Here is a 72089-nt window from a genome sequence, read left to right on the forward strand (position 1 = left end):
GGCACAACAAGTCCCACTGCAGAAGGCTACCTGCTTGGACTTGTAATCCTCTCTGTAGGGGAATGAGGAAATACTGCCTGCTATGCTAAGACTTGTAGTGCCCTCTGTTAGGGACTAAGGATTCCTCAGTCCTCAACATTCTAGGGCACTATAAGTCTCAGCATAGTGGGCTGTCATACCTCAGTCCCTCACAGCTCGGGTCAAAAACAACACAGTTAAACATCTAAAGGACAACTCCAAACAAAACTACCAATAATGGACAGAGTCCATATGCTCTATAATGTCAAAGACCCGCTACCACTCACCTTCCACCTCTGGTGCTGTCATTGTGTAGGGCAAAGGGCTCCATCTACACCATGTTTGGCTTTCATGTCAGATAGGCAGGACTTGCTCAGCTCCACTCTCTTCCTTGGCAATTGACTCTGGCGTCATTGTGGATCTTTCCTCCTCTAGAAAACCCCCAGGGGCCCTCTCCTTGTCCCCCAGCCACCCAGGGCCTTCTTCTCCTCCTCCTCCACCAACCATTTTCAGACTCTTCCAACTTCCCTGGGGCTACTCAACCACTTTGCATAGTGGACACAACAAATCTATGACCAGCCTGCAAAATATCAAGTCTGGGCCTGGTTACCTGTATGTTCCGGGTCCAGGGCGGAGCTCTCCTCCCAGAGCAACAACTGATGATAGCAGAGTGAGTTGACCGGCCAGTCACTTCCTACTGGTGCAGGTACACACCTACCGATTCCTCCACATCTTAGGATAACATGATCAGACGGCCAATCCCCAGGCAGAGAAGGAGGAGTAAGTGTCAGCGGACAACAGACACCTGGCAGACGCAGTGAAGGGACTGCAGCACACTGCTGCAACTTTTTGATCCGAGGATTGAAAGCAATCTTTTACTTGGGAGATTTCCCTGACTGCGCCCTTCGAAATGTTGGTGCTCCGCCACTGGCCGCAAGGCCCCTGTAGGTGCGAGGCCTTAGGCGCCCGCTTAATTTGCATGGTGCCCTCCTGTTTTAAAACATGGTCAATGCATCTCATTGGTGTAAGTGCACTTCTATGTTCTGAATTGTAGGGGCATTGAGTATGGTGCTAGCATGATGAGAGGTTACTGCCTATTTGTGTCCATAAATAATATATAATGTTTTTCTTTTATTTTAGAAACCAGTGATCAGGATGTTGCGGCTCAGCCTTCTCAGGCCCCCTGTAAGTAATGTGGATGTGCTGGTGTGTTGTGTATTAGGTCGAACTTGGAGGAATGATTGTTTGTTTTGTTTTCTTTTGTGGTTGATGTAACTTCAGCAAGAGAGGAGCCTCAGGCAGGGCCGAGTCGCCTGGATCCGGGCCAGGAACAAACTGTTGGCCAAGAAGAGGCCAATTGGTCCGACTCGGATGAGGACCTGGGCTCTCCTCAAAGGGGAAGTAAGTATTCTACATGTGTTTGTGTGTTCAATGTGTCCTGGTAAATATAAGGGCTGTAATATATATATTTTGACATTGGGGTTTTGTAGCAGCTGACATTGAGGATGTTTGTTGTGGAGGACTGGGGAAGAGGGGCCACTGCTTACCCAGTCCACTGTAACTACTACCTTCAATGTTTCCAGACTACTTTCTGTGTGCCTTTATCAAATAGCTTTTGTTCAAGGATTGTATTTGTGTCTTTGTGTTTCTAGGAGATACAACGCCATCCCCCCATGAAGGGACACCATCCCCCCATGTAGGGTCTCCCCCATCCTCCCCCACTCCAGGCTCCCCTGAACTAGTCTGTAAGTACCTAAAATTAGATTCTCACATGAATTGTGTGTGCTAGGATGATGTGTATCTAGGATAATCTAAGTTGGAGTCAAAGCAAGTGTAGTTTTGCTATATGTGACAGGAAGGTTGGTCATGAAACACTCTTGCTTAACCTTCATGTTTGAAAGGTGGTTTTGGGGAGCTTTACAGGACATGTTATCTTTTGTAAGTTATCTCAAGCCACCCTATTCTAAATTGGTGTTAGTTTCTCTACATTGGAAATGGTGTGCTTTGTACTTGTAAATTTTTAGGGGACATTGTAATTTAATCATGTCCTGATTTAGTCAACACTGAAAATGTGTGTTTGTCAATCTTTCATAAATACTCTTCCTCGGTAATGTACCACATTCCAGTTCACAATTTGTGTTCTTTTTGTGCAGTTTCTCCAGAGCCAGCCACGCCATCCACTTCAGGGGCCCCAAAAAAACCTGATGATGGTAAGTTGTGTGCTTTTCCAGTAATGTGTCTACTTAGTAAGTGGAGAAATGCTAACTGTGTATGTCCCCGCTCAGGCTTCAAGTTGTTCTAAAGGCAGCGGGTTCTTTATGTGAATGCATTCTATGCATTAGTATTCCAAGTGATAGGTGTGCATATTCCCCCTAAGACTTACTGGGACCATTTTTTACGGTCCAAATTTTTGCACTAATACTTGTCTGGAACAGACTCCCCCTCCTCCTTAACTGAGGTGACAGCATGCCAATATTGCCTCCTGATGCTGTCACTCCTAATCATTGAGACCATTGGAAGGGAGGGGGGCAAGGCTGGCTCACAGCCTAGTGCCTGAACAGGCACAGGGTGCTTGGCTTCATCTCATGTGCCTCCATAGCAAGCTGCCTGCTGTGGGGTCAAACAACAGGAGGGAGGTGCCTAGAGGTGTGTACAGGGGCCATGTAAAAAGGAGGATTGTTATTTCTCTTGTCCCCAAAAACCTAGAGAGTGTAAGTCTAACCTGATTAGTTTTCCGCAGCCCTCCCAAAATGATATGTTTCCAACACTTAGAACAGGCAGGGCTGAGGCACCAAAAACATCAGAAAAACACAATCAGCACAAAAGCAGGGAGTACGTATCCTTAACGCTACAAGCTTCACCCAGAAGAATGACGCTTGCACTGTACAAATCTGCATCACCACCATATCAATGTCTAAATAAAACTTTCAGGGAAATGTGGAGGGGTAATGAGTGGGTGTTAGAGCGTTTTCATGACTGCGTAACCTACAGTTAGCGTGAGTCCATTTGTTGATAAACTTTTTCTTCTCTCTTAACACAGCTGGGATGGCGGAAAGGAGATCAGGGGAGCAGACACATCTGCTCCGTCCAGAACTGGCCCTCAAAATTCCTAAGGGTGAGTCTCTACTATGTGTCAGGTTCAATCTATAGACAGTAAGAGGGAGAGAGAACGCTCCACAGATTCCAATGGTGATAGAGATAAATGTGTGCACATGTATCGTGTTGACCAATTGAACCCAAAACACCTTACATTCTTCAAAATGATTGCTTGTGTTTACATGCAGAAAAGCATTTTACTTAGCTTTGGTGGAACTGCTACTAACATTCCAAGCCATCTTATGTAACCTTTTGAACAATTTGCTGTGAAAGTTTGAGTTTAAGGTTTACAACAGCAATTTAGCATATTTGCTTCAGAGTGTTGATAAAAGCCAACCAATAGACTCCTAAGCATATTTGTTGAGGCACATTAATTACAATCCTTGTTTGGATCATTTTGCCTAAAACTAATTGTCATGTTTTTTTCTACCCAGGGCACACCCACCTCACCTACGAGGTCCTCCTGGATTATATGAGGTGGTGCGGAGACCGAATTCTATATTTGGAACACCTTTGTGGCGTGGATCCAGACCCTAAGGAGCCATTCGTTAGGAATGTCACACCTTTAAAAAGATCCTAGTATTTTTTTTTTGTGGTTTGTTTACTTATGTTGCACGTTGCAACACAAAGAAATGTCACATTTGTAATTGTTGCCCATTATAAACAAAAATCTAACAAAAAAATCAAAAACAGTTTAAAAAAAAACCCTTTTTTTGGGACCCAAAAAAAAAAAAAAAAAAAAAGCCTTGTTTTTGGCAACCAAAAAAAATATAAAAATTTATAAAAAACCCTTTTTTTGGGGACCCAAAAAAAACAAAAAACAAAAAAAGCCTTGTTTTTGGCAACCAAAAAAAATATAAAAATTTATAAAAAACCCTTTTTTTGGGGACCCAAAAAAAAAAAAAAAACAAAAAAAGCCTTGTTTTTGGCAACCAAAAAAAATATAAAAATTTATAAAAAACCCTTTTTTTGGGAACCAAAAAAACCAAAAAAAAAAAAAAAAAGCCTTGTTTTTGGCAACCAAAAAAAAAATGTTTACAAAAAAGCCTTGTTGTTTTTATGGCAACGGACAAAACCAAAAATGTTTACAAAAAAGCCTTGTTGTTTTTATGGCAACCGACAAAACCAAAAATGTTTACAAAAAAGCCTTGTTGTTTTTATGGCAACGGACAAAACCACAAATGTTTACAAAAAAGCCTTGTTGTTTTTATGGCAACGGACAAAACCAAAAATGTTTACAAAAAAGCCTTGTTGTTTTTATGGCAACGGACAAAACCACAAATGTTTACAAATAAGCCTTGTTGTTTTTATGGCAACGGACAAAACCAAAAATGTTTACAAAAAAGCCTTGTTGTTTTTATGGCAACGGACAAAACCAAAAATGTTTACAAAAAAGCCTTGTTGTTTTTGGTAACAAACTAAACCAAAAATGTTTACAAAAAAGCCTTGTTGTTTTTATGGCAACGGACAAAACCACAAATGTTTACAAATAAGCCTTGTTGTTTTTATGGCAACGGACAAAACCAAAAATGTTTACAAAAAAGCCTTGTTGTTTTTATGGCAACGGACAAAACCAAAAATGTTTACAAAAAAGCCTTGTTGTTTTTGGTAACAAACTAAACCAAAAATGTTTACAAAAAAGCCTTGTTGTTTTTATGGCAACCGACAAAACCAAAAATGTTTACAAAAAAGCCTTGTTGTTTTTATGGCAACGGACAAAACCAAAAATGTTTACAAAAAAGCCTTGTTGTTTTTATGGCAACGGACAAAACCAAAAATGTTTACAAAAAAGCCTTGTTGTTTTTATGGCAACGGACAAAACCAAAAATGTTTACAAAAAAGCCTTGTTGTTTTTGGTAACAAACTAAACCAAAAATGTTTACAAAAAAGCCTTGTTGTTTTTATGGCAACCGACAAAACCAAAAATGTTTACAAAAAAGCCTTGTTGTTTTTATGGCAACGGACAAAACCAAAAATGTTTACAAAAAAGCCTTGTTGTTTTTATGGCAACGGACAAAACCACAAATGTTTACAAAAAAGCCTTGTTGTTTTTATGGCAACGGACAAAACCAAAAATGTTTACAAAAAAGCCTTGTTGTTTTTGGTAACAAACTAAACCAAAAATGTTTACCAAAAAAGCCTTGTTGTTTTTATGGCAACCGACAAAACCAAAAATGTTTACAAAAAAGCCTTGTTGTTTTTATGGCAACGGACAAAACCAAAAATGTTTACAAAAAAGCCTTGTTGTTTTTATGGCAACCGACAAAACCACAAATGTTTACAAAAAAGAATTGTTTTTGTGAAAACCTTCCAAAAAATGATGTCAAAACATAAAAAATGTTTAAAATGTTTATCTAAATTAAATTTAAGTATGTTGCTCTTTGCAACACAAATGTTACATTGGCAATTTAGTTCATTCTATTATATATTGTAATATATTTTTTGTACGCTACAGTTGGTAGACACCCACATGTGTTATTAAAACATTTATTTTATTACCCAAGTTTTCTTTTTGGTGTACACATCGAATGTCTTTTGTGTTGTATTTGTTTACTTGAGTGGTGTGGTCTGTAATTGTTAGTATGTTGGCTTTGGTTTATGTTAGCCTTGAGACTTGTTTTGAAGCTACATTTGAAGGGAGACCTTTTCTTGGGTCGTTATGTGAACATTGAGTTATCTAAATTTACATGAAATCATATGTTTGGAGATCGAGAAGCACGTGTGTATAAATGCCTACATTAACCAGGGCCATTACTTGGCCACCAACACTCCTAAAAAACCAAAGAGCAAACACAAACTAATCATTTTGCATAAAATTTTATTTCATCCCCAAAAAAAGCACTATAAGAAATCATATTGTGCCACCCTCAAATTTAAAAAAAAAATGGCCCCACAAATTGGCCAATGTAACAATCATTAACAAAACCAAAAAAAAAAAAAAAAAAGAAATTAAGTTGGTGGTGGTGGTGGTGACTGAAGCAGTGTGGTGAGCAATGGAAAGGTTCCTGCCATCAAATGGTGGGCCAATAGTCCCATCTGCTCTGGGGTTAGCCTTAGAGTTCTGGTAAAGTGGCCCATTAGAATCAGATCCCGTGTCTGAGGCTGCTGCTGATGCAGGGTGTTGAACCCTGGAAATGTCCCAGACTGAAGATCTTGTGCCAATAGTCCCATCTGCTCTGTGCTCAGCCTAAGAATTTGGGTAACGTGTGCCATTACCATGAGATGGGATCGTTGCTGCTCCAAGGCTATTTGATGCTGCTGGTGGTGCAAGGGTTGTGAAGATGTGTGGGGAGTGGTGGTTGATTGGTTGTTGTGGTCCACGGTGCGGGGGCAAACGACATGTCGCATTGGTGACAAAAAAGAAGAACGGCCTGGGGAGGAGTGAAGTGATAAAGGTGTGGAGGGAATGTAGTCAGGTGGAAGGGGTACTGTGGAACCAGTGCGCATTGAGGTTGTGCAGGAGGATTGCTCATTGAGGGGTGTGGGAGTCCGAACGGAGTGTGAAGTGCTAGGAGTGGCTACAGGAGGAATTGTCCCATCCCCAGCTGCCTGACAAGTGGCCAACACTGGCATTACCCTCCCACTACCACAACCTGCAGTGGCAGGTGAGTGAGATGTTTGGGAGGGCTCTGCCAATGGGGCATCTTCAGATCCAAACAGGCATTGGCGTGTGGCCAGCACCTGAGTGTCAACACTTTGCCGATCCCGTTGATGCTGGTCTGCTAAACTTACCAAGCTGTTACGCATATCCTGTTGAACCTGTAACATATCCTGGTGAACCTGTACCATTGTTGCTACAGATTCCTGTATGAGCCCGAGCAGACGTACTGCCTCAGTAGATTGCTGAGTACGCCTCCTTAACTCATTTTGGACCTGATACTCATCAAGCAGCCTCTCGGCTACATCCAGCATAGATGGACGAAGTTGGGTAGGTGACAATCCCTCTGCATCTAAGGCTACCTGAAAGCAGAAGAAATAGACCAAATCATTATCAAACATCATGACTAAATATTTCAGATTAGTTTGACAACTTAACACCCCAAGCAGAACGTTGAAAAGTTTGATGTGCTTCTAATGAGTACTTGTTCATTGTAAGATTATCCAAGCTAGCAACACTTCTGATAATGGGTACATATTATATTGGTAGGACTAATATGACAAAGGCAAAAAAGATTCAACATGAAGGTGTTCCCAATTAACCCTGGTGTGGTAGGTTGTTTATGCTTTTGGTAAATCTGTTACTACACCAATGACTTTATACATCTACGTATGTTGTCTAAAATCTTGCCATCAATCGGCTAGAGGACAACCCAACCAAACGATACCCATGAATTTGGACCTGGAAAATCAAAGACGGGCCGGACTTTAAAGATCCTGGATGTTTTTGGAACATTAGTGGCACACCAAATTATAACATAATTCCCTGATGTTCAAGATAGAACTCTTGTTGTGCTGGTGCATCGTCAGAATGTCATAGCACTAATTTAACACACACAATGTAAGCCACATCTAGTCCAAAATCAATGCTACCATTGAAATGTTACATGTGCACCTTGTTCCCTTATATCACATACCACAGCACTGGATGCAGAATCGTCGCCAGCTCCTGATCCAACTCCAGCTGCAACGTCAAGAGGGGCCTGATGTTCTTTTAAAAAAAAAAAAAAAAAACATGTTTAGTACATAACCTTAGTCAGTAATGATTATGGCCAGATTGCCCTCCTAGCTTCATGAATGAAGCATTGAGGCCAAACATTCAAAAGTGCTTTCCTGGGCTCATAGGACACTTGCTAAACCCTCCCAAAGGTTAAGAAGGCTTGGTCTGCCTACTAATGACGGCACCCATTAATGCTGTCAACTGTGTTTTGCAGGGTAAACATCTAAAAGGCAACACTCTTTCCTAAGAAAAAACATGTGTGTTAATGGGGTTAATAAGATTCAAAAAAACATTATTTGACTAGACATACCAACACCTTCCTCCAGGCCTAGCTGCACTGGGTGTGTTCCCTGCTGCGGATCTTCTGTAAAGGACATAGCAATATGAGCTATCTTGGCCAAAAAAAAACATCTACATTGTTTGGCACAGTATGATATTGGACCTACCAGGAGGAGGGTCAGCACTGATGTCAACACCTGTGAGTCCGTCTGGTTCGCCAAGCTGCATGGGCTGTGGAGGGGCTGAGATCCGTGCTACAGATGAACAAATTGCAGGTTGGGGAAAACAAAAAAAGGACAATTGGAAGGGCAAGTATCACATTCTCTTAATGTCACACATAGGATAGTAGTTAATCTTTTCCAAACAACTCACACAATTGACATCCAAGATAATATCCTACCTCGGTGCAAAGCATCCGAATCTAAGTCCTCTCTGGGAAAGATGGTATCGGGTCCTATGATGTTCAAGAAAGGTAATTGATAATCCCAGAGAGAACTTCGTGCACGTTCATCCAGCCGACCTTGACGGTCATAAAGACCCTCCGCAGCCCATGCAATTAGCTTCTTCCGAACGGACCCACAGATGTCGTTGACCTTCTTCCGCACACTGTCACGGTGGCGAGGTGCTTCACCCAGTGCATTTACAGCATCCCGGATTTCATCCCACAATCTGTTCTTCTCTGTTACTGAGTAAGACGCGGCCCTGGTCCCATGTATCGCCTGATATCTGGCCATATAGGCGTGGACCAGGGCACAGCACTGATTGTGGGTGAAACGGGGAAGCCGGGTTAATGTGGACAAGCTGACTCTGGTGGACGGACCCGCTCCAGGACTACTGTCAGAAGAGCCAGCTTGTCCACTTGGTGTGTTAACACCTCCCCCGGCTTCCTCCTCCGGGATGGGGATGGTGGACTCCCTCATGGATACAGCTGGAGCCTCCCTCACACCAGAGCCAGACGATCTGCCCACCCTGCCCCCCCTGGCCCCCCTGGCCCCCCTGGCCCCCCTGGCCCCCCTGGCCCCCCTGGCCCTTCTCATCCTTCCAGTGGGTGGGGCCATGGGAGCACGAGGTGGGCAGAGAATCTGGCTGTCCAGCAGCAGCAAAGAGCCCCAAACTCCTAAATCTGAAATGACAAAAGAGAAAACAGAAAAAACAGGATTTGCAGATTGCTCTTCATATACAGTATAATTAGTGAACAGTTACAGAACACGCTTACCTAATGGCACAAACAGACTTGGTCGTGGTGGTGGTGGTAGTAGTGGGCAAAGAGCAGAAGAGGCTGCAAAGAAAAGGAAAAAAAAAAAACACATAAGAAAACGCATATGGGTACAAATCACACGAGGCCCTCCAAACACTTACCTAATGGCACAAACACGGTGGTGGTGGTGGTGGTGGCAAAAAAAGCAGAAGAGGTTGCAAAGAAATGTACAAAAAAAACACATAAGAAAACGCATAGGGGTACAAATCACACGAGGCCCTCCAAACACTTACCTAATGGCACAAACACAGTGGTGGTGGTGGTGGTGGTGGTGGCAAAGAGCAGAAGAGGCTGCAAAGAAATGTAAAAAAAAAACACATAAGAAAACGCATAGGGGTACAAATCACACGAGGCCCTCCAAACACTTACCTAATGGCACAAACACAGTGGTGGTGGTGGTGGTGGTGGTGGCAAAGAGCAGAAGAGGCTGCAAAGAAATGTAAAAAAAAAAACACATAAGAAAACTCATAGGGGTACAAATCACACGAGGCCCTCCAAACACTTACCTAATGGCACAAACACAGTGGTGGTGGTGGTGGTGGTGGTGGCAAAGAGCAGAAGAGGCTGCAAAGAAATGTAAAAAAAAAACACATAAGAAAACGCATAGGGGTACAAATCACACGAGGCCCTCCAAACACTTACCTAATGGCACAAACACAGTGGTGGTGGTGGTGGTGGTGGTGGTGGTGGTGGTGGTGGTGGTGGCAAAGAGCAGAAGAGGCTGCAAAGAAATGTAAAAAAAAAACACATAAGAAAACTCATAGGGGTACAAATCACACGAGGCCCTCCAAACACTTACCTAATGGCACAAACACAGTGGTGGTGGTGGTGGTGGTGGTGGCAAAGAGCAGAAGAGGCTGCAAAGAAATGTAAAAAAAAAACACATAAGAAAACGCATAGGGGTACAAATCACACGAGGCCCTCCAAACACTTACCTAATGGCACAAACACAGTGGTGGTGGTGGTGGTGGTGGTGGCAAAGAGCAGAAGAGGCTGCAAAGAAATGTAAAAAAAAAACACATAAGAAAACGCATAGGGGTACAAATCACACGAGGCCCTCCAAACACTTACCTAATGGCACAAACACAGTGGTGGTGGTGGTGGTGGTGGTGGTGGTGGCAAAGAGCAGAAGAGGCTGCAAAGAAATGTACAAAAAATACACATAAGAAAACTCATAGGGGTACAAATCACACGAGGCCCTCCAAACACTTACCTAATGGCACAAACACAGTGGTGGTGGTGGTGGTGGTGGTGGTGTTAAAGAGCAGAAGAGGCTGCAAAGAAATGTAAAAAAAAAACACATAAGAAAACGCATAGGGGTACAAATCACACGAGGCCCTCCAAACACTTACCTAATGTCACAAACACAGTGGTGGTGGTGGTGGTGGTGGTGTAATCCTTTATAGGCAAAAGGAGGCTGCAAACATTAAACATACATGAGAAATCGCATGACCTACATACGTGCACATAATAAATTACAGTTATCAGGAAAGCAAAAATGGTGTCTTTGGAAGCTGGGAAGGTAAGGGGGCAGGTTTAGATGCCAAATCTAGACTGCACACCTTTAACAAACATGAGAAAACACATGTCCAAACCACATGCACATGGGGCCAACTGCCAATGATTAAAAGACACTTGAGGGGTTCCCAAGCTATTGTGGGTTGGAGGGGATTCACCATAGACAACTTAAGCACACCCAAGATAAGTACAAATTGTCTCCTTCCTTTTTTTTGGGAGAGAGAGATACAATTGTCTTACCTCCAGATAATGTAGGTTGTGGGTCACAGGGTCTTGCTAGCACATAAGAAACATCGATCTATAACATCCAGCAGCCATATTGGCCATGTGCTCCTTTTATAGCTGGCTCACAGGTGTGATAATTAGCGGCCGTTTCTATATATATCTGCGCATTCGCGAATTTGCGCGTTCAAAATGGAGGACGATATCCCAGACGCATTAGATGGTGCAATGCTGGCATTTATTGGTGCCTTGTTTGAGGAGGCCCTGGCACAGGAGGCAGCAGAAGGTGGGGAAGCTGCAGCAGCAGCAGCAGCAGCACCTTCAGCAGCAGCACCTCCAGTCCGTGTGCCCTTACCTCGCCAGCCACGCATTTTTGCTCCAAGGATCTATTTGGACAAGCTGCGGGATTCTGATGTCAGGAGGAAGTTCCGGCTCGAGCGAGGAACTATTCTACACCTCTACCAGCTCATAGCAGAGAAAATTGACCCGGACACACAGCGCGGCCATGCGGTGCCCGGCATGGCCAGATTGCTGGCCACTTTGTATATTTTAGGGCGTGGCAGCTTCCAAGCCACTTCGGGAAGTATCATGGGCATTAGCCAGCCCACAGTTTCAAGGGTGTTCATGTTGGTCATTAATGCCATAGTGGATATAGTGCCCAATTTTATCCACTGGCCACAGAATGAAAATGAGTGGAATGAAGTCAAGTTGGGTTTCTACCGGCGGGCACACATGCCGCAAATCCTAGGGGCAATCGATGGCACCCACATAGCCATTAGGCCCCCAAGGAGCCACGAAAGTGAATACCGGAACCGCAAGCAGTACCACTCTGTGAACGTCCAATTAGTGTGTGACGCCAAACAGCGCATCATGAGTGTCAACACTGGTCACCCAGGGTCGTGCCATGATTCCAGTATGTTAAGAACAAGTACTCTGTACGAGGTGTTTGAAAGTGGACAAATGCCCGAAGGGTGGCTTATTGGTAAAGTATTTTGTCTTAACAACATAAACTGTAAGATTACATAGACATAGGAATAAGCTACATCGGTGTACACCCTGATTTAAGCAAAGCCTACCTAAAATGGATGTGTTATTAGTTGTCAGGCTGTTCACACACAACCAGATCAGCAGCTTAGCAGCTCACAAAAGAAAGATTTGCAAAGTTGTCTTTGAGTCCAATGAAGGTGGTTAACCAATGTGTAAATGGTGTCCTCTAGCCACCCAAAGAAAACCTACAAATGATTCCAATGGTATTGCCATATCCCCAAAGTACTTTGCATAAGTGAGTCAATATTGGTTTCCTCACTCTAGTTGCAGATATATTCCAGAAGTAAGACCTAGGCTAATGTAATAGGAACAGAATAGGGGCCAAGTTGTAACTTGCAAGAGAAACCCACCACTTTGTGTGTCCTTTTTCCCATTTGTATTAGTGATTTAGGCAGTTAGACAGAGTTGAGATGTTTCATATGATTTTTTGCAAACAGACGAGCAGGTTGTTTAGTAAAATGCCTAATTGTCTCCCATTTTGAGGAGTCATCTAAAGTCACATGATATGAATAACTAATGTATATTTTTCTTATTTTTCAGGGGATGCTGGTTACCCGCAGCTGACGTGGCTGATGGCTCCAATCAGGTACCCCCAGGGCCCAGCAGAGAGGAATTACAACAGGGCCTTGCGGAGAAGCCGGAGTATCATTGAGTTGACCATAGGTCTTCTCAAGTCCCGGTTTCTCTGCTTGGCCCGGCCTGGGGGTGAACTCCTGTACTCTCCTACAAAGGCTTCCAAGATCATCCTGGCGTGCTGCGTGTTGCACAACATGTGCGTTGCCCGGGATGATTCTTGGGAGCTGACGGAGGAGAGGGAGCCAGAGGTCCGTCAGCCGGCGGCCCCCAGGCGGCGGAGCACCGCTGCCGGTATGGCCACCCGGAATACCCTGGTTGCTAGCCACTTTACATGTAAGTACTGTAACCGGTCAAGATAGGGCATGTGTATTAATTAGCTAGTTAGCAGAGGTGCCACTCACAGGGAGACAGAGGGTGATTATCATCTGCCAATGACACTTGCCATTGTAGATAAAGTGTAGTCAACATTGGTAAAATTGTGTTACTTGAGCAAAAACATGCACCTCTAACCATAAACATGTTGGTATTGTGAATAGTGTAAAGGGCTGAGAAGAGCTGGCAGGTGTTTATTTGTGTCTATGCCACCTGTGTAGTTATTGATAACATGAACGGCTGCTTGGTATCTTATGGTGTTGTAATTTTCCAGAACATCAACATCTTGGAATCATGGCACGTACCATGGGAAGCCTGTGGTGATGGGCTGTCTGGCGTCACAGGTGTGTATTCAAATGTTTACATTAATGATTTCTGGTTTGTGTAAGTTGGCATAAAATGTGTTATTTCACTCGTGATGTCGAAATTAAATGAAGTTCAGAATGAAGCAAACAGGCATTAAGATGTGATTTTCATAATGAAATGTCTTATCCTTTGTTTTATTTTTCCAGGAGTGGTACTGCTTGCGGGTGTAGGTGGTAGAAACCCACCTTGATGGACTCCACTCATTTTCTTTTGTGGTCAGTGGATATTTGGTAAGGCACATGGCCAATGACCAACATGAACACCCTGGAACTTCGAAAGTGGCTTGGAAGCTGCCCAGCAACCTTGCCATGCCTGTCCCCTATGAGCTGGTAGAGGTGCAGAATGGATTCTGAACTCTGCCGGAAGTTGTGGAAGACATCAGAATCCCGTAGCCATGGAGCAAAGATCGTGGTCTGGCGCTGTAAAGGCACACGGACTGGAGAGTGACAATATTCTTTTGCTGCATCCCTCCTTCTGCTGTCATTCTCAAATAAATAAATACATTAGAATTGAACATGTGTTTTTTTGTTTTGTGTGGGTGCCTACAGACAAAAGGGCCATCCACACTGTAAGATTTAGAGAAGACTTTATCCTTCCGATTGACATTTTCTATGTAGTGCAAGGGCCTGCCTGATTGCATCCAAATTGAAAGTGTTGAGGTTTGAGCTTCTATTATATGGTTTGGTTAAGTCTACAGGAAAAAGTCTAGACAAATTGTTAGTGTATGGCCCATTAAGCTGCCAAGGCCGGAGTTTTGCACTTTGCATGCTGCTTGTACTGGTGATGTGAGGGGTTGTAATGTAGAGTAGGGATGTGACAGTGTTGTGTTGAGGTGTGAGGCAAATGTAGTGTTGGACTATGAGGGCCTGTGTTGTTGAAATATGGAGAGAGTCCAATATCAGACACCTATGTTTATTGGTCAAGAAATTGTAAGAACCATGGTAAATATGTAAAGAATTGCATCTCGATAAAACTAGGACCACACTCATAAAATCAAAATTGTGTTGTTTCCATTGATGTGCTTGAAATTTGGGTAGGACACCCCCCTCCCCCCCCAAATTCAAGATAGTTTAAAAAAACTGTTTAAAAAAATGAGAGTGAAAAGAGATCCCAAGTGTAGTGATGTGATTTGAACCCATGACGTTGTGAACTGCAGTGAAGTTGCAAAGCACTTAGCTATTGTGCAGAATAAAGCTGTATGGTGGAAAAAATGGAGTGTGTTAAGGCTAAAAAGCACATATAGCTAAAGAACTAAACATTGTATGGAATGTGGGAAGAAGACCATGGTAAAATTGTGAGGTTTCATCTTGCCCTGAAGTAGGGTAGGGGTTTGGTCACTTGCCTTTGGTACTTTCCTTCATAAGATCGATTCGACACACAGACAAGATCAAAAAAACACTTAAAATGGTGTAAGCTTGCAAGCGCTTCTGAGTGTAACATTATTTAGCAATATATATGATGTAATCCGTTCCATTTTAGCAATATAAACAAAAAAAGAAAATAAAAAAAGTAGGTGGAGATGGTAAGCCTCGAACCTACAGCAGAGGGAGATGAATTACAGACATGTGATGCGTGCACTAATCCACTAGCCCACATCGCTATGTGAAACTGCTATAAGCAGGAAGACATAAGTTTGCGAATTGGCGAAGCCGCGATCGTAAGTGAATCCCGCTGACGGCGGAATTCATTATTGCTGTTTTACTCGCCAATTCGCCGCAGCGCCAGTTAATTGATTTGAACGCGGCGAAACTGAAACACGTCATAGATGTTTGAAGCTGCAGTTTCTTTAAATCCGGCCCTTTGTCTCTCTAACTGAGACTCAACATGGCTCATTTAGAGGCATATGAGCTAGAAGCAGGAATGGGGCTGTATCTCTCCTCTGAATCTTATTCAAGTATGTGTGTACTCTGTGAGCTGAACAGGGAAACCAATTATAGGCTTCATAGCAGAGAAGTGAAATGACTTTGCAAAATCGCTGGAGATCTGGCACAAGTGCAACCTTTGATGACAGTAAATGGGGAATTTTAATATTTATATAAAAGATTTTACATTTGCTTTAAAGCGAGTGTTTGTCAAAAAAACATCTGCGATACCTGACAGCATCAGATTTGTCAAAAAATGTAGATAACTATACAATGTACATGCTATTTCTATTGCAATTATAATAATGTTTATTATTATTAATATTATTGTTAATGTTATGATTGAAGAAAAAAATAAATTAATTAATTCATAATTATTAGTCTTGTAACTCCATGCAGCAAACATTATTTTGGACAGTTACAATTTAGGATGGGAGATAAATAAATTATAAAGTATCATCTGCCTATATGACTTATGCTGCCAAGTCAGAGTTTACCATTCTCTGTTCCTCTTTCGAACTTTGAGGATAAATTACTCCACAGTATTTGCTGCTACAAAGGTCTGTGGAGGTTTATTTTTAAGAATATTTTTGCTAATTAAAATAAATACTTAAATAAGAACTAATATTAGAGTAATCAGATTTCCAACAAGACTGTCTTTATTGTATTAATATGAATGGTCCACAATAATTACCTTTAGAATTTATTCCAGGCTTGAAAAGCAGAGAGTGGGAATTTGCAAAAAAGATATGTTACTTTTGTTATATCCAGACTGTTGTAATTCTATATGTTTAAATGTGATGTGTGTGTTTACAATTTCTTCATGTAACATTTCTTCCTGCTCTGATGATGGGGGAACCTCCAAAATGCTTTGACGGTTATTATTTGACTGTGACACTAAATTAAAAAAAAAAAACTTCTGGACACAGCACAATCAATCTGGCACCTACCTCCAAATACAGTATCCCTAACCATACTGATAAAATAGCCAAGTCAAGTCACCTAGTTTCCTTAGATATGCCTAAAAAAAATACAAAACATGACCACAGATTCCCACTAAAAATAAGCGATTCAGAGCTCCACACTCTCACCCTTTTACCCAACAATAAAATCTAGACAAAAGTTTTAACACTTTATTATTTAAAAATAAATAAATAAATAAAGATTTGTCTGTTATTGAGATTTAACTATTAACCCACTTAAGCTCTTAAGCTTACCCAAAACCCATGTTGCCCAACCTGCAACCCTTTGGCATGTAATGTGTGGCCCTCGGGGCTCCTGGAGACAGTAGAGAAAAAAACATAAAAAACTGAGTAGCTGGAAGGTGTTCTCAAGCCAGACTAAATCAGCCGGCGAGAATCAAGTGGGGAACGTACCGCACGGTCAGTAGTGACCGGGAACACTACGCAACCTGGAATACAAGTACCAATGTGGTGTGGGGGTGGAGGGACGAGAATATCCCTCCTGGAATGGTTGCAATGAAGGGGGCTCAAGGGATATAGGTGCAGACAAAAAAGACTTTATTGGTGAAGATGCACACACAGAAAAAAAAGACATAAAAATCTCATCAATAAAAAGGTGTGGAAACTCATCAGGTAAACTGATTGACCCTGAAGACCCCTGCGGGTATCAGGATGACACAGACAGCAAATAAACACGCTAATGTCCCCGCCCACCCAGTCCCATATAGGCACTGTTGTATGCAGGCTTAGTGTGATTGGTCTGAAAAGGACCTTGTATCACTCTAAAAGCCCGAGCAACTGTGCTGTAGGCCAGGCAAAAAAAGAATGGGTGCCCTAAGGAGGGAACACCTGGGCATGCCCGTCCAGTAATTGGAACCAGTATATTGAATAGCTGAGTGTGTGACGAAATGTCATCAAATGTCATCTGGGCATCGCATATGTAAGACAAGGTGTCGCATCATAGTCTCATGAAGTATAAAACAAAGGGCATACTTCCAATGGTGAAAGTCTCATCTCCTGGCCGGAAACCTCCGGAGGGACCTGGCCCCGTGGGGCAGTGCAAGGTGAGGTGTACTGGAGGAATCGTGGCTTAACCAGCCGTGTTGCTTAAACAGCAATATTGGTAAAGGGTAGTCTCCAAGGTGAGATCCCCAGAATTGGGGAGGGGACTGCAAAGTTGCCCCTTGTGGCGGCTGATCGCCGGAGATCTAAACTTGCTGGCTAAATGTTCAGAGTATGGCAGTGCTGGGACATCACATAAGTTTGTGATGATATATCTGCATCAAGGGATTCCCAGTCGGACCTATGGCAGGAGTTGCTGGGGGTTCCAGGGGTGTGGTGTAACGACCTTGCTAAACTGGCAATCCAGTTTGGTAATCCAATGTAAATGTAGGAAAGTTTTGGTCTTACCGGACATCCCCCGTTCTCATCCTGTGGTCAGAGATGGAAGTACCTCGCTCCGCACTCAGGTCTCAGTCTGAGTCAGGGATAGTAGATGCAGATAATATCTTGTCCGGCTGTCCGAAGGACTTGTTCCTGTCAATCGCTGATAGCTTTCACCCCAGGGGAGCTGTAGAGACAGGCTTGAATCCGCTTCCGGATGTATTCCCGGTACTCTTTCCAGGTCACGGTGAGGGTGTTCAGCCAGTCAAGCGTGATCTCGTGCTGGGGACGGAAGGTGGGTGGGGCGTCAGCGTGTGATGTCGACGCATTTTGCGTGCTTGCGCACGCTTCCTCAGGACGTCCTGGAAGTATGCCCTTTGTTTTATACTTCATGAGACTATGATGCGACACCTTGTCTTACATATGTGATGCCCAGATGACATTTTATGACATTTCGTCACACACTCAGCTATTCAACATACTGGTTCCAATTACTGGACGGGCATGCCCACGTGTTCCCTCCTTAGGGCACCCATTCATTTTCTGCCTGGCCTACAGCACAGTTGCTCGGGCTTTTAGAGTGATACAAGGTCCTTTTCAGACCAATCACACTAAGCCTGCATACAACAGTGCCTATATGGGACTGGGTGGGCGGGGACATTAGCGTGTTTATTTGCTGTCTGTGTCATCCTGATACCCGCAGGGGTCTTCAGAGTCAATCAGTTTACCTGATGAGTTTCCACACCTTTTTATTGATGAGATTTTTATGTCTTTTTTTTCTGTGTGTGCATCTTCACCAATAAAGTCTTTTTTGTCTGCACCTATATCCCTGTGAGCCCCCTTCATTGCAACCATTCCAGGAGGGATATTCTCGTCCCTCCACCCCCACACCACATTGGTTCCTGGAGACAGTAATCTTTTTTTTATGCCTAAAAAAATACCAAACATGACCACAGATTCCCACCACACTTAGGCGATTCAGAGCTCCTCACCATCACCTTTTTACCCAAAAATAAAGTCTTGACAATAGTAACTTCATAAAAAAAATAATAATTTGTCCCAATTTGAGATTTAACTATTAACCCACTTAAGTTTACCCTAAACCCCTGTTGCCCAACCTGCAACCCTTAGGCATAGATTGTGCGGCCTGTAATCTGTCTTTTTCTTTCCTAGATGCTTATTTAAGTCAGTAGACGGAAGGATGCAGGTATCAGACATCCGCCTTTATGCCCAATGGCATCCCTAGTTGTTAGAATGCTGGCGGCTGGCCCACACGGTGCCCAAAGTTGTAATGTTGCATAATAAAAACCTATATTATGTAATAAAAAGCAGGCTTGATCCACCTGGTGACTTCTACACATTTTTTGTCATGGCACCCCTAAAGGAACTCAAACGGCACGCCAGGCTTCCTGGTTGAAAAAACAGCTGGTGTAGAAAATAGTTTATTTGGGCCAGCTTGGTCAAAACAACCAAGTTAAGGTGATAATAAAGGTGGAGATTAGCTTTAACCACCACTACCGTAAACCCAGGCAAATAGACTAAACCTCCTAACACCTGACCCTTTTATTAACTTAACCTAACTCTAAAATAACTCCTTATGCATCATACTTCCCTCATCATGTGCAGAGTGCCTCGGTAGTGAATCCCCACTTTGCTGTGACACAAGCTACCCAGTGCCAATATCCTGGTGCTAAAGCTACTGAGCCAAAGATAACATAATGTTCTAAAGTCCAACTCCAGGATTGGTATTCCCAATGCTTTTCTTATTTCAAGCAGACTCTGGAAACTGATAGTTTTAATTTTTTTTTTTGCCTAGGCTGCTCTTGCGCTTCAAGAAGACGTGAATGGCCTTTTGTACCAGTTGCACTTCTTTTATCAAGTGATCTTTTACATAAACTGACATTAGAGGCGCCATTCTACTATTTAACTCTACATACAAGGCAAAAGCATAATGGTTTCAAGCTACTTAAGTGTTATTGTAATCCCCCTTAAGAGGGGTATTACTGATGAATTTTTATTTAGTATTTTAGCAGGCATGATAGACTCTAATAAGAATAAAACACACGTTTTTAGATATTTTTTTTTTTCTGAAGTTAGAGTATGTTGTTACATAGACCAATCGAGAGACTACCGATTTTTCTTTAATTAAATAGTTGTTATCATTCACCTATCTATATTTCTGTTGCAATGGGATAGTGGTTACCCTCTCCCAGTGGGTCCAGGTAAAATGCCCTTTATTACCTTTGTATTATGGTTGCCCTGGACAGAGCTCTAACAAGAAAGGCAGAAGACATGGCTCAGATAACTGAATTCTCAGGTAAGAATGATTTATTTTCTTTAGTGTGAATGTGTCAACAAATACAAAATAAAGGCAGCTACAGTGCCTTGAAAAAGTATTCATACCCCGTGACATTTTCCACATTTTGTCATGTTACAACCAAAAACATAAATGTATTTTATTGGGATTTTATGTGATAGACCAACACAAACTGGTACATAATTGTGAAGTGGAAGAAAAATGATAAATAGTTTTAAACATTTTTTACAAATAAATATTTGAAAAGTGTGGGGTGCATTTTTATTCAGGGTGCCTTGCCGCAGCCTGCAGCTTACGCATGTATTTGCAAATGTGTGCAACCAAACCCCTGTTTTTAACGCATACTGTTAGACAGTGCAATTCAGTTGGTCGATGGCTGGTTGGTAAGTTGTGACTGGAAATCTCTTAGTTTTTCTTGATCTGCATTTGTATTCAGCCCCCCTGAGTCAATACTCTGTAGAACCACCTTACACTGCAGTTACAGCTGCGAGTCTTTTTGGGGATGTCTCTACCAGCTTTGCACATCTAGAGAGTGACATTTTTGCCCATTCTTCTTTGCAAAATAGCTCAAGCTCTGTCAGATTTCATTGAGAGTGTCTGTGAACAGCAATTTTCAAGTCTTGCCACAGATTTTCAGTTGGATTTAGGTCTGGACCATTCTAATACATGAATATGCTTTGATCTAAAACATTCCATTGTAGCTCTGGCTATATGTTCAGGGTCTGGTGCGCTAACAAGTGTGATGGTGTTCTGCAAATGAGGAACACTATAATGTGCTTGAATCAACAACCAACAATAGATAATATATATAGAACAAACAGTTGCGTGTATAAACCAAATGATTGTACAAATAATCTAAAACAATGCTGTATAATAATGGTGCACAAAAACACAAAAGTGAAAAAGTCCCAGATAAAGTATAGAACAGTGTTCAAATGTGCCACATCCCTAAAACAGTACAAAAAAGAGGGGTTCCCCTAAGTGGGACTTTTAAGGCACAGAAAGATATAATGACATAATGTCTAATAATGATTTTAACAATGATGATAATTTTATTAGATGTATATAAACACAAAAAAAAAGTTAAAAACATATACAAGCTATACCAGATGACACCAATTACAACCAATAACTAGAACTTAGACCCGACATGTTTCGAAGCTAGTGACTTTCTCTTCTTCTTCAGGGGAAGCTCAAGTAAGTGTTCTATTAACAGAAAAATATATATGAATAAATATTATATATTGGAATACAAGAAACATATTCAAAGATGCTTAATTGGTAACACTTACAAGGTTGATAGCCAGATCAAAACCCAGCTTCCTTGGTTTTAATCCTTTATACAAGCCATTTAAGTCCAGACACTATCAACCTTGTAAGTGTTACCAATTAAGCATCTTTGAATATGTTTCTTGTATTCCAATATATAATATTTATTCATATATATTTTTCTCTTAATAGAACACTTACTTGAGCTTCCCCTGAAGAAGAAGAGAAAGTCACTAGCTTCGAAACATGTCGGGTCTAAGTTCTAGTTATTGGTTGTAATTGGTGTCATCTGGTATAGCTTGTATATGTTTTTAACTTTTTTTTTGTGTTTATATACATCTAATAAAATTATAATCATTGTAAAAATCATTATTAGACATTATGTCATTATATCTTTCTGTGCCTTAAAAGTCCCACTTAGGGGAACCCCTCTTTTTTGTACTGTTTTAGGGATGTGGCACATTTGAACACTGGTCATATACACCCCTTTTCATTCTAATTTAGGTAGCAAATACCATCCCCGCCGTCCGTGACCAGTTGTTCGTTTACATATATAAAAAATTCCCTTTTTTCATTTTTATTTATAATATATTTTTTTCAATTATCTCAAACCACTTTCAACTCTTTAGGATTAATATCCAATTGTGAACCCCAGGGTGCTGTATTCAGGCTCAATGGCACACGACATAATCATGTCCGGTTTCATTGGGGATGAATGGAACACTTTAATGCAACAATATCAGGTCGAATTTGAACAAAAAGAGTTCATAGAGACAGAACTTACCTCTTTATTTTTTCAGCTCTCTAAGTTGTTAGAGAAAAAATCCACCTATTTTTGGCACATCAGATCATTCCAAGAGCACATTAGAGAAAGAGTCAGCCCATTTGGCCTCAGGGCTCAGGTGTTCCCCATTTTGGAGGACATTACACCTGCGTTCAAGACCAAGTGGGAAGAATCTCTATTAGAATGTTCTATCACCCTAATGAACCTTTTCATTGAGGAGTACACAACAAGAGCAATCCAATTAGATGGAATCATTGTCACAATATGTGACAAGATCAAAAAATTCAAAACGCACAACACTTTCGCACAGCGAGAGGTCAAACTTAAGGAACAACTTGACAATTTTAATAAAACTATTTTGACCAAAAAACAAAAAATCCTTAATAAAGACAGGAATACATTCCAACAGGGCAAAGCCTATAATTGGACTATCAATAGGAATAACATTAGGTTTCCTAAAAAGGACACCAACGTACTTTCCACTCAGGTTCCCTCTAAAGAAACCTCTATGTCAAAGACACCAAAAACATTCAGCGATCGTTCAAAACGACCCTATCAAAATGACTCCAGTCTTGAACAAAAATCTAAAAAATCCAATGCTAAACCACTCTTAAAAGAAGGTCTTTCCCTTTTTCCACCACTGGCCACATCACATACACTGGACAATTTGTCTTCACCTTCTCCCCAATCCACCACCACCTTGGCCCCTCTTACCATGCCCACCAATTTAACTTCCACAATTAATTTACAGGATCAGACTTTTTTAGACCTTGTTCACCAGCGTGCCCTACAAATGGCTCCTACATCCAATTTCCCATCACTCCCACCCCCCTCACAAACTTAATGCCAGATTTTTCATTGCTCCCTCCCCCCTCTCCCCCCTCCCCTCCCTCCTTCTTGTTCCAATGCATCTGATTTCTCCATCATTAATTTGTCCAGCTATACTCTTTCTGAAGACGAATTATCCGTACTTCAAAAGGGTCTTAGCTTTTGCCCAACTACTAATATTAAGAAATTTGATATCATCAAAGACCTCCACCTGTTCGCACGAAAGTTGAATTTCAAATGCGTTTTCCATAAAGAAAACAAAAAGACTGATGAAAAAGATCCGATCTTGGATACTCTCATTTCTCTCCTTGAAGAAAATGAAAATCTCATAGATCGGGTGGATTTAGACTCCCTACTTTCTGGTATCTGCACGGATTCAACGGAGAAAAAAACACCAATGAGTGATCTCCGAAAGAAATCTGATGCATACCCTGCCATTCAAAACGCAAACTTGAATGCATTTTTGAAAATTGTCTCTAGTGAAATAGAAAAACTACAAATTCGACCCATTCCCCATTCCAATATCACTTCAATACAAAGAGAAGCCATCAACAATTTATCTGCTAATAAATCAATCACCATAAAACAAGCAGATAAAGGTGGCAACATCGTGGTCATGGACAATTCCCAATATACACTTATGTGCACCCACATACTCAAAAACCCAAATTGGTATAGGCGCATTACCTCTGATATCATCTCAAAATTCCATCAAGAGTTTTATCAGTTAGTGGACTCTGCCTATTTGAATAATATCTTCCCAAAGCACACCTGGGAATACATTCGGACCAAGTTCCCTAAAACCCCAACATTCTACGGGCTCCCCAAGATACACAAAGACGCCAACAATCCCCCGGGGAGACCCATCATATCGGGTAGGGGATCCATTTCTGAAAATGCGAGCAAATTAATAGATGCCTTTCTCCAGCCATTTGTCCAAGACCTACCGTCATACATAAAAGATACGATCCATTTCTTAAATAGAATTGAAAACCTATGGATCTCTCCCACAGCAATACTAGTCACTATTGACGTAGAGGCCCTTTACAGCTCGATACCCCACCACAAGGGTATCGCGGCTGTAAGGCATATCATATCTCGTCATGGACAGGAAGGCCCTTATAGCGCTTTCATTTTGGATCTTCTCCAATACATCTTAAAGCGGAGTTCCAGCCATTTACTCACCTGTCCAACGGTCCAGCGATGCGGCCGCCGGAAGCCTCGATCCTCTCCCTCGGCGCCGGCATCACTGCTGTGGGCACCCGGCTGTTACAGTTTGTGGCTTCACAGCCGGGTACCCACTGCGCATGCGCGAGTCGCGCTGCGCGCCGTGATTGGCTGGCAATCTTATGGGACCTCTGACGTGTCCCAGAAGATTGCAGGGAGGGAGGGGGAGAGGCAAACTTCCGCTCAGGGCGCCGCGGCGCTCCGAGCGGAAGTGGGAGCGGGTACCTGACAAAACTAGGTACCCGCTCCCCCCCCCCAAAAAATGACATGCCAAATGTGGCATGTCGAGGGGGGTCAGGACTTCCTAAAGAGGAAGTTCCACTTTTGGGTGGAACTCCGCTTTAACTCACAATGTCTTCACCTTCGATGGCTCCCACTACCTCCAGGTACAGGGAGTAGCGATGGGCACTTGTTGTGCGCCATCCTACGCCAACCTGTACCTGGGGGAGTGGGAGGAGTTCTTTTTGAAGGATGAAGCACTATCTATATATACTGACCACATCAATCTATGGGTCAGATATATAGATGATGTGTTTTTGATCTGGGACGGTCCCATGGAATCCCTTCAAGCCTGCCTCACTAGAATTAATAAAAACGATTTCAATTTATCGTTCACCATGAACGCAGACCCTAATTGTGTCACCTTTCTTGACGTAACTATCACGAGAGAGGAAGGAGGTACCCTACACAGTGGACTTTTTTGAAAGCCCACTGCGGGGAACACGATCCTCCATGGTTTCAGTTTCCATCCGGAACCCCTCCTTCGTTCTATTCCAGTGAGTCAATACCTACGACTGAGGCGCAACTGCTCTGATCTATCCTCATTTCAATCTGCAGCCGACGGACTGCGGGATAGATTACTAAGGAGAGGCTACTCCAAAAAATCACTCAAACATGCTTACAAGCGTGCTCTTCTTAGTGATAGGAAAGCTTTATTAGCCCCCAAGAAGGTCCCTAATATAGACAGCAACAGTGACGAACCCAGAATCATAACTCCATATATGCACCAACATTCCAAAATTAGACAGATTGTGACCAAACATTGGCACCTTCTGTCATCCGATCCGATTCTGGGTCAATATCTTTCAGATACTCCCAAATTCACTTTCAATAGGGCCCCTGCGCTCAAAGATAGGTTGGTCCGAAGCGAGTTTATGGATGAGTCCTCCACTGTTTGTTGTAAATATAAAGGGACCTTTGTGTGTGGTAGCTGCAATTATTGCAGCTACATGATGACACAGAAGAATCCCGTTTTGCCTAACGGCTTTACCTTTAAAGCCAGACATTTCGCCAACTGTCGTACGGTGGGGGTAGTTTACCTACTGGTATGCGATTGCCAATGTTTTTATGTTGGCAAAACAAAGTTAGAGTTCTGGCGACGGGCTTACCGTCACATCCTCAGCATGAGGAAGCCCGACCCAGATCTCCCACTCGGACGCCATGTAGGCAGAGTCCATGGGGGGAGATTCCCCAAAATTAAGTTCTTAATCCTTGATCGGATCCACCCCAGCCCAAGAGGAGGAGACTGGAACAAAAGTCTCCTCCAACTTGAGTTGAGGTGGATCTATTCCCTCAAGGCCACTGAGCCACCAGGGTTAAATGGCATGTTATCCTTCAAGCCATTCCTGGAAGGCTTTGAGTCAGGAGAAATAGAAAAAGAAAAAATATAGAGGACTGTGCCTATATATATATATATATATATATATATATATATGTACTATGCTGCACCACATATTAGGACGCAACATGCAACAAATTTTAGTACTTTTTGTCCTCTTTCATTGATGCCATCATTTTTGCCACTTTATACCCAATGTTTATTATTTTACTATTTTTCCCACGATGTCAATGTTCACCTTTTATGTCTGCTATGTAATTATATTGTTGTGCTATTTGTGTTTCATTTGTGAATATATATACAGCGATTAGTTACAACACCCTGGTCTGTGGTCTTGATCTCTAGCGGTATTTTTTTTTTTATATATTCACTTTTTATATATATACATTGAAAGGCTTAATCACACCAGCCGATATAATGTTTTCCATGCATAGAGATTTTTTTTATTTAAACATCCTTGTTCTTGTTTTCAGACCCCCTTTTTTCATGCAGGTCGGTTCTGGGATCTCCCTCTGTGGACATCCCGGCACGGGGGAGACACATCGCTCCAGTGCGATGTCTCCCATTGGTGCTACACTTCCCTCTGGGTTTGTATGCACCAACCGAAGACCGGATGTTCTTCTGAACTTCCGGTTTTCGGATGCCGTGCCGGTGGAACGCAAGCGCTGGCCCCGCCCACCCCGCGTCATGCCGCGATGCGGCGTATACATCAGATGGGGGCGGGCCCGGCCCTGGCGATCCGGGAAGCCCATTCCTGGATGCCAGCTGTTGCCTCTTCCCCTAATCATTGTGGCCCTTTATAGACTCCCTCCCAGCGTTCGGACAGCACAGTGCTTGCTGTCTGCTCGCTGGAGAGGATCGGTCGGTGCAGCCACATACTCTTAAAGGTACAAGTCACTTTCTATTTATTTTTTCAATTATTCCTTACGAACAGCTAGAGTCTGAGTACTCTCCATGTCTACTCACCCCTTGCTTAATTATTTATTATATATTTTTCACAATCCCAAACTTAGTATTCCTTTATGTGACTTTCTTTGACAGTTGTGCGATTTAAACATCATAAGCAGAGAGGTTCAAGTTTTGGCACCTTCTTTGGCGTCCTACTCTTGATGGACTTCAGATGCCCACAGTGGGAGTCCCAAGTTTAACCTACCCTGCTATACCATCTTAAACTGCATACATACATCAGCAGTCTATACCGCCAGCCAGGTCAAAACCCAGCTTCCTTGGTTTTAATCCTTTATACAAGCCATTTAAGTCCAGACACTATCAACCTTGTAAGTGTTACCAATTAAGCATCTTTGAATATGTTTCTTGTATTCCAATATATAATATTTATTCATATATATTTTTCTGTTAATAGAACACTTACTTGAGCTTCCCCTGAAGAAGAAGAGAAAGTCACTAGCTTCGAAACATGTCGGGTCTAAGTTCTAGTTATTGGTTGTAATTGGTGTCATCTGGTATAGCTTGTATATGTTTTTAACTTTTTTTTTGTGTTTATATATATCTAATAAAATTATCATCATTGTTAAAATCATTATTAGACATTATGTCATTATATCTTTCTGTGCCTTAAAAGTCCCACTTAGGGGAACCCCTCTTTTTTGTACAGATAAAGTATAGAGTCCAAATTAAAGTGACAAATGTCCATGAAATTCTGAAGGGGATATGGGTGAATGAAACAAGACAGTGCTTCAGCTGACGGCCAGAAACCACTCTTTTTGTCTGATATCCCACCACCTGTGCAGGTTTGCTTCTTACCAGCAATCAATTGTAAAAGGGCACAAAGACAGCCAAATCCAAAGGTTCTCATCTTCACTCAGAATTTCACTGACACTTTTCACTTCAATTTGGACTCTAAACTTTATCTGGGACTTTTTCACTTTTGTGTTTTTGTGCCCCATTATTATACAGCATTGTTTCAGATTATTTGTACATTCATTTGGTTTATACACACAACTGTTTGTTGTATATATATTATCTATTGTTGGTTGTTGATTCAAGCACATTATAGTGTTCCTCATTTGCAGAACACCATCACACTTGTTTAGCGCACCAGATTTCACAACATTATTTCCTTATTTGGATCTATGGTTGCAGCTTCACACAGTTTATAATCAGCGCACCTTTCACGCATTTGCATATATGTTCAGGGTCGTTGTCCTGCTGGAAGGTGAACCTCCGCCTCAGTCTCAAGTCTTTTGCAGACTCTTAACAGGTTTTCTTGCCCTGTATTTGGCTCCTTCCATCTTCTTGTCAACTCTGAGCAAGTTCTCTGCCCCTGCTGAAGAAAAGCATCCCAACAACATGATGCTGCCACCACCATGTTTCAAGGTTGGGATGGTATGTTTAGGGTGATGCGCAGTGTTAGATTTCCGCCAAACATAGAGTTTTGCTTTTAGGCCAAAATGTTTAATTTTGGTCTCATCTGACAAGAGCACCTTCTTTCACGTGTGCTGTGTCCCCCACATGGCTTCTCACAAATGGCACTTCCTATAGCTTTCTTTCAAATATAGCTTTCTTCTTGCCACTCTTCCATAAAGACCAGATTTGTAGAGTGCCCATTAATAGTCTAGTGGACAGATTCTCCCACCTGGGCTGTGGATGCAGCTCCTCCAGAGTGACCATGGGCCTTTTGGCTGCTTCTCTGATTCATGCTCTCCTTGCCCAGCCTGTCAGTTTAGGTGGACAGAAATGTCTTGGTAGGTTTGCAGTTGTGCCATACCCTTTCATTTTCGGATGATGGATTGAACAGTGCTCCGTGAGTTGTTCAAAGCTTGGGATATTTTTTTTATAACCTAACCCTTCTCTAAACTTCTCCACAGCTTTATCCCTGACCTGTCTGGTGTTTTTCTTGGCCTTCAGGACGCTATTTGTTCACTAAGGTTCTCTAACAAACCTCTAAAGGCTTCACAGAACAGCTGTATTTACTATTTATACTGAGATTAAATTACACACAGGTGGACTCTATTTACTAATTGGGTGACTTCTGAAGGCAATTGGTTACACTAGATTTTAGTTAGGGGTATTAGAGTAAAGGGGGCTGAATACAAATGCAGGGCACACTTTTCAGATATTTATTTTACAAAATTTTGAAAACCATTTGTCATTTTCCTTCCACTTCACAATTATGTGCCACTTTGTTAGTCTGTCATATAAAATCCCAAGAAAATACATTTATTGTTTTGGTTGTAACATGACAAAATGTGGAAAATTTCAAGGCTATGACTATGAATACTTTTTCAAGGCACTGTAAAAAAGACATTGGACATATGTATTGAAACATATAGAACTATTTTAAACATAATGTGCTTGGTATCCAACCCAATGTCCAGTTTAATCACTGCCGTTTTCTAAGTCACCTTTAGCTTTCTCATTAGAGAGGGAATTAAGGGAGAAGTGTAGGATATCAAAAAAATTAAACACACATACCCACCTATATGGCTGCAGCATTGGCCCAATGCTGCAGCTGTCCCTTGCCAGCTCTCAGACTGAGAACTGAGCGATCACGTGACTGCTGATCACTAAATTTTCGGTCTTTATTGAGCAAAGATTAGCGACTGTCAGTCACCACCCTCTGCTCTGCACCTCCAGCACTCACTGGAGAGCCCAGCTGTGGAGGTGGCGGGTGCGGCGAACTGCTGGTTGAGTCAGCTGCTGTTCAGGCATCTATCTGGGTGGATCACAACCTTAACGTTGTGATCCTTCTAGAGCCTGGAACTGGCTCCCTGCTGTTGGCTGAATGGGGGTGCCCCAGATAGCTTGCCACAAATTTGTGGCACTGTTGAATTGTAAGTCTGTTAACTTGTTGCACATTTTCCCTGGCAAGTTGTACATTTGCAGAGCATTTGAAGCACAAGTTCTAGTTGACACTTTTCCAATTTGTAGCAAATTTGCATGGCAAGTCTCTAGCAAGAGCAAAGTTGCAGCGGTGAGACTACAGCAAGAGCTCTGAAAGTCTACAGCATGAAAACTCAGTCACAGTGACCCCTCTGGTGGGATGACTTTTGCACAACATAACTGAACCTGAACTTGCAGCAGACTTGCAGAATGTTTGCAAGGAAAGTTGATCTAGAGTCATGCAATGCAGACTTGCTGCAATTGTGCAACAAACTTGTAAAGGCTGGCAAGTCTAGCAATAGCTTATCAAGTCATTTTCAAACTTGCAGCACAATTGCTTGCTATCTGGGACAGAAATAAATGCACTCCTGTGACCCAGAAGTAGGGCCAAATAAGCTTTGGTCATACTGCTCTTAACATCACCACACTGTGTAGAACAATCAAGCCTTCTTATAACAAAAGGTATTCTCATGTCTCATTCCATCAAATATCCAAACCAAAGTTGCATTCAGGAGAGGAGCTTCTGAGCTAGATGCGTTTATGCACATTCGCGCATTAATACATTCTAATGCCCAGAATGAATTAAAGTGGTTGTAAACCTCAGTCATTAGATCTGAACAGACCACATATCTCTGTAGTTTTTACTTATTCTCCCTGGTCTACGTGTCGTTTATCTCTGGTGCTTTGTTCCTTTTTTATCAGCATGAGTCACTTACTTTCCTGAAACATGAGATAAAATTTGTTTTTGGGGAGGGAGCTCAGCAGGGAGCTTGTCTATTCACAACACAGTTCTGTATCCTTCCTTTACTCCTGTTTACTTTGTGGAGGAAGGGGAGGGGGGGGGGAGTGTGCCTTTCTTACAATCAGCTCTCACACAGTGTAAAGGCAGCCCTCTACCCCCTCCTCTGTGATACTAACAGATGAAGAATGTTTTTAACACAATACGACTTGAACGACTGTAGGGAAGAGAAGACTGCAGATAAACAAGTAAAACCTATGTAGGAGGATTTGTTTAATTTCTGTGTATCATCTGAGGCCAGTCCCGTCACTGGGTATATGAGAGGGTTTACAACCACTTTAACATTCTGGCCAATAGAATGCAGTATTGCATCATTTTTCCACTGTTAAACTCCTGTAGAAGGAAAGGCATCAGAGCAGTATTTTTCAACCTTTTTTTTCAGTCAGGGCACCTTTTAGAATTGTGCACAATCTCAGGGCACTTAAAAAATAGATGCATGGGGGTGCCATTAAGACAGCACATTTTTGTGCAGTGTGGGAAAACGTGATTTTTACATGTGGTACTGTACCTGGTGGGGAACATGCCATAAAATGTGGTTTGTGATGCAGAGTCTGTAAATCCTTCTCCTCCATAACCAACCTGCTGGCACAAGTCCCCCCCCCCCCCCGCAATCCCCTCTCCTAATAGAAAATATGTTCCTCCTCCACTCTCCAAATGCCCTACTAACACAAAAGCTCCCATTCCACCACATTCCTCTCCTCGCTACAGGAGTAGTGACTGCAGCAGAGAAGAAGAGAGAACAGGGAGGAGTTGGGAGCTCTGTTCTCCAGTCGGGAGGAGGAGGTCTGGGCTGTGCTCTCTCTCGTCTGTATAATTGGGTTAGCATAGTGCAAGTTTTTTGTCCTTTTGCTGTGGAACCCCTGGGGCCTCTTTGCGGCATCCTGGTTGAAAAACACTGTCATAGAGAATATAGTGTGCATGTGGCCATAAAGTCTTTTGATTGGCTACTCCACTTAACACAGAGTCTTCAGCATGCAGAGGAGAGGTGGACCAACAATGCAAGAGCCTTTTCTTGGTCTGCATTTTAGGCACAAGTCATAAACTGCAGACTCACTCAGTTTGAGAACAGATTATCTGTTCATCCTTATAAATGTACTGGTAAGTGTTTAGCTGGGGTTGTGTAGACTTTTTATGCACAGAAAATGTATGTTTTCTCTATGCATGCATGAAGATTTCCTATTGATGGTCCAATTTCTTTTCTAAACTTTATTTATTTGGCTTTAATTCATTTTGCCTATGGCCCCTTTCACACGGGCGTTCGGTATGTCCGTATATCACCCCATCCGTTTGCGGGTGATATACGGACATAAAGCATGTCAATGAGATTGCGTATGTCAGCGGATGACCATCCGCTGACATCCGATTTGCGTCCTTTCAGTTCTCTTCCGTTTTTTTGAACGGAACGGAACCCTATTTTTTCTTCCGTTTAAAAAACGGAAAGGACGCAAAATCGGATGTCAGCGGTGTCATCCGCTGACATCCGCAATCCCATAGACATGCATTATGTCCGTATATCATCCGCAAATGGATGGGATGATATGCGGAGATACGGACCGGATGACACAAATGTCATCCGTGTCCATGAAAAAAAAAAAAAAGTGCCGGAACGCAATATGGTCCGCTTCGTGTGAAAGGGGCCTAATGTGGGTTTATTCAGGGACAGAGGCTGATGTGACTCTTATGCAGCAAAAATGCGTAGATACTAGAAATACCTAATAAAACTGAGAAGATAAGCAAAAATGGAAGAAACTGAAACAGCAGACAGCTAGCATGACAGATGCATCTGATAAGTTTATTTAATGAAATTACAATTTTTAGTCACTAAACTAGATCCTACAGAAAAAGAAATAGAGATGTAAGCTTGGAAGCCCTGAGGAAGTTTATTTACAGTTTTGAACATAGTATTTTCCTTCTGAGGTCATGTAAAACAGTGCCAGCATTACAGAAAGGAGAAGGGTTAATAAGCATGGTGGAGTATAATGGGTCAACCTTGGTTTATTATTACAATTGCCCCCACGAAAAAAGAAGTAAGCAAATAAATAAGAAATCTAGAAGTAGCATATATGCCATACAAATGTCCTGAGCTGTTGCAGATGTAGGTGTGTCCATTGTCATTTCTATTCCACCATAAATATAAGAATGTCTTTCATGGGATGCAGCATATGATGGGCTTTTTCTCTTCAATCATTCAGAAAGCTCATGTGAACTAGTGAAACCTAACCTGGTGTTCTTAGAAAATCAATGCTCTGGTTGAAGGTAAGCTGCACAGATAAGTAGTGCTACCATATGGTGTCCACCATCCAACATTAAAGTTTTGAAAGGATGGGAGCACCACACCAACTTGTAAAGTATTTTGGAAAAAATGTATTTTGCAACGGCTATTGTTTTGCAACAAAACTTAAGTAATCTCCTCAGAGGGTCCAGCAGGTCCCCATGGTTACTGACAAGCAGCCTCTAGGACCGCAAGTTACCCATCACGTTTTAATGTATAGTATCTCCACAGGGTTCAGCGCTCCTACATCACAAAGATCGCCATCCAATATTAGCTATTGTTTATATTACTGGCAGACAATACATGTTTACATCAAGTCTCATTTTAAGTCTTTTGCATCACAAAGAAGATGTTGGACTTATTATCAGATATCAGATAATATATTTTTCTGATATAAATGCCAAATATTATTTCCATGTACAGTGATGATATATACTGCCTGGAAACAATTATTGGTTATCCACCTTTAATAAAGAAAAAAAGAAAATTAAAAAGAAAAAAAAAAACCTTTTTAAGTGAAAGAGAAAAGCCCAGTGATGAGGTTTCTCTTCTTCAGACCTTATAAGAACCTATTCTGGTGGGTCTAGTGCATTTTAGTTAGTGTTCTTCATTCAAGAAACCCATGACTGTCCTTTAGCAGCAGGGATCTGAATCTGGATGTAGAGAGTTTGTAAACACTTGCCCATTTTGATTGGATTTTCCATTTTGTCTTTATGAAAGTGTAAATACCTTTAATATATCAGTATAAAAAAGCGAGCATTATTTTTTAGAAACCAAATCTATCACTCACACCATCATCACTCTGTAGATGCTGAAATACTTAATTAAGATTAGCCCTAGGAGATGCTGATTTTTCCTATACTATATATGCTTTTGTTATCAATCATGGTTATTTAACAGTGCAAATCCAACTACACAGAGCACATGTCTGTGGTTTGTTAACTTGATCATAGCATATATAGTATGAACCCAGGAAGATGCTGGTAAACATGTAATTTCAGTTAGACATGACATGGTAGGTAAAATGTAAAACAGCACAGACATGGCTGTCCACATGCCAGTATATGGGGTAGAAAACATTCTTACTTTTTCCCTGTCTAGCCATCTGCTATAGTTTTATGGAGCACTTCATCTTTGTAATATTTCCTTACCTAGATAGATACATCTGGGGGCTTAAATTGATAGCAAATATGACCAGATTTCACTACAATAGAAGCAGTGCAGGACAGAGAGGCATAAGTCGGTTACAAATAAAAAAAATAATGGCAAGTTAAAAAAATTATATTGCCTCCTACATACATTTATTAAACCACTTCCCTTGCTGAAATCAGACCTCAGAAATAAAGTTTATCTTTAGCTCGAAAACCTCACATCGTGCTACAGATAAAAGCTACAAACCGAATAGAATGGCAGTGTGACAGCTTTATCTCATCGGGAGGGACATAATATTTGGGACATGTGATAGCATTATATGCTTCAGAAATTGGAATGATTTCTAATTCATACTTCATGCCTCTGTGTCATTTTATACCCTCACATGGCCTATAACCACATACTCAAGAGCTTGGGTCCCATGTTTACGGTTTACAAAGGTAAAGATTAGGGAAGTAATTCATGAGGGGTTAATGGCTACATGGCTGAGTCGAGAAACTTTAATTCTTTTAAAGTTTATGGAGTAACTGAGTGTGGGTTACTGGAGGATAGCGATGTCACCTGGAAGCATTTCAGGGCACATAGCCGTGGCAATAAACGTGGCAGAACAGCAGCTGCATGTGTCTGGCGTTATGCAGGAGCCACCTGGCTGCTGGACACAGAGGACACCTGAGTAGATCCAGAGGCAGAGGTATCCTCATCATCGCCAAGTGGATTCTTTCCACAGAAGATCAGCTTCATCATACAGGATCGGAACTGGTGGAAGAGAGCATTATAAAGGGTAGTTATGAATATTTACCAGTTTCCATAGCCTCAATGTAAAGCCAGGGGTACAAAAACATGTCATTTGCTCATTCCTAATATTATCCCTTGGCCTGGTTCACACTGGTGCGACATGGGATCCAACTTGTGGGAGCACTAGTCGAATAAAGTGAAATTCAATGTTTCCCTGTGAGAGCTGTCTTCTTTTTTCAAATTCTTTATTTAATAACAAAGTGTCCCATAGACTGCATACAAACATGGTCAATAGCAAATTACAGAAGGCAATCAAGTAGAAAAAAGATATTAAAATAAGTACAAATCATCTAGAGGGAGAGAAGTATCGGGAAGCCAGGGTCAAATGCACCCCTCCATGGTGGCAGAGGGCCATTAAAAGAAAAATTTCTCCCTTAAGACAAGCCAGTGGTAACAATGGACTTCTGGAGGGAAAGCATGCAGGAGTCCATGATATGAGAACTGTCTTAACTGATCCTACACAATTCTGTCCGACTTCAGAAAAGGTAACTGCACTACTTAGGTTTGACTTTGATAAGACTTCAATGCCATAGAGCAGTGATGGAGAACCTTGGCACTCCAGATGTTTTGGAACTACATTTCCCATGATGCTCATGTGCTCTGCAGTGTACTGGAGCCTCATGGGGAATGTAGTTCCAAAACATCTGGAGTGCCAAGGTTAGCCATCACTGCCATTGAGTATACAGTCACATTAAGTCCGATCGAAGTCATGACTTTCATGTCGGAACAGCGTCAACTTGGACTTACTGGTGCAACTACTACAGGAGCTCTACACTGAGAATCCCAGCCAGGGGAAGCGTGTACTGTGGTGAAATATTTTTGAAATATGGATTACAAGGTTAGCATTGTCAATGCAGTTTTGGATACACATGCTCAGATCCAAGTTCTACAATCTTAACAATTTCTACAAGTTTGGAACCATCTGTATATAGAAACATTACATTTTCAAGATATAATCCTTAAAAATATTTGCCAAACCACAGCGTTCTCCTAAGTAGATGTATTGTTGTAGCTGCTGGAGTTGGACACTGCTATTGCTTGACTCTTATTTCTCCATCCAGTTAGTGTATTAAAATTAAATCTAAGCCGCACTCCAAAACTTATCTCTTCTTTCTATAGTCGTCAAAATATGAAAATTGCATATAATAAAATCTCTACCTCAAACCACCTTCCTTGACACGTTTTACCACTGCTGGCTTGCTCACAAAAAAAAGTAGAAGTCCCCTATCCTTATGAGCAAGCCAGCAGTGGTGTAATGAATCGAGAAAGATGGTTTCGGGTGAAGACATTAATGTATGCCAATTTCATCTTTTGACAAATTTAATATAGAAAGAAGACCTCGTTTTTAGAGTGTGAGGACAGAGAAAAGGCGGAAGTGTTAAATAATTTCTTTTCTTCAGTCTTCACAAAGGAATCGGGGGGCTACACGAAACCCGCTTGTAAGGCCGAACTAAATAATACACCTCAGGAAGTGCCGCCATGGCTAACAGAGGATAGACTTAGAGCTAAACTAGAGAAACTTAACATAAATAAATCCCCGGGACCGGATGGCTTGCACCCGAGGGTTCTTAATGAGCTCAGCCAGGTGATTGCCAGACCATTATTCTTGATCTTTAAGGATAGTTTACAGACGGGTATGGTGCCAGCTGATTGGAAAAAAGCCAACGTGGTACCAATATTTAAAAAGGGGCCGAGATAGATCCCGGGTAACTATAGGCCGGTCAGCCTAACATCAGTAGTCTGCAAAATTTTGGAGGGGATGATAAGGGACCACATACAAGACTTTAGTAATGAAAATGGTATTATAAGTAGAAATCAGCATGGATTCATGAAAAATCGTTCGTGCCAAACCAATCTGTTAACCTTCTACGATGAAGTGAGCTGCCACCTAGATAAAGGTAAGCCTGTGGATGTGGTGTATCTGGACTTCGCAAAGGCCTTTGACACCGTTCCTCACAAACGCTTACTGTACAAACTAAGGAAGGTAGGTATGGATCATAAGGTGAGTACCTGGATAGAGACCTGGCTCCAGGGGAGAGTCCAGAGGGTGGTGATTAATGGGGAGTACTCGGATTGGGCGGGTGTGGAAAGTGGGGTCCCCCAGGGTTCTGTCCTGGGACCAATCCTGTTTAATTTATTCATAAATGATCTAGAGGAGGGGATATCTAGTACAATCTCAGTATTTGCAGATGATACTAAATTAGGCATGCCAATATCTTCTATGCAGGATGTGGAAATCTTGCAAGCAGACCTGAACAAAATAACGGGGTGGGCAACCACATGGCAGATGAGGTTTAATGTAGAAAAATGTAAAGTAATGCACTTGGGTGCCAGAAACCAGAAAGCAAGCTATTCACTAGGGGGTGAACCTCTGGGTGAGTCTAGGATGGAAAAGGACTTGGGGGTACTGGTAGACAACAGGCTTGGCAGTGGCATGCAATGCCAAGCCGCCGCAAGCAAAGCCAACAGAATACTGGGATGTATAAAAAGGGGGATTCACTCCAGAAATAAAGAGATTATTCTCCCGCTCTACAAGACTCTGGTCCGGCCACATCTGGAGTATGCTGTCCAGTTCTGGGCACCGGTCCGCAGGAAGGATGTGCTGGAACTGGAGAAAGTCCAGAGGAGGGCAACAAAAATAATTAGGGGAATGGAGGACATCGGCTATGAGGAAAGACTACAAGCACTGAACCTATTCTCTCTGGAGAAGAGACGATTGAGGGGGGATATGATATCAATGTACAAATACTGTACTGGCGACCCTAGCATAAGGAACAAACTATTCAGAGAAAGGGAATACAATAAGACACGTGGCCACTCACTAAAACTTGAGGAAAGGCGGTTTAACCTTAAAGTGCGTAGGGGGTTCTTCACTGTAGGAGCGGTAAGGATGTGGAATTCTCTTCCACAAGCAGTCGTATCAGCGGGGAGCATAGATAGTTTCAAAAAACTATTAGATGTACACCTTAAAGACCACAACATACAGGGGTACACAATGTACGGTTAAAAGCAAACACACACGCATCATGGGTTGGACTGGATGGACTTGTGTCTTTTTTCAACCTCACTAACTATGTAACTATGTAACTATGTAACTATGTAACTATGGCATATATTTACTGTTGACTGAGAATAGAGATGGGCGGTAGTAGGAAGCACCTGGGTCGTCCTTGCGGGTTGAAGGAGCAAGCCAGGTGTGGGGCTATGGGTTTGGGTGTGTTCCAGTTAGTGGGTTGTTACATGTCAAACTACATTGTTGTTTACAACAGATTACCTTTATCCATGCGCCAAGTTGAGTGTAACTATCCAAGTGTGTACAGCCACCCTAAGGTCTTGTTTTGGGAAACATAAATACTGTATATCAGCACAGCAACATTCTGACCAATAGTCCTTTTTGCCTAATGTAGGAGCCTCCAAACTGTCTAAACAAAGGGCCAGTTTGCTGCCCTTCAGACATTAGGGGGGCTGGACTGTGGCCAGTTAGAGTAGAAAATGTCTTGGAGTCAATGGGAGTAAATAACGCCCCATCACTGGTGTCAGTGGGAGCAATAGTGCCCCATCATTGGTGTCAGAGGGAGAAATAGTGCCCCATCATTGGTGTCAGTGGGAGCAATAGTGCCCCATCATTGGTGTCAGTGGGAGCAATAGTGCCCCATCATTGGTGTCAGTGGGAGCAATAGTGCCCGATTGTTGGTGTGAGTGGGTGCAATAGTGCCCCATCATTGGTGTCAGTGTAAGGAATAGTGTCTCATTGTTGGTGTCAGTGGGTGGAATCATACTTTTATAAGTGGTAGGAATAGTGCCTCATGGGCTGGATAAAGGCAAGCAAAGGGCAACATTTGGACCTCGGGCTGCAGTTTCGAGACCACTGGCCTAATGGATTGCAATGTTTGTCTGCTGATATCATTATTGGATTCTTATCAGATCATTACTTGATCCATATGAAATTACATCTATTGTCTATTAATTGTGTATAGGTAGAATATTGGGAATTTTACCAATAAAAACGAATTAAGCATATACAGAAATGTTTAATTTTCCGTTTAAACTGTCATACTCCACTTTGCTTGCTGATTCAAGTTTTAATCATCTTATGTCATAAAAAGATGATTTGTAAATACTTCCTGTAGCTATTAACTATATATTAGGGCATGTGAATAGCAGGAGGTGGCCCTGCCCCCTCCGGAACACAGCAAGTGATTAAAAAGTACCATTTCAGTCTTTGCAGATGACACCAAGCTTTGCAGTGGAATCATTTCCTTACAGGATGTCTCCAATTTACAAGCTGACCTCAATGCACTGTTTCATTGGTCAACTATGTGGCAAATGAGGTTTAATGTTGATAAATGTAAAGGTATGCACTTGGGGGCTAAGAATATGCATGCATCATACATCCTAAGGGGAGTACAACTGAGGGAATCTGAAGGATCTAGGTGTTCTGGTAGATCCTAAGCTTAATAATAGCATGCAATGCCAAGCTGCAGTTTCCAAAGCAAGCAATTTCCTTTCTTGTATTAACAGAGGCATTAAACCCAGAGCGAGAGATATCATTTTGCCCCTGTACAAATCATTAGTAAGACCTCATCTGGAATATGCAGTTCAGTTTTGGGCACCAGTTCTCAAAAAAGGATATCGGGGAACTGGAGAAAGTGCAAAGAAGGGCAAGCAAACTGATAAGAGGCATGGAGGAGCTCAGCTATGAGGAAAGATTAGAGCAGTGGTGGCTGGTGCTCCATCAGTCAGGGGGGGGGGGGTCGCAAGACGGATCCCCACAATCACTCCAGCCCACATCACCATATCCCCCCTTTGCCAGTTTACTTAGCTTGCTCTGCAGGACTGACAGGCAGTGGTGGCGCCTGCAGCGGCTTCCCCCTCAGTCTCCATGTTCCGTCTCGGGGGCCATCTCCTCCCTCCTTCTTGGCCAATAGGGTGCCTTCTCCTTTCGGCCAATCGGGAAACAGGTTTCAGGACCCACTTCCTGATTCCTCATTCTCTGTGCCCGAGCCCACCCTTTTTTTAAGGCCCACGTGCTTAAAAAAAAAAAAAAATCCCCCATTGGAATCCATGCATCCGGCGCCCTGCATGTAGATTAGGTAGCCAGACGAATGGATGGGGGGGGGGGGGGGCGGTGCCCCTTCGCTCCTAATGACCGGCCTGCCAATGGATTAGAGGAACTGAATTTATAGTCTTTTGAGAAGAGGAGATTGAGGGGGGATATGATCAACATGTATAAATACATAAGGGGTCCATAGAGTGAACTTGGTGTTGAGTTATTGATTTTAAGGCCAACACAGAGGACAAGGGGGCACTCTTTACGTCTAGAGGAAAATGGATTTAGTCTCCAAAGGTTTCTTCACCGTAAGAGCTGTATAAATGTGGAATAGACTACCTCCAGAGGTGGTTCTTGCTAGCTCACTAGATTGCTTTAAAAAGGCCTGAAGTCTTTCCTGGGTGTACATAATATAAATGGGTACTACTATTTATAGGTAAAGTTGATCCAGGGACTATCTGATTGCCTCTCGGGGGATCAGGAAGAAATTGTTTCCCCCTGCTGTAGTAAATTGGATCATGCTTTGCTGGGGTTTTTTCGCCTTCCTCTGGATCAACTGCGGGTATAGGATTGTGTATATGGGATTGTACGGTGTTTTTTTTTTCAATTGTCTTTTATTGGTGGAGCCTGTGTGATTTGAACACCGTTTACATTTGCGGGCGCAATTTACGTATGCGCTTTCTTTGGTGGGCAAGCTCACAACGATGGGGGTGCTTTAAAAACAATTTTCTTATTTATTTTTTTTTTTTTTAACACGGTTTTTAAAAAGAAAAAAAAAAATCTGATCACTTATATTGCTGTCACAAGGAATGTAAACATCCCTTATGACAATAATAGACAGTGACAGGTTCTCTTTAAGGAGAGGGATCTAGGGTCTAAAAGACCCCAGACCCCTCCACTGCACTTCAAAGTATTCCAAACCCCGAAATCGTCATTTTTTAATACTGACAATTTTTTCAAGTCAGCGCTGTTCACAGCCGAGTAAACCGGAAGTGATGTTGTGACGTCACTCATCGGTTACATGATCGGAGACCCGATCAAAGCCGAATCCGGCTTCATTTGAGACTCTAACCAGTCGGTGCACATGCCGGCTGGTTGCTCGGGTCTCCCGGTGGGACAGGCGACCTGGGCAGAGTGGTGGGTGGAGGGGGCGTCCCCTCCTGCTCGCTGTGAAAACGGCAGAGCGGCTGGTGAGCCGCATCGGTCGTTATCGCCAGAAAGCCGACTGCCGGCTCTAAAAAATGGTACTGGGGTGATTCCTGCAGCTGCAGGCATCACACCTGGATAACCACTTCTTCAAGCCAACGTACAGGTATGTCAGTTTGCGGGAATAAAAAAGGCCTGGATTCTTACCTAAATGTATATAATTTAACTGGATACAGTACTTACATTAATAGGTAAAGTTAATCCAAGGAATATCCGATTGCCTCTCGGGGGATCAGTAAGGAATTTTTTCCCCTGCTGGAGCAAATTGGATTATGTTTTGCTGGGTTTTTATTTTACTTCCTCAGGATCAACTGTGGGTGAAGGACTATGTATATGGGATTGTATGATTTTTTTTTCTTTTTATTGATTGAACTAGATGAACTTAAGTCTTTTTTTCAACCTAACCATGTAACTAGTTATGTAACTAAGAATGGGCTGCAATGCAGAAGCAATCTCTCTTGCTAATTTTTTTTCACCACAATGCACCACCATGAACAATGAAGTGCTGTGTACTATACATGCATTTTGAAGGTGCATCTAGCTGCCATTCAAAATAAATGGCACTCCCATTGCTGAACCAGTGTGAAAGAGACCTCGTTATCTGCATGCAAGAAGATATTCCTACCCTGTTTCCGTTATAAAAAACAACAAATTGTAGAAAAAATGAAGGGTAAACAAAGAGAACTAATGTCAGACAAACTCACCTGCCTGTTCATGAAAATATAGATAAATGGGTTGTATACGGTGGAGGCTTTTGAAAATACAGATGGAATAGAAGCCATACGCAAGTCAAAAGTTTCACCACGGTGAGTTACTGCCCATAAAGCAAAGGAGGCATAAGGAAGCCAGCACACCAAGAATCCAAGGATCATCATAATTACCATCCTGGTTACCTCCCGCTCAGCTTTCTGTGTGGTGGCAGACTGTTCCTGTTGCTTTGCAACCTTTCAAAAGACAAAAACTGGTGGTAAGTTTGAATTATTCTAAAATGCAACATTCCCTACTTCTTCCATATTACATCTAATTTTATGTGTTTATCTGCTAAACCAGTGACTCTCAACCACAAGGCCACCGTTTTCCACTGCTGAGCTGTGGTTTCCTATCTATGTCACATAGAGGGAGCTCAGTGCTTAGCCTCACTAAGCACCTACCACAGCAAAGCAGCTCATCTGTTGCTGACTGGCAGCTCATCTGCTGCTGACTGGGGCATGAAAGGTTTTTGAAGTCTTTACCGGGTCCTGTTCTCACTAAGGGCTCATTTAGACATACGGTTGGAGGGTGTTAAAAATGTGCAGTTGAGCAGCATTTTTAGCGCCCTCTTAACTGCTCCCTGCCCCTTAAGATGTAAAGACAGTGGACATGGTGTTTACATGCCACAATCACAATGTTTTGCTTCGTGCTCACAGCTAAACTATTGCTCCTCTCCTGTTCGTCAGGCAAGAAGATCCTCAAACATTATTCATTCATGTAAATGGGAAAGTGCCGCAAGACAATACACATAGTTGCACTGTGGTGCTGCTGCAATTACAGAGTTAAAGCAGGCAGTGAGAAGGGGTAACATTGCCTCCCCACTGTCTGTCAAATGCCTCTTAAAAGTGATCCAAATGTAAATCACTTTTCAGAGGCATGGCAGTTTAGATGCAAGTTTAAACTTCGCTTAAGGTTGAGAACCAAAGTGCTAGACAATCTGTTCAACATGCCCGGACTTTTTGCATGGCTTCTTTAAACTGAAAGCTTAACTCCAAGAAAGCTCTTGGTGAAGAGAAAGAGTTGAATCTCCACTCAAGTTTTTACAGCCCTACATGACCATGAAGGAAACATCTTCAACGATGCCAGCTGGGTTGGCTGGTTTCTGCTATGAGCTATAATTCCTGTTTTACTTGGATAAGTGGATTCTATATATAGAGGGAGATTTACTAAAACTGGTGCACTCAGAAGCTGATTGGCTACCATGAACAGCTGCACCAGATTCTAACTTCAGCTTATTCAATTAAGTTTTTGGAATAAAACCTGGAAGCCAATTGGTTCCTATGCAGAGTTTCACCAGATATTGCACTCTCCAGTTTTAGTAAGTAGCCCTCATATCATTTTTGTGAATTGACCAGGGAGTCCGGGACACAGAAATGCTAAAAAAAGAAAAGTAAAGTAGTTTGGGACATTATTCAGCTATGCTTCAGTTGTAAAGTCCACTTGGTATTCTCTACTCCATTGCAACCACAGACAGCATTTTTCCTGTGTGGACTACGATCACTCCTGCTACTTCTAAACTTCTTAGTCTAACCTCCTGGTTTGACCTGAAGCAATGGGTACAGGCTTCTACTCAATCTGATGCCAACACCCTTGACCTTGTATTCTCCTACCTGTGCACTCCATGCAACCTCTTCAACAATCCTTTTCCTCTTTCTGATTACCACCTTGTTGGCATCGCTCTCTCCTTTTCTTCCACACCTTTTCCTCTAATTGCCTAACAATCATCTGTAGAAACCTTTGCCACTCCAACCCTTCGCTTCTCTATTCTGCTACTGACCACCTCTATAACAAAATCTCACCCCTGTCCTGCCCCAAGCTAGCCACTTTTGTCTGCAATAGATCCTTGCCCTCCACCCTGGACCAGCTTGCCCCCTCACTACACACAGAATCAGGCCTCGACCCCTACAATCCTCGCAAACAGATGACACCAGAAGTCCCAAAAAACATAGTCGCTCTTTTGAGCGTCTGTGGCCTAAAACTAAGTCTCACAAAGACTTTAACAACTTCATGCCTCCAAACTGCGAAGCAGACCTATTTTATCACTCTCATTAACACCTTCTCATCCAGTCCTTGTCGACGTTTCTCTACTTCGTCCTCCACTGGCTCCACTCACTAACTTACTCACTCACTGCCCAGGAGATCGCCAATCACTTCAAAAATAAGAATAATTCAATTTGGGATGAAATGACCACTCTACAGGTATCTCCCCCACTTAACACCCCATATCAACAGCTACAATCAACACGCCTCTTATTCAACCATGCTACTGTAGATGAGGTTGCTAAATTTATTTCTAGCGCCCACCTAACCACCTGTCTCCTGGACTCTGTTCCCTCGCAAATACTGCGGTCACCCTCTGACTCTATCCTACACTCTCTAACCCACATCTTTAATCTCTCTCTCTCTCTTCTGGCATCGTTCCCCCCCCCCATACTTAAAAAGCCTTCCCTGGACCCTACCAATCCTAACAATCTACACCCCATCTCCTTGCTCCTGTTTTATTTCCAAACTCCTTGAACACCTGGTCTACAACCAACTGAGTGACCACCTCATTAAGAATAACCTTGATCTTCTTCAGTCTGGATTTCACCCTCAACACTCCACAGAAACTGCTCTTTTAAAACTCACAACTGACTTACTAACAGCAAAAACCAACTGACACTATTCTATACTCTTACTTCTGGACCCTTCGACTGCCTTTGATACGGTTGACCACCCCCTACTCCTCACTCCTTTGGTCTCCATGACTGTGTTCTTTGCTGGCTCTTATCCTACCTATGCCACTGTACCTTCAGTGTCACCTATGATTCTACTTCCCCTTCTCCTCTTTCTTTCTCCATTGGGGTCCTCCAAGGTTCTGTTCTTGGACGTCTCCTATTCTCAAACTACACATCCTCCCTGGGTCAGCCTCTAATGGTTTTTAATATCATTTATATGCTGACGACACCCAAATCTATCTCTCTACTCCTCAGCTCACTCCATCAATCTCCTCACGCATCACTAATTTACTAATAGACATATCTGTCTGGATGTCACAACACTTCTCTAACTCAACCTGCCCAAAACTGAGCTCATAATATTTCCTCCCCCCATGTGCCTCTTCCCCTGAATTCTCTGTCAAGAGCAATGGCACAATCATCAACCCTTCCCCACATGCCAGGGAGCTAGCTGTTATCCTGGACTCTGAACCACCTCTTTCGACCCTACATCCAATCCTTTTCCAAAGCTTGGCGCCTCAACCTCCGCAACATCTCCAAAATACATCCCTTCCTAACCAATGACACCACAAAGCTTGTAATTTACTCTCTGGTAATCTCTTGCCTCGACTACTGCAACTCCCTCCTCACTGGATTACCTTTACATAAGCTATCCTCTATTCAGTCTATCAAGAATGCTGCTGCCAGACTTATCCACCTTACAAACCGCTCAGCGTATGCTACCCCTCTCTGCCAATCCTTCCATTGGCTGCAACAAGTTAAATTCCAAATACTAACAATAACTTACAAAGCCATCCACAACTCTGCCCCAGCCACATAACTAACCTTGTCTCAAAATACCAACCAAAGCAGACCTCCTGCTCTCTAGCTCTCTCGTCAACTCCTCGCATACCCGCCTCCAGGACTTCTCCCAAGCCTCTCCCATCTTTTGGAATTCCCTACCCCAATCTGTCCAACTATCTCTAACTCTATTCACTTTTAGGCAATCCCTGAAAACTTTTCTCTTCAGAGAAGCCTCTCCTGCCTCCACCTAACAACTGTACTTTAATTTTCTTCATCAGCTCATTCCTCCACAGTTATTACCTTTCGTGTCACTTGACCCTTCCTTCTAGATTGTAAGCTCTAACAAGCAGGGCCCTCTGATTCCTCCTGTATTGAACTGTATTGTAACTGTACTGTTTTCCAAAACTCTGTGCTGCGCAAACTGTTGGCGCTATATAAATCCTGTATAATAATAATAATAATTCTGAAGAAAATTGAATAGCTAATAAGAGGTTAGATGGGAGCAACCTTTATTATCCAGTAAGAGAAAAGTTGCAAGCTTCCTTTACACTGGAGCTGTAGTAGTGTTCCTGACACAGGACCCGACTCTCAAACTAACATCCAAGTCCCTCAGTTTACATGCTCAATGTTGTCTGCAGGTACTTAGCTCTCAGTTTAAAAGTTTGAAAGCCAGATCAACTCTGTGTGTGGTAAAATGGTAAAACCGAGTACAGACGGGAACTTGCCCTGGCAACTGGTGTGTATGTTTTAAAACTGGAACAAAACATTTAGAGGGTCTAGTTAAGACGTTATGTGAGGTAGTGGACAAATTCCATGATAAAGCCACTCTGACTCACTTTAAGGGCCAGTTCACACCACATGTAGTCCAGTGCATTTTTTTCTGCATCAAAAATGCATGGAAAGTAGGTTATATGGTTTCCAGTGGCATAGTTCACACAAGTGCTTGCAGTTCCAGTGTGTTCCAGTTCCAGAAGAAAAAGTAGGACATGTTGCATTTTTCCTGCACTGGACTGTACTGGAACGCACCGGATTGCACCTAAAAGCAGCAAAAATGCACTGGAACACACATGTCCTTATTTAAGTCTAGTTCACACCATATAAATGCAGTCCGGATGCGTTCCAGATGCTTTTCTGCATGCGTGTTTAAGCATTTTTTATGCATTCCATTGCATTTTTTATGCATTCCATTGCATTTTTTATGCATTTTTTTGGTGTGTTTTTGATGCAGTCCAATGCATTTTTCCCCCTATTTTTTTCTTAACCTTAAATAAAGATGTGTGTTCCAGTGCATTTTTGGTGCACTCCAGTGCATTTTTGATGCATTTTACAGTGTTCCAGTAAAGTCCAGTGCAGAAAAAATTCAGCATGTTCTACTTTTTTCTGGAACTGGGATGCACTGGAACTGCAAGCTCTAGTGTGAACTATGCCATTGAAAACCATATAACCTGCTTTTCATGCGTTTTTGATGCAGACTGGACCACATGTGGTGTGAACTGGCCCTTAAGGTAAAGAAAAAATAGGAGGGAAAATGCACTGGACTGCATCAAGAACGCACCAAAAACGCATCAAAAACACACTGGAATGCATCAAGAACGTGACAAAAAGTGCATGCAGAAAAGCATCTGGACTGCGTTTCTATGGTGTGAACTGGCTCTAAATAAGTTTGTTATAATGTTTTTTGTGGATTTCTTAAAGCACCACTTACAGCATGCAGTGTGAGGAGCAATCGTCCATAAGAAAATACAATAATAGCCAGAGGAAACCCAAAGCAGAAGCAGAAGAGGAAAAGTACGTAGGATTCATTGTTCCACTTGTTATTTACAGTGTACCAGTCTGGACCACAGGAACATTGAAGACCTTCTGGGATGTATCTGCAAAGACCAACAAACAGGAAGACAATAAGGGATTGTAATAAGATGTTTACCAGCTAATTTCCTATCACCTCTGAAATATGAAACACAGAAAAATAAAATGTAGATAGAGTAGATTTGCCTTCATACATAAAAGTTATCTGGGGAAACTTAATATGTTTTACATCAGACAACATTGCTAGATGTAGGCACTTTGTAATGCCTGCAGGCCCCTATGTTGGTCTTCAAATGCAAACCTGAGTCCTTGTGGAGCCACTTAGATCCTAGGCATAGGTTGTGTATAGGGCTTTTAGCCTCCTTGTGGCATTGAGATCTTGGCAGCTCATGCAACTGGAAAATGGCAGATCATCAGTGTGCAGTTGAGGATCTGGCATTAAACACTTGAAAGACAGATATTGTGGCTTAGTGCTAGGATAGGTGTGGGTCATCTCTTCAGAGAAGTCATGACCCTGTGTACAACCAGGCCAAAGGATCCAGGCAGGTACACAAGGACATGAAGATAGATTTCAGTATGACTTAAAAGAGCAGGGGTGCTAAATCTGTGAGTCAGGAGCCTAAAAAAGTTCCAGAAAACATTGTTGGGGTTCCACAATTATTAAACATAACATTACTTCCACTGGATAACAGCTGGACTCTCGCTATTTTGGGGTCCAAAAATATTGTTCATAGCTACGCCTATGCACACAAGTAAAAGCAATGAAATCTGCACACCCTGAAATAAATCAATCCTACTTTAGAACTTTTTAAGCTCAAAAATGTAATAAGAATAAATCTCATGTGACATTATATTCCAAAAAACCCTTTACCCATGACATACTGTTTATGTATCAAATAATTGTATTGTTCATCACATATTCAGACATATTGTGCAGCAGATTGTAGCTCAGCCAATGTTGCCTGCACTGTTCAGTACTGCTCATTATCAACCCTCATGAAAGACTTAAATGGCCCAATGATCAATAGTAGAACACTGATTAGTTACATTGGTAAAAACATTATTCCAGTTACAACCATCGTCAGTCTTTCTAGTTTGATTATCTAAAATCAATAAGAGGAGTAAAGACTAAGGTCAAATAATACAAATTTCTTGTTTCTTTATGGTGCTGAAATTTGCATAGAATTAAATCACAGTTGTATAATATTACAATGTTGGAAAATCTGCTCTTGGGGTATCTATTCTTTCCAATAACTGAAGAACCACAAAACAATTGTAAAGTACCAAACCTGCTCCAGCCCAGCAGAGGAGGAGTAGCTGCCACAAACCCAATCACCCAAGTGAAGATACAACCCAAGATGGCATGGTTTTCTCTGAAGGTGAAGCTGCCCATGGGCTTACAGATGACCAGGAATCTTTCAAAAGCCACAACAGCTAGAGACCACAAGCTGACCATTCCTAAAAGAGAGGGGTTAACCGAACAGTAAAACTCAGCAGTGCAAGGAAAAGACGATAGCCTAAGATTCAAATGTAAATAGCTTATACTAATAACAAGAGTACTTTTCTGCTAATAAAAGAATTACAAACATTTAAATACATAATTTTAATTTTGAATTTTATACCCAAAGCCAATCATTTAGGATTGTAAAGCATACAAACGATCTTTTCTTTGGAAATCTCAACAAATGTTAGGGGATTTTTCAAATTCAGCAAAAAAGTGTAAGCCCTGTTCAAGTGGAAGAGCAATGAAAATCGAAAAACTTTAAACTCTCTAATGAGTTTTTGAGGCAGTAGTTATTTGGTTACTTCTCAGCCATAGAAGCCATCTGACTACTCATGGTTTGTCATATTTCTGAGGATGTTCCAAGCAACATACTGAGAAATAGAAGTTTGACTGGAACCATCCTACTACAAAACAAGTCTACGTAGAGAGGGTGCTGTACACTTTTTAACTGATACTGTAAGCTATTGGGTATGCAAGGCCCTGGGTATTGTGGTATCATGTGAGGTGTGGGCGGAGGAATTTTGGGAGCAGAAGGAGGTAAGAATTGTTCACGAAGCAGAAATTTGGGGAGGTTTGCTAGGAGGGGGGTTTGTGCCAAAAAAGGTAATATGGCAGGGGGGGGGATTCTTGCTAGGAGGGGAAATTCTTTGGGGAGGGGGATTTGTGCTGGTAGGGATGTTTGCAGGACAGTTGTGCTAGGTAGGGAAATTTTGGAGGGGGGATTTGTGTTAGGATAGATGATTTGGGAGAGTAATTTGTGCTGGGAGGGGGGATTTGGAGTGGGGAGAAGAGGATTTGTGATCAGAGGATAAATTTGAAGGGTAGAAGGATTTGTGCTAGGAGGAGTTGAGGTGGGGGTGGGGGGGTTTGTGCTTAGAGGAGGGATTTCAGGGAGGGGTGGATTTGTACTGGGAGGAGGGGGAATTAATGCTCAGGGGGTAAGCATGCAGATTAATGCTCAATTTTTATTTATTTTTGGATGAGGGGATTTTTTCTGACACATAATGCTCATACATCTGGGGGGGGGAGCAATTTAGCATGTTCGCCCTGGGCTCTAAATGACCTTGTCCCGACACTGGGAGTAATGTTATACTTTTTAGGACGTTTAGATGTTCAGCATACTTCTGCACCTGGCTATTGCTTGTAGGAATCAATGACAGGCCGACAGAGTGATTTGTACAGGCTGCAAATACTGGGTGCAGAAATACACTGAATTCTGTCATACTGAATGAGCCCTTGTTGTAACTCAAGAGTATCAGAAAGTCTTAACAATTCCCTTTTTTATGGTGTTCTTAACTTTAATTTACAAGAATTCAAAATATTACACATTTCCAACATACGTTGTTTTTTTTTTTTTTTTGGAAATTTGAAATTGGATTTTTTTTTTTTTTTTACGATTACTGTCATTTTAAACATATCATGGTGAAAATTCCTTCTGCGCAGTGACCCAGCAAGGTAAGAGAGATAGAACGTGCATGTGCCTAAAGCCATAAATAATGACTGGGACTGAGTGGTGGCTTGGCATATACAGAGGACATTTGCATGAATAGGCAGTAACAGCTTTTTTTTTTTTTTTAAATCTGTATTTTTTTGAGTAATACAACAAAACAATTTACAAATAAATGCACATCAATGAAACCCCTTATAGCTGTATCTCCAAAGTCATTACATATGCAAGTCAATAGACAAACAGGAGGGTGACAGCCATTTGGCAGATGGTGTCGCTTCCTACAACAGTCACGGTGGTAAGAATATTAGATAAATCTAAAGAAGGGATACAGCATTGTGGCACCAGCACCTTACAAATAACACTAAACTTGGCATAGTGATATAAGACTTAAGAACTCATGGAAATGTCCGAAGCTGTCGAGGGTTCTGCCAGCCATTTAGCCCAGACCTTATCATATTTACGGGGGCAGCCTCTGTTGGTATAGGTGTCTTTATAGAGTGGCAAGCTATTGTCGACCAGTTGCTTCCAAAATGAAAGCGCGGCAGTAACAACTTTATGAGATCAGGTTGAATGGGCCTCCTGAACCCACAGGGGAATGGTTGTTCAGTTCAAAGACAGTCCCCTTGCATGGTGTCTGAGGCACTACACCTGGCTTGTTTTTAGACGATCTTCTCACATGGAGCCAGGACATACTTTTTATTTTAGACATATGCCCATTGTCACTTCCAGGCACCCTTTCCTGATTCTCACCTGATTTCTGGGTAAACAGCCCATTTACAGACTCAACCCCAAGAGGCAAACCTACTTAACCCACAAGATCATAACCTGGGTCACCCATAATACCAAAACTGCAATCTGCCTTCTTTAGGATAGGTGGGAGTCAGTGTAAGCCATTCATATCCCCAACCATAGGCAACTCAGACATGCTGGAAAGAATTACCATATACAGGTTCTGATCTCTTTAAAAGATGTATCATATGATACCTCATTCATGTATTGGTGTTTGTGGTTTTAAAAAGCCAAACTAGCCAGAGAAATGAGCTTCAGCTATATTAGATACATAGTTCTCTTCTGGCAATCAATGGAATTGGATATTTAAACACATAATCAGAGTGCAGATGTAGCTGTCTGAGAAATGTGTTGAGCGTTGTCTCTCTCTATCTCACCACAAGCTTGATACCATAACAGCATTGAACAACACATTTGAATGTGTGTTGACAAATTTATTCTGTTAATTTATACAATAAGCCAAGTAGTGGTTTCATTATTAGTGGTCCTGGTAGTGATTGTTTTTGATAATAAATGTTATGTTTATCATAAAATAAAAATGTGTTTTTTGTTGGATAGTTATACTTATATACCTTTAAAGCTGAAATCTGGGATTATCAAATATTGTCTAACTTGAATCTTGGTGTGCTTTGTGTATTTCTTCTAGATCTGTGCAGTAATCCAGTGTGAATTTTTTTCTCTGTGCAGGAGCTTCCTTTAATAAAGACCTATCCTGGGCCTATCAACTATCGTGGACCTGTTCTTGCATCAAAAACAGCCTATCATTTACAAAATAAAAACAGTGTCAAAAAAAATTAAAACAACAGTACACTAATTCCCATTGCTCTGACTGATTCATATGAGGACAAGTGCACATCTCAGGATATTAGGATACGTGCCTGGAATAAAACTAGACTCTTAATTGGTAGACTGCATGCAGGGGACACTAAAGCCCCGTACACACGTACCGAATGTCGGGCGAACAATCGGCTGTCTTTTGTCTGGTGCTGTCCTGTCGGTTGAAAAGTGCTAAAGACTGCACACGAAAGTGATGTAATGTGATGGTTAACTTTCCGTCCGTGTTTTTTCTTCTCTGAGCATGCCCAGTCTTGCTCATCTGCTGTTTGTCGGCCGAATTCTGTACTGACTGAGGAACAATCGGCCGTTCTGGTGTTGGTCAACAAAAATTTTAAAGTCTGCACGCCAGATTATGTTCGGCCGAAAAGTCGCAGTCGGTTGTCGGAAGCATCATACTAACAAGCCGACAATCGGCCGAACGGTCGGTGGCCGAATATTTACGGCCGACAATCGCTACGTGTGTACGGGCCTTTAACATCTAAGTAGTGTGGGGACTAACATTTTCTCCCTATATATATTGGAGTTAATACAGCTATGGGTTTATGATGCTTGCCCCCCTGGTGCCAACGGCCCTCCCCCCTGAAAGGACTTTTTCAGGGGCAAGTGGTTTCCCCATATTGATGAGCCTCTGTATTACATCTTTTGCACCTCACTCCTGAGGAAGCAGCAAACAAAATGCTTGGAGGGAGGCCTCATTCACATCCATACACGCATAGTATATATACATTTGTATACAATTGTTTTTTATTTTTTGGGAGAACATAAGATATTTTGCCCCTCTTCACTGAATATATTCGGTTTTGGATGGGCCAATAAAGTACTGGAATTTTATATGGAGTTTGTATAATTTATTTGAGGGGACAACACCTATAAAGTCCCTATATGTATTGTCCTTATTTTTGGACAATGAATCTGCTAGTAATTATGGGTGAGATCTTATTCTCTGGTACCCAGGGCATATGTCTATCAACAGTAGACAATTAACAATCAAATAAAAAAACATGAAAAAACAAAAATACAAATAACACCAAATTAAAGAAAAAAAACTACTCTAAATAAATCCCCCACCACCACCAAAAAAAAATGCGAAATAAATAAATGAATACTGTCTAGTAAATTTCTAAGCAGTCCAATGACCAAAATTGTTTCCACTTGGGGGAAATAGACAAACAACAATCAAGGTAATGACATGGGTACTGCAGCATTTTTTTCCCTTGGGGACAGTTTTGTTTTGAGATGGATCAGTATATCTCAGACAAATAATGTATACAGGTTGATCTATGCAAGTAGATAATGATAAAGAAAACATACCTCCGAGGGTGGCTGTAAAACCTTCTATCTTGCATGCCAAAGTACCCAGTGCGAAATACATTTGAGAGAAGCTGTAGAAGGCAGTTGTGGAGCCAAAACAGATTACTACGAGGTTGGCCACAGCCAAGTTTACCAGGATGTAGTTAAGGTGTGAGCGCAGTTTCTTGTACTTGATAGTGCAGATGACGGTCAGAACGTTCAGGGGAAAGCCAAAGATTATAGTGAACAACATGAAGGCCGACATACTCATAAACATGCCTGGGGTCCCCAGATGCGTCTGGGGTACCAGGAATGGACTAAGAGCAGTAATGTTAGTGGTTTCCAGAGGAATGGGGATGAAGAAGTCATCTGGCATTTCCATCCTCATATCTGGTCGACCTTTGCTCATTTTGGAACTTAGGGGTGGTATCTAGTCAGCTGAAGAAAAAGATGACTGCAAGCTCACGCAACTAGAACCCCCTGAGCTGCAACCGTCGATGGTCCACTGGTGCAGACAGAGGACCTTTCCCCTATAATACAATGCATCTGACATTGAAAAGCGTCTTTTATAGTCCAGAAAAGAAGAAAAGGTCTGGCATGGGCCCCAGTTTTTAACTTCCTATATAATCTTATTGGACGGCAAAAAGCTGAGCTCAGTGATTTATCCAACTGCTATGATGGACTTGCTTGGGAAGGTGGTAAGGGATAATCTTCAAGACAATCTCCTACAAAGCCATTTAATCACAGGCGGACAGCTTTAATCTAGTATTTTAAGATTCTTATCATGTTCACTCATACATGTATATACCTATACAGTTCATAAATGAACCACATAGAGCACAAACAGTTTATAAACAAAACATTCAGTAAATCAGCTAAAAAGAAGAAATAAACAGCGTAAAAACCAAAATTAGCCTTATATGAAGCCAGTCAATTTCTCATTTTCTTTAAAAATGTGTTTTAAATATATATATACACACACACACACACACACACACTATATATATATATATACACACATATATATATATATATATATATGCATGCAAACCCGATTCTACACAGCCATGATGTTGTAATTGATGCAGTATGTGGTCTGGCATTGTCATGTTGGAAAATGCAAGGTCTTCCCTGAAAGAGAAGACGTCTGGATGGGAGCATATGTTGTTCTAGAACTTGTATATACCTTTCAGCATTGATGTGTCTTTCCAGATGTGTAAGCTGCCCATGCCACACGCACTCATGCAACGCCAAACCATCAGAGATGCAGGCTTCTGAACTGTGCGCTGATAACAACTTGGGTTGTCCTTGTCCTCTTTAGTCCGGATGATATGGCGTCCCAGTTTTCCAAAAAGAACTTCAAATTTTGATTTGTCTGACCACAGAACAGTTTTCCACTTTGCCACAGTCCATTTTAAATGAGCCTTGGACCAGAGAAATGGCCTGTGTTTCTTTGATATTATGCACTGTAGATGATGATAACTTCAAACTCTTTGCAATTTTTCTCTGAGAAACTCCTATCTGATATTGCTCCACTATTTTTCGCCGCAGCATTGGGGGAATTGGTGATCCTCTGCCCATCCTGACTTCTGAGAGACACCTCCACTCTGAGAGGCTCTTTTTATACCCAATCATGTTGCCAATTGACCTAATAGGTTGCAAGTTGGTCCTCCAGCTGTTCCTTATATGTACATTTAACTTTTCGGCCTCTAATTCGGCTACCTGTTGAATGTGTAGCTCTAATGAAATCCAAAATGAGCCAATATTTGGCATGACATTTCAAAATGTCTCACTTTCAACATTTGATATGGTATCTACAGTATATTATATTGCGAATAAAATATAAGTTTATGAGATTTGTAAATTAGTCCATTCCTTTTTAATTCACAATTCGTACAGTGTCCCAACTTTTTTGGAATTGGGTTTGTATATATATATATATATATATATATATATATATATACATACAGTGGGTATGGAAAGTATTCAGACCCCCTTAAATTTTTCACTCTTTGTTATATTGCAGCCATTTGCTAAAATCATTTAGGTTCATTCTTCTTCCTCATGAATGTACACATAGCACCCCATACTGACAGAAAAACACAGAATTGTTGACATTGTTGCAGATTTATTAAAAAAGAAAAACTGAAATATCACATGGTCCTAAGTATTCAGACCCTTTGCTGTGACACTCATATATTTAACTCAGGTGCTTTCCATTTCTTCTGATCATCCTTGAGATGGTTCTACACCTTCATTTGAGTCCAGCTGTGTTTGATTATACTGATTGGACTTGTTTAGGAAAGCCACACACCTGTCTATATAAGACCTTCCAGATCACAATGCATGTCAGAGCAAATGAGAATCATGAGGTCAAAGGAACTGCCTGAAGAGCTCAGAGACAGAATTGTGGCAAGGCACAGATCTGGCCAAGGTTACAAAAAGATTTCTGCTGCACTTAAGGTTCCTAAGAGCACAGTGGCCTCCATAATCCTCAAATGGAAGACGTTTGGAACGACCAGAACCCTTCCTAGAGCTGGCCGTCCGGCCAAACTGAGCTATCGGGGGAGAAGAGCCTTGGTGAGAGAGGTAAAGAACCCAAAGATCACTGTGGCTGAGCTCCAGAGATGCAGTCAGGAGATGGGAGAAAGTTGTAGAAAGTCAACCATCACTGCAGCCCTCCACCAGTCGGGGCTTTATGGCAGAGTGGCCCGACGGAAGCCTCTCCTCAGTGTAAGACACATGAAAGCCCGCATGGAGTTTGCTAAAAAACACCTGAAGGACTCCAAGATGGTGAGAAATAAGATTCTCTGGTCTGAAGAGACCAAAATAGAACTTTTTGGCCTTAATTCTCAGCGGTATGTGTGGAAAAAACCAGGCACTGCTCATCACCTGTCCAATACAGTCCCAACAGTGAAGCATGGTGGTGGCAGCATCATGCTGTGGGGGTGTTTTTCAGCTGCAGGGACAGGACGACTGGTTGCAATCGAGGGAAAGATGAATGCGGCCAAGTACAGGGATATCCTGGACAAAAACCTTCTCCAGAGTGCTCTGGACCTCAGACTGGGCCGAAGGTTTACCTTCCAACAAGACAATGACCCTAAGCACACAGCTAAAATAACGAAGGAGTGGCTTCACAACAACGCCGTGACTGTTCTTGAATGGCCCAGCCAGAGCCCTGACTTAAACCCAATTGAGCATCTCTGGAGAGACCTAAAAATGGCTGTCCACCAACGTTTACCATCCAAACTGACAGAACTGGAGAGGATCTGCAAGGAGGAATGGCAGAGGATCCCCAAATCCAGGTGTGAAAGACTTGTTGCATCTTTCCCAAAAAGACTCCTGGCTGTATTAGATCAAAAGGGGGCTTCTGCTAAATACTGAGCAAAGGGTCTGAATACTTAGGACCATGTGATATTTCAGTTTTTCTTTTTTAATAAATCTGCAACAATGTCAACAATTCTGTGTTTTTCTGTCAGTATGGGGTGCTATGTGTACATTCATGAGGAAGAAGAATGAACCTAAATGATTTTAGCAAATGGCTGCAATATAACAAAGAGTGAAAAATTTAAGGGGGTCTGAATACTTTCCGTACCCACTGTATATACACACACACACACACACATATACATATACACACACACACACAGTATATATACGCCTGCCTTTACACACACATGAACTTTAATGGCATCCCAGCCTGTTTGTTCAATATTGAGTTGGCCCACCCTTTGCAGCTATAACAGCTTCAACTCTTCTGGGAAGGCTGTCCACAAGGTTTAGGAGTGTGTCTATGGGAATGTTTGACTGCTCTTCCAGAAGCGCATTTGTGAGGTCAGGCACTGATGCAGACGAGAAGGCCTGGCTCGCAGTCTGCGCTCCAATTCATCCAAAAGGTGTTCTATCGGGTTGAGGTCAGGACTCTGTGCAGGCCAGTCCAGTTCTATCACCCCAAACTCGCTCATCCATGTCTTTAAAAACCTTGTTTGTGCACTGGTGTGCAGTCATGTGTGAACAGGAAGGGCCAATCCCTATTACATACCAGATTGGAGGCTGAGTTGATGAGAGGGCTCCCCTTGCGACTGAGTGTGCTTTGCCCAAAGATGCACGGGTTGCCCGAAGGTGAAGCTGCCTGATGATTCCAGATGTGAGGACACCCAAGAGCAGAGAAGTGATCACAGCAGATGATTCTCTGGAGGTGCTGGCGGGTCTTGCCAGATAGCTGAGGCAGGAAGCAAGGTCAAAAGCCAGGCTGGGGGGTCAAACACAGGAAGTCAGTCAGGAGCAGAGGCAAAAGCGTGGTCGAGATCAAGCCGGGGTCAAACACAGTATGTCAATCAGGAATAAGGCAGGAGCAGTTGGAGCAAGCCAGGTCCATAGCCAGAAAAGAAGCCAGAGCAGGTCAGTAACAAGTAATCAAGCAGAAGCACAAGGCACACACAGGAACACAGGATACAAGGCTGACGATAACCCAGCAATTTGTGAGAGAATCTGGTGTCCTTATATAGGCCAATGGGTACTGGCAATTAGCATGCTTTGCATATGCCGGTTCGCCGTCGCACACGCAGTTTCTCCATTGCGTGCCATTCGCTAATGCGCATCCTCGAATTAGCACGGCCATATTGGACACTGGCATATATGCCAGGTCTTCTCAGGATTCTTCCCTGACAACCCAAAACTGTTCCCACAAAGTTGGGAGCATGAAATTGTTCAAAATGTCTTGGTATGCTGATGCCTTAAGAGTTCCTTTCACTGGAGCTAAGGGGCCAAGCTCAACCCCTGAAAAACAACCCCACACCATAATCTACCCTCCATCAAATTATTTGGATCAGTGCACAAAGCAAGGTCCATAAAGATATGGATGAGCGAGTTTGGGGTGGAGGAACTTGACTGGCCTATACAGAGTCCCGACCTTAACCCGAAAGAACACCTTTGGGATGAATTAGAGCGCAGAGAACCAGTCCTTCCCTTCAACATCAGTACCTGACCTCACAAATGCGCATCTGGAGGAATGGTCAAACATTCCCATAGACACACTCCTAAACCTTGTGGACAGACTTCCTAGAAGAGTTGAAGCTGTTAAAGTGGGGAAAATAATTATTGATCCCCTGCAAATTTTTTACGTTTTCACACTTACAAAGAAATAAAGGATCTATAATTGTTATCATAGGTATATTTTAAATGAGAGACAGAATATCAACCAAAAATTCAGAAAAAACACAGGATACAAATGTTATAAATTGAGTTGCATTTCAGTGAGCAAAATAAGTATTTCATCCCCTACCAACCAACAATAATTCTGGCTCCTACAGACTGGCTACATTATGTGCTCATATGGTATACAGATTAGTCCTTTCAATTTAAGAAGGTCCTCGTATACTGACAACTCATTATGTGTATAAAAGACACCTGTCCACAGAATCTCTTTCTTCCATTCAAACCTCACCATTATGGGGAAGACCAAAGAGCTGTCAAATGATGTCAGGGACAAGATTCACCACAAACTCACACTTTCATTTTGCAAGCCTTGGAATATATATTATTACACAATGCCTTTTCATTCGATGGCTACCATTTCCTCCAGGTACAGGGCGTTGCGATGGGGACCTGTTGTGCCCCATCGTACGCCAACCTGTACCTGGGGGAATGGGAGCGTTCCTTCTAATTGGATGAACATATTACACACTTTACACAACATATTTTATCTTGGCATTGTTACATTGATGACAAGCTCATGGTGTGGACTGGCACTAAAGAATCACTCTTGGAATGCGTCAAACATATGAACACCAATTCTTGCAACCTTAATTTCACAATGACATATAACTGCCAGACCATCAATTTCCTGGATGTTACGATTGAGAAGGATCGTGAGGGCCATTCCAAACTACTCTTTTTAGGAAACCCACTGCAGCTAACACTATACTTTATGCAACAAGTTCCCATCCCTCACCATTAATCAAGTACATACCCTACGGCCAATATCTGTGTCTCTGCAGAAACTGCTTGGAGGAATCTTCCTTCAGTGTAGAGGCGGATAATCTTCGAAATTCACAAAACAGCACAAACAAATATACAAAATAATCAATAAATACTGGCATCTTCTCACAGTTGACCCTAATCTAAATCCCTTTATCGCAAAGCACGATCTCTCAAACACATCTTAGTTAGCAGCAAATTCGTAGGGGAATTTAGGTGTGATCCCTGCAGGAGACCAGGTACATACAGATGTGGAGGCTGCAATCTGTGCCGCTATATGAACATCAATAATAACTTTAACTTACCCAATGGGAAACCATATAAGCCCTTACATTTTGCCAACTGCAGGACCTTAGGAGTTGTTTATCTCCTCTGCTCCTGTGGGTGCTTTTACGTTGGAAAAACCAAACAGGAATTCATAAAAGGGGCTCAACGCCATATTACCAGCATGCGGAAGTGTGACCCGGACCTCCAACTTGGGAGACATGTCCGTCACAAACACGATGGTGTATTCCCACACATACAATTTACTATCCTGGACAGAGTGCACCCCAGCAGCAGAGTAGGAGACTGGGATAAATTACTCCTTCAAAAGGAATCCAAATGGATTGACATCTTGGGGGCTACCCTACCCCCAGGTTTGAACGATAACCTAGAAGTTTTCTCCTCGGGTGGATGGGACTAAATGGGGTATCGCACCTTGGAGCGATAAGGTCCAATCTCCTTGAACAATTTGGAGTTGAATTCGACTCCTTCCCTCTTTTACTATACTTTGGTATATATAATGGATTATACTACACCCTGGATATTATTCCCTTACATTTGAAACATACTTATATAGAAAGATATAGGAAGGGGCCCATATGTTTGTTTAAATAGAGTCGAACCATTCAAATAATTACTGCAAATTCTCAGCATTCTTGATGCTTACAACCTAGAGTGCTCCCATCAAAAGAATAACAGATATTCCATGAAACCTCTAATGTTTTATTTGAAAGGTAGATCCACACTGCCTTTCCTTTTATTGTCCTGTTTCTTCTACAATGCTGATCTTTGTAATTGATGATTCCTGCTCATCCTTTTAATATTGGTTTAATACTCCACAATAAGGGCCACAATTTTATGTGCTCTTAGGTGCCCCATATTGTTCCCCATATGCCATTCAGGACCTTTTGATCCTATTGAGACTGTAATAGATATAATGTATAATGAGGGCTATGGCTTTGTGTTCCTTGTTGTTCCACATTTCTCCCTATATGTTACTCAGGACTTTGTGACCTTGATTGGATTATGATATGTATTTTTTGGTTTGATTATCCTTTTGCCCATATGTGCCTTGATTGTAAACATGGCACCTGCCTTGTGCAAAATACTACACCGTTTCGTGGGACGCAGTCCACCTTCTTTTCCCCCTGGCGCACCAAAGGGATGGATCCTTCTCTCCGCCCCCCTTCGGCTGGTTGATGCGTCCACTTGTCCTGTGGACGTGCCTCCCTTGCTGATGAACCTGTGCGTTCCTGGAGCGCACGACGCGGCTCGCCATCCCCGGTGGGCGGGGCCGTGCGCTCCAGACACGGGGGACCCCATTGGCTCTGCAGACATGCATGCCCAAGTCACTACACTCACGGCGCATGCGCAGGCGTCCTTTTAAATGGCAGACGTGACCTGTTCAGTCGCCTGCCGTCCTGGGGGAGTGTGCACCATAGTCTTTATTTGTATACTCTGCTAGATCCCCCCTTTCTTCCTTTTTGACTAGACTTCACCTGCGGTGTTTTATTAACCACATCCCCCATCTCTGCACGGATATCTATTATGGAGCACACTATGTTCATTACTTCACTACTTCCTAGCTTTCATCTTTTTGATGGAATTCTATTTGAGTCTGCTATTTTCCATTCAAAACTCGTGGCATGCACCCGCCAACTCACCTTTTTCCTTCATATTAAGCGCACCTGCGATTCACCTACTCTATTGATATGATGCTACTTTCTTTTCACCCTAGGTGCCATGCCCTTGTATCATCAAATAACTCCCCTTGAAATACTTTTTGCATAATCACTTAGGCTTCAGGGGCCCTTAACTTCTGGTTTCTGATCCTCTTCATCACCTTTTGTCTTTCCTTTTTTCCCTTTCTCCCCCCCCTTTCCCCCTCCCTCCCCTTTACCTTGCTCATATGAATCTAGTTTGATTTATTATTTCTATTCTTACCCATACTCTAAAGGAATCCTTGAGAGACATTTTCTCTCATCAACTGAAGATGTCTTCAGGAGTATTGCTGAAATTTACACTGTACGTATACTAAAGATATAGATGGAGGAACTCACTATATGTAAGAGTCCACACTTTATCCGATCCCCACTTATTACTCTCTTACTTCTTCTCTATTCTCCTTCCCCCAGACACCCCCCCAGGGACCACCCGGGATCCTCGAGGGAATCATTGGGAGACACCCACGATTTTGAATTTGTGTCACTACACATATTAACTTTATGTAATATTAACAGATCACCACCATCCTGAGGAGTCCACCTCTTCCCCCTTGATTCTGGCAACTGTTTTTATATTTGTAGTTGCACTTCCCCTTTGTTGTGCGACAACTTTTTAGATGTGGCTATATACATATCCGCGAGCAATATGAGCGGTGCGTATTTTTCCATACATATATTATCTATGATACTTTTTGGTTTGATTTGCATACAGCAGATGCCATGTATATCAATGTACTGTGATGACTCATTTATATGTATTTATGCCTTACGGATATTTCTCTCCCATCCACATTTAAAGATGAACTCCTATTGACCTTTGAGAAAGGCTATGTCCAAAACACGTCAGAATGTAACGCTCCTGCGTTTTTATAGTAAGCTGGTTTTGCAGCTGCAGAATCTCCACTCAGTAGTCATGTAGAGATGTGTTGAATTACCAGATCCAACTCTCCAGACTCATCACTGTGGACCCGCCTGCTTCAGCATACAGATATACACACACTCAATAAGATGTTCCTGGAGTGATAGGATGTATATGACAGTATAGAGGTGATGTGCTGAAGGGACAGGGGTGAGCAGTGATAGCAATGATAAGCACTTGATAGTAATGTTCAGGAGAGTAGTAGACGGTAATAGGTAGGATGCAGATAGGTTAGTAATCATGTATGGTAATAGGTGGTAAGGACAGCAGATGATATACAGGAGAGACTAACCCAGTGCAAGGATAGATGGTAGTAGACTCAAGAGCTAGCAATCTATGTAACAGTGCAGATGATAGAATTAGTAATGCATAGATAGTAACAGTCCTTAATGTGCAGAAATAGATAGTGTAAGTTTGTTATGGAGGAATCCCCTGCGGGGTACTTATCACTAGTAAGGTTAGTAAGTAGAGGGGTCCGGTAGTGAGGGAGTGATCCGGTAGCGAGATACGGGATCAGTATCGAGGTTCCGGTCTGTTCCAGGTAAAGAGAATAGCTGGAGGCTCCGGCAGCATAAGACAAGGCTTGTAAGCATGCGGTTAGATCAGGTAGCAAGATACAAGATCAGAAAGTGAAGCACAAGAACAGGTAGCGAGATACAAGTCCAGGTAGCGTCAGGCATAGCTGTATACTGGCGGCTTGAACGAACAACCTGAGAGAGAAAGCCGGCGATTGAAATAGCCGCTCAGAGCGGCGCTCAGTGATGATGTCATACGGCTTAAAGGTATATGCGTTCCACCTAACTAAAAAGGTGGGACGCAATATGAAAAGGAAAATGGGCAATAAGGGTACCAAAGGTACCAGAATCTTACAGTACCCCCCCCCTTAAGGCCGGCTCCGGAAGGCCTATAGCACTGGTTTCTCCGGGTATTTAGAGTGAAACCTTTGTATAAGCCTAGGTGCGTGAACATCAGAAGTATCCAACCAGGTGTCGTCTTGGGGTCCACAGTTCTTCCATCTTATGAGATATTGGAGTCTTCCTCTGTGGATACGAGAATCCAAAATCTCCCTAATCTCAAATTCTTCTCCGCCTTCAACTTGTATTGGAGGTGGAGGCAAGATGGTAGGCCTTATTCCTTGGTTAGGAACATGTGGTTTCAGTAGCGACACATGAAAGATGGGATGTATTCTGAGATCTGCCGGTAAAGTGAGTTGTACTGCAGCTTTTCCAATGAGTTTCTTAATTGGGAAGGGTCCCAGAAATAAAGGTCCAAGCTTTTTGCTAGGGATCTTTAACCTTAAATTTTTCGTCGATAGCCAAACGAGGTCCCCAATAGCATATTGAGGAGAAGGTCTTCTACGAAGGTCGTAGTACCTTTTTTGTTGACTGTGAGCGTGTGAGATGGTGGTATTAAGTAAACCCAGAGAGTCTTTTATTTGGGTAAGCTAATCCGAAGCTACTGGGTTACTTTATGGTAGGATGCGTGGTGGAAGAAGTGTGGGATGAAACCCATAGTTTAAGTAGAACGGACTTTGCTTAGTAGTACTGTGGGTTGCGTTGTTATAAGCAAATTCCGCCAGAGGGAGGAGGTCCACCCAATCATCCTGTAGGTATGAGGTGTAGCAACGTAGATATTGTTCAATGCACTGGTTGACTCTTTCAGTCTGTCCGTTGGTCTGAGGGTGGTAAGGAGAAGTGAGCTTTCGCTCAATCCGTAGTATGTGACATAGAGCTTGCCAAAACTTGGAGATGAACTGTGAACCACGGTCGGATAAAAGAGTCTTTGGAATTCCATGTAACTTGAACACATGTTTCATTAGTAATTCCGCTGTTTGCTTAGATGAAGGTAGTCTGCGAATAGAAATGAAATGTGCCATCTTTGTCAGATGGTCCACTGACACTAGAATGGTATTAAATCCTTTGGAAGGTGGTAGTTCTACTATAAAGTCTAAGGACACAACTTCCCATGGAACCTGGGGTATTGGTAGACTGCAGAGTAGACCAGATGGTTTTGTAGTGTCAATTTTGGACCTTGCACAGATGTCACATGAAGAAACAAATTTTTGTACAGACGTCTTCATATCAGGCCACCAAAACTGCCTGGTAAGCAAATTAAGGGTCTTAGTCATACCCATATGTCCTGCCATAGGCACATCATGTGACAATTCCAAGATCTTGGTGAGCATAGTAGGGGGTATGTAGAGTTTGTCGTTGTAGTAGAGGAAGCCTTCTGCATCAGTAGTTAGTTGTGGTGGAGGTGAATCCAATCCTATACTGTGCAAAATCTCTTCCTTCAGGGAACGAACAACACCAATAATACATAGGGTATTATAGGAATAGAAGGAACTTCAGCGCAGTTATCTTCGGTTAATCGTGATAGCGCATCCGCTTTTTTGTTTTTGTCTGCAGGTGTGTAGGTCACTAGGAAGTTGAATCTTAGGAAGAATAATGACCATCGTACCTGCCGGTGGGAAAGAGTTTTGTTAGTCTGAAGGTATTGAAGATTTTTATGATCTGTATATATGAGTATTGGTAATCGGGTACCTTCAAGTAAATGTCGCCAATTCTCTAGTGCCAGTTTTATGGCAAGCAACTCTTTTTCACCCACTGGGTAATTCACCTCTGGGCTGCTTAGTGATTTAGAGAAAAAAGCAACTGGGTGGAGTGGTAAAGTATTTGTTGGTCGTTGGGAGAGAACTGCTCCTACTGCCATGTTTGACGCATCTACCTCCAGAATATATTGGAGGGATGGGTCTGGAATAGCGTAGTATGGGAGCAGAAGTAAAGCTTGATTTTAACAAGCGGAAAGCTCCATTTGCTTCTTCTGACCATTTGAATGGTTTCTTTATACTTGTAAGTTGTGTGAGAGGTCTCACAATAGCAGAGAAGTTCTTGATGAACTTCCTATAGAAGTTTGAAAATCCGAGGAATCGCTGTAATGCCTTACGAGTTGTTGGTATAGGCCAATCCAGAATACACGATATCTTGCTCATATCCATCTTGATTCCGGTTTTAGATATGATGTATCCTAGGAATAGTATTTCTTCTTTATGAAATAGGCATTTTTTTAATTTCACGTATAGGTTGTGTGCGAGTAATCTGGATAACACAAGTCTTACATGTTTTATATGTTCAGACAAAGATCGAGAATAGATAAGTATATCGTCCAGATATACCACAACACAGACATCAAGTAAGTCTCTGAAGATGTCATTTATGAATCTTTGAAAAGCTGCGGGAGCATTACACAACCCGAAAGGCATCACAAGATATTCGAATAATCCGTATCTGGTTCTGAATGCTGTCTTCCACTCATCTCCGTCACGGATTCGGATTAGGTTGTATGCCCCTTTTAGGTCCAATTTAGAAAAGTAAGTAGCCCCACGCACTTGTTCAATGAGTTCAGGAATGAGCGGTAAAGGATAACGATCCTTTATCGTAATGGTATTTAGTTGCCTATAGTCAATAATAGGCCTAAGACTTGAATCCTTATTGCGGACAAAGAAAAGTCCTGCAGCTGTGGAGGAAGTAGAGGGTCTGATGAACCCTTTCGCCAAATTCTCATCCAAGTATTCCTTGAGATGAGAAAGTTCATCCTGTGAAAGAGGATAAACATGGCCGAAAGGCAATTTGCTATTAGGGAGTAGATCGATAGAACAATCATAGTCCCTATGGGAAGGCAACACTTGAGCATTTTTCTCAAGGAAGACTTCGGACAGATCCTGATAGCATAGTGGTGTAATCTCATCTGACACCACAGACAGGATCTTTCCATAAGATGGGAGGTTACACGTGATCTCGCAATAGTGAGAAGGGAAGGTTAGAGTCCGTCTTTTCCAATCTATGGTTGGTTGATGTATGTGTAACCAGGGAAGTCCCAAAATAATGGGAAAATGTGGTGAAGGTAGTACATCAAAAGCGGTGGTCTCCATATGAGACTCGTTAGCAGTGACAAGGAGTGCTTGTGTCTGATTGGTGATTGGACCAGAAGATAACGGAATACCGTTAATTAAACTAACAGAGACAGGTTTAGGTTTTGAAATAATAGGTATTTTATTTAAAGTAACAAAACGTGTATCGATATAGTTCCCACAAGATCCTGTGTCGATCATAGCCTTGGTGGTGATCCTAGTCTGGTCCCACTGCAATGTCAAATGAACAAAGAGGTAGGGATTAGAAAAGGAAGTCGTTAATCCCCCTAGTAAGACATGTGAACACTCACCCTCTTTTTTGTGGACAAGGGGACAGACGCTTATCAAATGATCCGGGGATGCGCAGTACATGCAGAGATTTCTGGATCTTCTCCTGGCTCGTTCAGTGGTCGATAAAGGTGGGCGTATGGTTCCTACCTCCATAGGAGTAGGGTCAACGGCCGAAATCCGAGAAGGACTGGACAATGGCATTCCCATTTTCTCAGCCTTTCTTTCTCGCAGTCGCCTGTCAATGTTGATACTAAGTTGTATTAAGGCATCTAAAGTGCCAGGTAAATCCGCTCGGGCGAGCTCGTCTTTAACAGCTTCTGACAACCCGAGCCTGAACTGAGTTCGCAGAGATGTATCATTCCACCCTGAATCAAGGATCCATCTTTTGAACTCTGCTACAAAGTCTTCAACAGGTCTCCTTCCTTGTTTTAAAGCCCTCAATTGGATATCAGCAGTACTCTGCCTATTGGGGTCTTCATATAAGCTAGCGAGTTCCGCTAGGAATAAGGGATAGGAGTTGAGAAGAGGATCATCTTTCTCAAAGAGAGAGTCTGCCCAGGCCCGTGGATCACCCGTTAAATATGAGATAGTGGTACAGACTTTAATTTGATCAGTAGGGTAAGTACGAGGTTTTAGCAAAAAAAGCAATTGACATGCGTTTTTGAAAATTTTTTTCTGATCACCTGTAAACACTAGAGGAGGGTTTATTTTAGGTTCAGGGGGCTGAGCAGCAGTAAGCTGTGAAAGACGGGTTATCTGCTGTCTCAGAGTCTGATTTTCATCTTTTACTTCAGTAAGAGCAAGTATTAATGCATTTACTTTTTGTGTTAATTGTATTACTTGAGTGGGTAATTCTGCTGAATCCATTTTTTAGGTTCGTTCAATCTGTAACGCTCCTGCGTTTTTATAGTAAGCTGGTTTTGCAGCTGCAGAATCTCCACTCAGTAGTCATGTAGAGATGTGTTGAATTACCAGATCCAACTCTCCAGACTCATCACTGTGGACCCGCCTGCTTCAGCATACAGATATACACACGCTCAATAAGATGTTCCTGGAGTGATAGGATGTATATGACAGTATAGAGGTGATGTGCTGAAGGAACAGGGGTGAGCAGTGATAGCAATGATAAGCACTTGATAGTAATGTTCAGGAGAGTAGAAGACGGTAATAGGTAGGATGCAGATAGGTTAGTAATCATGTATGGTAATAGGTGGTAAGGACAGCAGATGATATACGGGAGAGACTAACCCAGTGCAAGGATAGATGGTAGTAGACTCAAGAGCTAGCAATCTATGTAACAGTGCAGATGATAGAATTAGTAATGCATAGATAGTAACAGTCCTTAATGTGCAGAAGTAGATAGTGTAAGTTTGTTATGGAGGAATCCCCTGTGGGGTACTTATCACTAGTAAGGTTAGTGTAATGTTCCGGTACCTTTGGTACCCTAAATTACACTTTCCACCAGTGTATGCGCCCCACCATTTACTTTTGGAAAGGTGCGCATACACCTTTAAGACTGGAGCTGTCATCACCCAGCGCCGGACTAGATGGCTATTTAAAGCGCCGGTTCTCACTCACATGTGTTCGTTCAAACACCCTTACCTGGATGCTAACCTTGCTTGAAGCTTCCATGCTTGCAAGCTTACCTCGCTGACGGAACCTCGCCGCGCTGATCCCTGTATCCCGCTACTGGATCATCCGCCTCTCCTGAACCACCCTTCGGCTGTATCGCTAATAGTGCTAAGTACCCCGCAGGGGAATTCTCTATAAACTTATACTAAGCTTACACTATCTAGCTCTGCATAGTAAAGACTGTTTATCACATCTGCATAACTAGATTGCTAGCTCTTGAGACTACTGCTACTTTTCTGCACTGGGTTGATCTCTTTTGTATGTCCACCTGCTATTCTGTCATCTGCTACCATACAACATTGCTAAACCTTCCTGCATCCATCTGCTACTGTCTCACCTTCAAGTGTCTATCACCTACCACCTCCACTCAACCTATCCCTCAACCTTCATCATTGTGTTACCACATACATAAAGTCATTCTAGGAACCAGCTTGCTAATTGTGTGTATTTACTGGCTGAAATAAGACCTTCCACACATGATGAGTCATTGAGGTTGGGAATGGTATCTCAGCATATCTCTTACATGACTACTGACGTGGAACTATTTCTGCAGCTGAAAATCCACACCATATAAGAAACGCAGGAGCGTTACAGATTGAACGAACCAAAAAATGGATTCAGCAGAAATAACCACTCAGGTGACACAATTAAAACAGCAAGTATCTGCGTTAATACACGCACTTGCTGAATTAAAAGAAGACAATCAGGCTCTGTCGCAGCAGGTAATTAGACTGACACAACTTACCTCTGCTCAGTCCCCTGAACCCAAGATAAATCCCCCTTTGGTATTTACAGGCGATCGCAAAAAATTCCGCGAATTTAAAAACGCATGTGAGTTACTTTTTTTGCTAAAACCTCGTACCTACCTTACTGATCACATTAAGGTTTGTACTATTATTTCTTACCTATCAAGCGATCCTCGAGCCTGGGCAGATTCTCTTTTTGAGAAAAACGACCAGCTTCTCAACTCCTATGCCTTGTTCCTGGCAGAGCTCACTAGCCTATATGATGACACCAATAGGCAGAGTACTGCTGATCTTCAGTTAAGATCCTTGAAACAAGGAAGGAGGCCTGTAGAAGACTTTGTCGCAGAGTTCAAAAGATGGACCCTTGATTCAGAATGGAATGATGCATCTCTGAAAACCCAATTTAGGCTTGGCCTATCAGAAGCCGTTAAGGACGAGCTCGCCCGAGCGGATCTGCCAAAAACCCTGGATGCATTAATACAACTCAGTATTACCATAGATAGAAGACTACGAGAAAGAAAGGCTGAAAAGATGGGAATGCCATTATCCGTTTCCTCTCGGAGTCTGGCCGTTCCTATGGAGGTAGGAACCATACGCCCACCGCTATCAACTATGGAAAAAGCCAAAAGACGAAATGAAAATCTCTGCTTGTACTGTGCATCCCCGGATCACAAGATAAACGTCTGTCCCCTAGTCAACAAAAAGAAGGGTGAGTGTTCACATGTCTCCCTAGGAGGATTGACAACTTCATTCACTAACCCCTACATTTCTGTTTTTTTGACATTACAGTGGGACCAGAACAGGATTACTACTAAGGCCATGATTGACACAGGATCTTGTGGAAATTATATGGATATATGTTTTGCTGCTTTAAATAAAATTCCTATTATTTCTAAACTCAAACCTGTCTCAGTAAGTCTTATTACCGGTGTTCCGTTATCCTCTGGTCCGATCACAGATCAGACACAAGCACTTCTAGTCACTATTAACGAGTCTCATAGGGAGACTTCTACCTTCGATTTAATACCATCACCCCACTTTCCCATTGTGTTGGGACTTCCCTGGTTGCACACACACCAACCAACCATAGATTGGAAGAAACGGTCCTTGACCTTCCCTTCTTGTTATTGCGAGGAAACGTGTAACCTCCCGTTTTCCGGGAAGATTCTGTCTGTGGTGACAGATGAGATTGCACCACTATGTTATCAGGATCTTTCTGAGGTTTTTCTTGAGAAAAATGCTCAAGCATTACCTCCTCATCGAGACTATGATTGTAGCATTGATCTACTCCCAAATAGCAAATTGCCATTCGGTCATATTTATCCTCTTTCACAGGATGAACTTGCCCATCTCAAAACCTATTTGGATGAGAACTTGGAAAAAGGTTTTATTAGACCTTCCACTTCTTCCACAGCAGCAGGACTCTTTTTTGTTCGCAATAAAGATTCAAGTCTCAGACCTATCATCGACTACAGGAAATTGAATGCTATCACAATAAAAGATCGCTATCCTCTACCGCTTATCCCTGAGCTCATTGAGCAGGTGCGTGGAGCTACCTATTTTTCAAAATTAGATCTGAAAGGAGCATACAATCTCATTCGAATCCGTGATGGACACGAGTGGAAGACTGCATTCAGAACTAGATACGGATTGTTCGAATATCTTGTGATGCCATTCGGCCTATGCAATGCCCCTGCAGTTTTCCAACGATTTATAAACGATATTTTTAAAGACTTACTAGATGTCTGTGTTGTGGTATATCTGGACGATATACTTATATATTCACGGACCCTGTCTGAACACATAAGACATGTAAGACTTGTATTATCGAGATTGCTTGCACATAATCTTTACGTGAAGCTGAAGAAATGCTTGTTCTTATAAAGATGAGGTACTCTTTCTAGGCTACATCATATCCAAAACAGGAATCGAGATGGACATGAGTAAAATATCCTGCATTCAGGATTGGCCTACACCAACTACACGCAAGGTGCTACAGCGATTCCTGGGATTTTCAAATTTCTACAGGAAGTTCATAAAAAACTTTTCTGCTATTGTGAGACCCCTCACACAGCACACTAGCATAAAAATACCATTTAAATGGTCAGAAGAAGCAAATAAGGCTTTCCACTTGTTAAAGACAAGGTTTACTTCCGCTCCCATATTACGCCATCCAGACCCATCCCTCCAATACATTCTGGAGGTAGATGCGTCAAACATGGCAGTAGGAGCAATACTCTCCCAACGACCTACCCACACTTCACCACTTCATCCAGTTGCTTTTTTTTCTTAATCCCTGAGCAGTCCCGAGATAAATTACCCCGTGGGTGAAAAGGAACTGCTTGCTATAAAATTGGCTCTGGAGAATTGGCGACATTTACTCGAAGGCACCCAACTACCAATAATTATATACACGGACCATAAAAACCTCCAATATCTTCAGACTAGCAAAACTCTCTCGCATCGACAGGTACGATGGTCACTATTCTTTCTAAGGTTTAACTTCCTAGTGACCTACACACCTGCAGATAAGAACAAAAAGGCGGATGCACTATCACGACTAACTGAAGAAAACTACTTTGAAATCCCTTCCGTTCCTATAATACCTCACAAACGCATTATTGGAGTTGTCCGTTCCTTAAAGGAAGAGGTTCTGCATGGTATAAGTTTAGATTCACCCCCACCACAACTAAATACTGATGCAGAAGGCTTCCTCTACTACAACGACAAACTTTACATACCACCTACCCTACGCACCAAGATCTTGGAATTATCGCATGATGTGCCTATGGCAGGACATATGGGTATGACAAAGACTTTCAATTTGATTTCTCGACAATTCTGGTGGCCTGACATGAAAACATCTATACACAAAAATTCGTCTCTTCATGCAATGTCTGTGCCAGGTCCAAAATTGACACTACGAGACCATCCGGTCTACTATGCAGTCTACCAATACCCCAAACTCCATGGGAGGTTTTGTCATTGGACTTCATTGTAGAATTGCCTCCTTCCAAAGGATTTAATACCATCTTGGTGTCAGTGGACCATCTGACAAAGATGGCACATTTCATTGCTATTCGCAGACTACCTTCGTCCAAACAAACGGCAGAACTCCTGATGAAACATGTCTTCAGATTACATGGTATCCCAAAAACTCTTCTGTCTGACCGTGGATCCCAATTTATTTTTAAATTCTGACAAGAACTATGTCACATACTACGGATTGAGTGGAAGCTCACTTCTCCTTACCATCCGCAGACCAACGGACAGACTGAAAGAGTCAACCAATGCATCGAGCAGTATTTACGTTGTTACACTTCTTACCAACAGGATGATTGGTTGGATCTTCTCCCCCTGGCAGAATTTGCCTACAACAACGCAACTCACAGTACAACCAAGCAGAGTCCATTCTACTTGAACTATGGGTTCCATCCCTCTATTCTCCCTCCACGCATCCTTCCTTCAAATAACCCAGTAGCCTCAGACTATCTCACCCAAATAAACGATTCTCTGGGTTTACTAAATACTACCATTGCACACGCTCACAGTCAACAAAAGAAGTACTATGATCTTCGTAGAAGACCTTCTCCACAGTATACTATCGGGGACCTCATTTGGCTCTCAACAAAAAACTTGAGACTGAAGATCCCTAGCAAAAAGCTTGGACCTCTGTTCTTGGGACCTTTCCCAATCAAGAAACTTATTGGAAAAGCTGCAGTGCAGCTTACATTGCCAATGGACCTAAAAATCCATCCCATTTTCCATGTGTCGCTACTAAAACCCCATGTTCCGGACCAAGGAATAAGGCCTAATATTCCACCTCCCCCTCCTGTACAAGTTGAAGGTGGAGAAGAATACGAGATAAAAGAGATTCTGGATTCTCGTATCTACAGAAGAAGACTTCAGTACTTGGTTAGAT

Source organism: Pelophylax lessonae (assembly GCF_965119305.1).
Source record: "Pelophylax lessonae genome assembly, chromosome: 7".
In the NCBI taxonomy this organism is placed as follows: domain Eukaryota; kingdom Metazoa; phylum Chordata; class Amphibia; order Anura; family Ranidae; genus Pelophylax; species Pelophylax lessonae.